The 60,491-nt window shown below is 39.9% G+C and overlaps 1 protein-coding gene across 1 annotated transcript; it reads right to left on the reverse strand.

Annotated features, from left to right (window-relative positions):
• Positions 1 to 206: 206 nt before the first annotated feature.
• On the reverse strand, positions 207 to 52,794 carry RRP15 (ribosomal RNA processing 15 homolog). The gene is made up of 5 exons (XM_006076184.4): positions 52,576 to 52,794; positions 40,047 to 40,321; positions 37,192 to 37,289; positions 34,623 to 34,824; positions 207 to 725 (listed from the first exon to the last, which is right to left on the reverse strand). The coding sequence occupies exons 1-5, from the start codon at positions 52,781 to 52,783 to the stop codon at positions 582 to 584; spliced, it is 927 nt and encodes a 308-aa protein (XP_006076246.4). The 5' UTR covers positions 52,784 to 52,794; the 3' UTR covers positions 207 to 581.
• Between the last annotated feature and the right edge of the window lie 7,697 nt (positions 52,795 to 60,491).

Below are 60,491 nucleotides of genomic sequence, written 5' to 3' on the forward strand. Positions count from 1 at the left end.
TTAGCATATAAAAGGCAATATATAAGTAGAAATTTGATACTTCTTAAATCATTATTTGCCAGAGTATCTATAAATAAAATCATTACCCCAAATCAGAAATGCTATGATTTAAAAATTTTGTTATTAATACATAGGTTTTCTTAATACCTCACCAAAACCACCACCCACCCTTTCCCACAAAAAATATACATATTCAGGTCTGTAAGTTAGAGGCTTAAAAACACTAACATCAAGGAGTTCATTTTAATTATAAATTGATGTTGCATTTCCACAAACACCGGTGACAGCTGAAATACCAATATCCAAGAGCAATATGTAAACCTATAGTGAACCTAGCAAAATGCACCTCTCAAGGAGAAATATTTCTTTTTACAAATGTTCTAAGGAACAATGCTTAAAATCATATAAGATTTGAAATATAATTTTAACAAAGTTTACATGAAAAAAGAAAACACCAAAGTTGGTAATAATGAAAGTCTTTTGGCTTTCTTGCAAATGCAACCTTTATAATTTCCCAACCTTCAGAGTATGAACTATTTTTCCAGGAAAAACAAAATGTAAACTGCGTTTCTTATACAGCGTTATGTGTCAGAGTCACTTCCACACCCCGGTCTGCTGTCGTCTGGTCCATCACTTTCTTTGTCCCAGTCTTTCATGGATGCTCCCATCATGAAATCATCACGCAAGATCGTCCATCCTGGGCCCTCTTCTGATTTTGCTTCAGTCTAAGGGAAAGTACATGATCAAAATATTCAAAAGTCAATTTCACCATAAGGAAATTTTAGAATTCTAGGCTACAAAACAAACCTGTCAACACTTGGTTTTATAATAGGAGTGAAACCAAAACAAATGATAGATTAACTGTATGCATTATGATCATATACACAAATATGTAGTACTGTGTTAAAAAATGTGAGCCTCATACAAGATGTTCAAGCTGGTTTTAGAAAAAGCAGAGGAACCAGAGATCAAATTGCCAACATCCGCTGGATCATCAAAAAAGCAAGCGAGTTCCAGAAAAGCATCTATTTCTGCTTTATTGACTATGCCAAAGCCTTTGACTGTGTGGATCAAAATAACTGTGGAAAATTCTGAAAGAGATGGGAATACCAGACCACCTGATCTGCCTCTTGAGAAATTTGTATGCAGGTCAGGAAGCAACAGTTAGAACTGGACATGGAACAACAGACTGGTTCCAAATAGGAAAAGGAGTACGTCAAGGCTGTATATTGTCACCCTGCTTATTTAACTTATATGCAGGGTACATCATGAGAAACGCTGGACTGGAAGAAACACAAGCTGGAATCAAGATTGCCGGGAGAAATATTAATAACCTCAGATATGCAGATGACACCACCCTTACGGCAGAAAGTGAAGAGGAACTAAAAAGCCTCTTGATGAAAGTGAAAATGGAGAGTGAAAAAGTTGGCTTAAAGCTCAACATTCAGAAAACGAAGGTCATGGCATCTGGTCCCATCACTTCATGGGAAATAGATGGGGAAACAGTGGAAACAGTGTCAGACTTTATTTTTCTGGGCTCCAAAATCACTGCAGATGGTGATTGCAGCCATGAAATTAAAAGACACTTACTCTTTGGAAGGAAAGTTATGACCAACCTAGACAGCATATTCAAAAGCAGAGACATTACTTTGCCAACAAATGTTCGTCTAGTCAAGGCTATGGTTTTTCCTGGGGTCATGTATGGATGTGAGAGTTGGACTGTGAAGAAGGCTGAGCGACGAAGAATTGATGCTTTTGAACTGTGGTGTTGGACAAGACTCTTGAGAGTCCCTTGGACTGCAAGGAGATCCAACCAGTCCATTCTGAAGGAGATCAGCCCTGGGATTTCTTTGGAAGGAATGATGCTACAGCTGAAACTCCAGTACTTTGGCCACCTCATGCCAAGAGTTGACTCATTGGAAAAGACCCTGATGCTGGGAGAGATCGGGGGGCAAAAGGAGAAGGGGATGACAGAGGATGAGATGGCTGGATGGCATCACTGACTCGATGGACGTGAGTCTGAGTGAACTCCGGGAGTTGGTGATGGACAGGGAGGCCTGGCGTGCTGTGATTCATGGGGTCGCAAAGAGTCGGACACGACTGAGCAACTGATCTGATCATACAAGAACCACGGAGGCAGAATTATATTTTTTATCTGCAGTGTGTGGGGGGCGCGGGGGCGGGGGCGGCGGGGGGCATTGTTTGTGGTGATATAGTAAAATCTAGGTTTGGGATCAATTTTTTAAATCTTCTGACAATCAAAACAGACTTACAAAATATTATTTCACAGTCAGTGATAACCTATTAGAAAACATTTGGCAAATTATTTTAACAGAGAAATTTTTAACATGGTATTTTAATCCAAAATTAATTGAAAGAGTGAAAAATGAAACTAACCTGATACTGTGCTAGGTGTTTATAGATGCTCTCACATTTAAAATTTGATAAAAATCTGGACCAAATTTTATATAAGTTATGATCTCACTGCCTCCCCAAATCATGGACTCAAAAGACTAGTCACACGCTAAAACCATAAATAACTGAACCAGGCAATAAACATAATGGCAGTCAATTCATTTTGTTTATTCATAGGATTTATATAAAACCATGCAAGAGAGTCTGAGAATTACAGCCTTTTATTTCACGGTACAACAGTACCACCTTGTGGCATTAATTAAGTAGTGCAGGAGGCTGAATTAGTTTCTTCATTCCACAAATATTCACTGAGAACTGCCTATCAAACACTGTCCCGAGTGTGAGAAAGAGAGATGAACAAAACAAAGTCCCTGTCTTCATGGAGCTAACAGTCTGTGCTTTTCTACTTACTCCATGCACAGAAATAAACAATGTGGGGACAATATCTAAATATACAAGAACCCATTTGGTTAGAGAAAACAGTTACTTTATGGGAGCCTATTAACCTATAAAAAGCAATTATTAGGAGAAAAGATGTTAAAAACACTTACAGGGTTAAGAGATTACTTATCTAATTCTGAAGCCATTTTTTTTTTAATTTAAAAAAATATAGCCCTAAAACAATAATAATAATAATAATGGTAATTTTTTTTTTTTAAAAAAAGGATGCTATCACAAACAGGAAAAAATGTCCTTTTGGCTTACTCGTCAAAGCTTTTCCCTAAATAGACCCCGAAGACTGAAGAGCATATAAATGTGAAAAAGTTTTCAGAACTGACTTAGTGAATCAAACAGTACACTCTGTACTATAATTTAACCAGCATGAAGCAACAAGAGACATCTGTGTTGGTTAAAAACCCAACCACAGGACAGTTCCAATGCTTTCTGTGCCGCCACTGACAGAGGGCGACAAAGCAGAAAGGCAGTTTATAACGCTGCTCCTGGAGGACGCCAACACGCCTCCATTCCTCATCTCTATAGGACCAAACCCACATTCCTAAACGACTTCTGCTTCTGTTAGATTCAGTTACTTACCTGAATAAAAGGCCATTTTCCCTGAGTCAGCTCAAGTTTTCTCTGCCAATCTCACCTTACTTAAATAAGCCAGAGCTGTTCCCAATGAACAGAGATCCACTTTGAACCATTAACTGTAACACCTCTGCCAAGTTAATTACTCAAGTTTAGTCACTAGCAAAGTGAAAGTCACGCAGTCATATCTGGCCCTTTGCGACTCCATGGACTATATACAGTCCATGGAATTCTCCAGCCCATTGGACACTCTGCAACCCCATGGAGTGTAACCCGCCAGGCTCCTCTGTCCATGGGATTTCCCAGAGGCAAGAGTACTGGAGTGGGTTGCCATTTCCTTCTCCAGGGGATCTTCCTGACCCAGGGATCAAACCTGTGTCTCCTGCCTTGGCAGGTGGATTTTTTTACCACTGTGCCACCTGGGAAGCTCAATCCATGAGGACAAGATCCAAAGAGAAAACAGCAACACGATTTTAGAAGGTGGAAGCAGATGGATCATGTCTTGGCAAAGCCAAGGAAGGTAAATCCTACAACTCCAACTGTCAGTCTGACAACTAACCCAACTCACCCTGCAGACTTTTCAGGGGTAAAAAAAACAAAACCTAGGAATGGGCAGTTCTGGTACTTTTGCACGTAAGGATAGAACGGAGGAATCAAGATAAAGAGAACTGGGTGAAAGTTAGACTGAGAAACAATCAGATTGTTCCCCCTGGATTCGCCTCCCCACTCCCCTGGCAGAAGACTAGAGGTTTAACCTCTGGAGGGGTAAGGGGCTAGCCCAGAACAAAGCATGGGGCGGTATCAAAACCAGGGATTCAGTTCCACACAAGCACACACGCTTCATCTCCAATAAGGAGTCCTGCCATTCCCATGGTGGACTCTCAAAATGCTAGCAGCCAGAGCTGTTTCCTCCAGGGAGGAGATCAGGAACACTCCATAGAAAATCTAACCAGTGACTATTAAATAACACACTAAGAGAAGGCTACATTAAAGCTCACATGTCATGTGGACAAACTCCACATATTCAGAGCATCCAATCAACTTTTCTAGGAGTAATTTGTTCTAATCATGAACAAATAAGATTTATCAAAAAGAAGAGGAAGAATAATATAAACAAACATTTAAAAAGCAACTTCTAAGAAAAATAAAGTATTCAAATTAAAAAAAAAAACTTAAGGGAAAATATCATTAATATCCCTGAAGAGTTAGGAGATTATATTGTAACTACAAAATGAGAACAGTTGCTATTTTAAAAAAGAAACATTGAGAGACTAACAAAGAGCTTAGAAATAAAAGCATGATGGCTGAAAAAAAAAAAAAAGTATAAAGGTGAGAAGACAAAGCTAAGGAAATCATGCAAAAAATAGAGCAGAAAGAAAAAAGTAATGGAAAACATTAGAAAAAGATAACTGGACAAACATTCTGGAAGACTCCAGCACAGTGCCTAGTCAGGCAGTGAGGAAAGCCTGGTGAACAGCGCCCTCAAGGAAGACAAAAGCCCCGGGGGTGCTGCTGTTGTTCAGTCACTAAGTCGAGTCCCACTCTTTGTGACCCCATGGCCTGAAGCCCATCCCATCCCCTGCTCCTGGAGTTTCATATGCTTTACCAAAATAGTGGGAGTATCAACTTACATTCCCACCAGCTATGCAAGAAGGTTCCCTTTTCTCCACACCCTCTCCAGCATTTGACTTTTACCAGCAACACAAGAGGGTTCCCTTTTCCCCGCACCCTCTCCAGAATTTGTTTGTAGACTTTTTGATGATGGTCATTCTGACTGATGTGTGGTGGTATCTCAATGTAGTTTTAATTTGCATTTCTCTCATAATGAGTGATGTTGAGCATCTTTTCATGTGTTTGTTAGCCACTTGTATGTCTTCTTTGGAGAAATGTCTGTTCAGGTCTTTTTTTCCCACTTTTTGATGGGGCGGTTTGTTTCTCCAGTATTGAGTTGTATGATCTGCTTGTATATTTTGTAAATTAATTCTCTGTCAGTTGGTTCCCTTGCTATTATTTTCTCCCATTCTGAGGGTTTCCTTTTCACCTTGTTTGTAATTTCTTTTGCTGTGCAAAAGCCTTCAAGTTTAATTACATCCCACTTGTTTATTTTTGTTTTTATTTCCATTATTCTAGGAGAAGGGTCACAGAAGATCTTGCTTTGATTTATGTCATCGAGGATTCTGCCTATGTTTTCCTCTGTTTTATAGTTTCTGGTCTTACATTTAGGTCTTTAATCCATTTTGAGTTTATCTTTGTGTATGGCATTAGGAAGTGTTTTAATTTCATTCTTTTCAACCGGGCTGTCCAGTTTTCCTAGCACCACTACACAGGGCACTATGGAAGATGATGAAAGTCGCTCCGTCGTGTCCAACTCTTTGTGACCCTATGTACCATACAGTCCATGGAATTCTCCAGGCCAGAATACTGGAGTGGGTAGCTGTTTCCTTCACCAGGGGATCTTCTCAATGCAGGGATCAAACCCAGGTCTCCAGCATTGCAGGTGGATTCTCAACCAGCTGAGCAGTATACATGGGTGCAATCTCAAAAACAACAGAATGATCTCTGTTCATTTCCAAGGCAAACCATTCAGTATCCCAGTAATCCAAGTCTATGCCCCAACCACTAATGCTGAAGAAGCTGAAGTTGAACATATACCCCAACCACTAATGCCAAAGAAGCTGAAGTTGAACAGTTCTATGATGACTTACAAGACCTTCTAGAACTAACATCAAAAAAAGATGTCCTTTTCATCATAGGGGATTGGAATGCAAAAGTAGGACATCAAGAGATACCTGGAGTAACAGGCAAATTTGGCTTTGGAATACAGAATGAAGCAGGGCAAAGGTTAATAGAATTTTGCCAAGACAGCACACCAGTCATAGCAAACACCCTCTTCTAAAAACACAATGTCTACACATGGACATTACCAGGTGGTCAATACCGAAATCAGACTGATTACATTCCTTGCAACTGAAGATGGAAAGGTCTATACAGTCAGCAAAAACAAGACCAAGGGCTGATTGTGGCTCAGATCATGAATTCCTTATTGCAAAATTCAGACTTCAATTGAAAAGTAGGGAAAACCACTTGACCATTCAGGTATGACCTAAATCAAATCCCTTACGATTATACAGTGGAAGTGACAAAAAGATTCAAGGGATTAGATCTGACAGAGTGCCTGAAGAACTATGGGAGGTTTGTGACACTGTATAGGAGGCAGTGATCAAGACCATCGCCAAGAAAAAGAAATGCAAAAAGGCAAAACGGTTGTCTGAGGAGGTCTTACAAATAACTGTGAAAAGAAGAGAAGTGAAAGACAAAGGAGAAAAGGAACCAACCATCTCATCCTCTGTCATCCCCTTCTCCTCCTGCCTTCAGTCTTTCCCAGCATCAGGGTCTTTTCAAATGAGTCAGCTCTTTGCATCAGGTGGCCCAAAGTATTGGAGTTTCAGCTTCAACAACAGTCCTTCCAATGAATATTCAGGACTGATTTCCTTTAGGATGGACTGGTTGGATCTCCTTGCATAAGGGACTCTCAAGAGTCTTCTCCAACACCACACATGAACACAATATACTACTAAATCATCTGTTATAACCTAAAAATTACACAGTAGAATGAGTACTAAAATACACTGAGAACTGAAGCACACTTTAAGTTAATTTCTATGAAAGTCAGAAGTTGGGCAAATTATCTCACACAACAGATATACATAATTGCAACTTACTGGATCTTTTCTATAAAGATGGCTTTCCATTAAGCATAAAACTTCCTTAAAAAAATGGAGCACCCACAAAGAAAAGGTGGATCAGAGATTAAGAGAAAGAGAAAAAGTGTGAGGCAAATTCCAAATGTGTCCTTCATTGGTAAAAGTTGCCTAAGGTGATCCCTAGATACTGTTGTTGTTCAATCACTGAGTCATGTCTGACTCTGTGTGACCCCCATGGACTATAGCTCATCAGGCTCCTCTGTCCATGGGATTTCCCACTGGAGTGGGTTGCCATTTCCTTCTCCAAAGGATCTTCCTGATACAGGGATCGAACTCTCATCGCCTGTATCGGCAGGCAGATTCTTTACCACTGAGCCACCAGGGAAGTCCAATCGCTAGAGAGATTTCATTAACTTTTGAGACATCATGAGAATTAAAAGTTTTTGTTTTGTGTGTAAAACAGAAGCAATGGCAAACTGGTGTATTACGATTACAACAGGAATAAAAAACCCAGCGAGTTCTGGATCTGAATTACTGGTTTACCGCTGACTACAACAGCGCTACCAGTGAGAAGGTTCAGATAGAGGCCTAAGATTGGGAAGAAACTAAATGTGCTTCCCATTCTTCACCTTGATATAAATATAAAGTTAAGAGACAAGCATCCAAACTGTATACATGAGACTCAGATATTTACCTCTGTCAGATGAAGTTGTGTTGACTGATCAAAATGTACCAGCTTATGAAGTCTGTCAGATTTACTGCAAGGCAACAATGACTCAATGACCTACAGCAACCTACAGGACAACTCTCTGTGCCTACATCAACTGAAAAATAAAACTGACTTAAATGCAAAAACTTAATGAAAACCATATGACACATGGAAACAAAATAGGCCCCACCCTCACTGGCCTGGCTCTGTGCAAACATTTAATCAAGATCATACAGAAGCAGTCGGTGTTGATTTTGAAGATGAAGACAACCCTTCAAAATGTTAATCAGCTTCCATTTCAAGGATCAAACACAGATACTGGCAGCTACTGAAAAGGAAAACGGAGAACAGAATTTTGGAATGATTCATTAGTCTAATATCAAATAATTAAGAGCCTGAACTCATTTCAGTTTTGAAGGGGGAAAAATTAAGTCAAATCCTAAAAAAATAAACATGATAATCATATCTATATTTAGCCATCAGCGACAGCTGATTTCATTGCTTCCCCTAAGAAGACCGTTATGTTTTCATTTTAATTTATTTTCACCTAAACTAAAAAAGGTTCACACCACTGGCTAAATTCATCTTAATACCTCTGCTGCTGCAATTTTTTTTAATGCGATTTACAACTGTAGTTAGAAAATCTCCCCTACATGTGTGAAAGGCAATCAAAATGGAATCAGTAGTGTGCTAAGAGAGCCCTCTAAAACGGAGCCAAGAAGCCATTAGAGAAGTATGACTCATGTACACCTCTGCCTGGATGGACTCTGACCTTCTGATCGGAAGAAGCCATTCAGGACACTTGCCACAAACTCATGACAGCAGAGTCTTATCTACTTGGACCTCCTACCCTGAAACAACTCATGATTCCTTAAGGACAAATCCCTGACTTTAGTCAGTCTATCACAATTCTCGGCAGGTGACTTTTGTTAAGTCCCTGTCTCTTTCTCTTCCAGGATTATCCAAATCTGCCTCCCTCAAATTGTAGTTCTTAAGATTCAACAAATAAACTCTTTTCTTATTTGCAGCCTCCTGCATTGAGAGGTGGTGGTGGTGGTGACAGATCCTGTCTTAAAGTTCTGCCTATGAAATTAAGAGCATACGAAAAACCCCTTCATATTAAAAATATGTATTCTGGTAGAAATCAACAGAAGTAAAATATAGCCCCAAATCTTTAGCATTTGAGTAAGAACATCAATGATTTTCTAACTGTGTAAGACACTGTGACATCCCACTAAAGAATTGAAAGTTGAATCATAAAAATTGAATATTTTCAATCTTGAATATAAGAGAATTTCAATGAAGAACCTACTGATTCAAGATTATATGGAAGATCCCATGTCTAAGCAAACTTAACTTTTCTTTAATTCTCAAAGAATTCTTAATAAGCAATTCCCAAGTGAAGAGCAACTAAAGAGCCTCTTGATGAAAGTCAAAGAGAGTGAAAAAGCTGGCTTAAAACTAACATTCAAACACCAAGAAAATGGCATCTGGTCCCATCACTTCATGGCAAGTAGATAGGGAAAAAGTATAAACAGTGGCAGATTTTATTTTCTTGGGCTCCAAAATCACTGCAGATGGTGACTGCAGCCATGAAATTAAAAGAAGCTTGCTCCTCGGAAGAAAAGCTATGACAAACCTAGATAGTGCATTAAAAAGCAGAGACATCACTGTGCCAACAAAATAACATCTAGTGAAAGCAATGTTTTTCCAGTCGTCATGTACGGATGTGAGAGTTGGACCATAAACAAGGCTGAGCACCATAGAACTGATGTTTTCAAACTGTGGTGCTGGAAGACTCTTGAGAGTCCCTTGGACAGCAAGATCAAACCAGTGAATCCTAAAGGAAATCAATCCTAAATACTCATTGGAAGCACTGATGCTGAAGCTGAAGCTCCAAGCCTTTGGCCACATGATGCAAAGAACCAACTCACTGGGAAAGACCCTGACGCTGGGAAAGATTGAGGGCAGGAGAAGGGGACAACAGAGGATGAGATGGTTGTATGGCATCACCGACTCAACAGACATGAGTTTGAGCAAATTCCCAGAGATAGGGAAGGACAGGGAAGCCTGGTGTGCTGCAGTCCACAAGTTCACAGTTGGACAAAACTAATCAACTGAACAACTGTCTTGATCAATTTCTGCCTTCTCCTTCCTTCACAGGCCCTTTTTTTTTTTTTTTTAAAGTTCTTTTAACTGTCTTACTATGATGGGATTCTGGGAACAAGCCCACTTGAGCTTCATTTTTGTTAACTTTTTGTTTAATTTCCAGATTCTCTGCTGCTGCTACTGCTAAGTCACTTCAGTCGTGTCCGACTCTGTGTGACCCCATAGACGGAAGCCCACCAGGCTCCACCATCCCTGGGATTCTCCAGGCAAGAACACTGGAGAGGGTTGCCATTTCCTTTTCCAGTGCATGAAAGTGAAAAGTGAAAGTGAAGTCGCTCAGTTGTGCCCGACTCTTAGCGACCCCAGGGACTGCAGCCCACCAGGCTCCTCCGTCCATGGGATTTTCCAGGCAAGAGTACTGGAGTGGGTTGCCATTGCCTTATGTCCTTGCTCAACGAAGACTCTTTCTGGTTTCTTCTATTCTAACTTGCAACCATCCAGCTCCACAGAATTAAATTTTAGGAAACATTCCTGAAACTCCGCTTTTCTTCATTGTTTATAATCTCTGAAGGACTGCTAATAAGTAGACAAAACTGCCTAAAAGGACAAACGTAACATCTCAAGGAGTCTTTTGACACAAGTCCTCTATTCATTTTCATACTTAATTAGGAATGTGAGATATTCAGAATACACTCCACCAGTCTCTTAAAGTACATCATTATTTTATCTGCTACATTATACAGTACACATCAATGAGAATTCAGATTTATAACAAATGAGCAGAGCTGTGAATTTATCTGGAAAATAGATACCAATGTTTTAGTATCACAAACTGTTAAAACCTTAAATGACACAAACATACATAAGCCTCTCTTCTGTGTGAGAACAGAGCAAGAAGGCACCTCTAATGATAAAGGAAAGGTGTCCTCTCCAGACACCAAATCTCCCAGCGCCAATCTTGGACTCCCAGCCCCCAGCACCGTGAGAAATGAATGTCTGTTGTTTTTAAGCCACCCAGTCTGTGATAACCCGGTATAGCAGTCTGAATGGGCTAAAACAGTATGTGACCTGACAACTCTCTCTTCTGAAATGTGAGGGATGATAATAAATATCCCATCTCTCACATATTACATGCACAGCCAGCCATATGGGTCACTGATTATAAAAACATGGCTGCTTTTACCACCAAATAGACTCCTTGTCAGTCTTTTAAATGTAATACATGATGATTCTCCCTCTATTCTTCTCTTTAACTTGTTGAAGAAGAGCAACCATCAAGGCCCTTGCAGCAACCGAATGCAGAGAATTCTTGCTAGTCCAGCACTGCAGTTAATGAGACAAGGTATCAACAAACAAAAAAAATTTTTTTTTAATTTTTTAAGTTCTTTGTAAGACCATGAAAAGCTATACAAACTAAATGAAGTTTTATCTGGTAGATAATATGTGTAATATCAATCTACTGAAGTCAAGAAAAGATTTTAAAATAAATGTATTGTCCCACTAGAGTTCCCTGTACAAATAGGTGATTCCAAGTCTGGGATACAGGAAGTTCAAGGTTCAGTCTGGGACATCTTGCTGTCCCAGAAACCAAGAAAGCACTCAAAGAAAAATGAGGTCATCAAAAGGCCATGAGGGTTAGTATGCACTGGTTCCCATTACCTCATTTGTGAATTTAAGTGTCAAAAAGCACAGTGATTGTAAAGGACTGAACAATAATAACTCCTGTGTCCATAATATTAAAAAAAAAAAACGCAAAAGGGGAGGGAAAGAAGGTTCACTCGCCACAACTGGAGATGACTGTTAAACCAACTTCTCACTCCAAAAAGCAATAATTAAAGGGAAAGGAATCTTAGCCCCCACCTTTAGGAACTTAAATTCAGTCCTAGAAAAACAAACAAAAACTAAAGGAGAAAGTCATCATTCTGTAAATGACATTAACTGTTTTAGGCAAGAATAATCAACTGATGCTAAAAGGCAAAGATATACAGGCAAAGGTAAACTAGATATTAGTTCCTTTCAAAGTACACACCCCAGAAATGACTTTATAACTGTAGGGGGGACATGCACCCTTAATAAGGGACTATTTATTACCACTGTAACCAAATGAGAAACCACCGTCACTAATATGAGATGTGATGCAACACGAAGTACACAGCATTTAAGTATCGCACCTATGAAATAGGCCGAGCTGCTGCTGCTGCTGCTAAGTCACTTCAGTCGTGTCCGACTCTGTGCGACCCCATAGACGGAAGCCCACCAGGCTCCCCCATCCCTGGGATTCTCCAGGCAAGAACAGTGGAGTGGGTTGCCATTTCCTTCTCCAATGCATGAAAGTGAAAAGTGAAAGTGAAGTCACTCGGTCGTGTCTGACTCTAAGCAACCCCACAGACTGCAGCCCACCAGGCTCCTCCATCCATGGGATTTTCCAGGCAAGAGTACTGGAGTTGGGTGCCATTGCCTTCTCCAGAAATAAGGCGAGAGTCTACCCTAAATCCTAACCTTTAGCCCTAACTTCAGGGTTACATAAAAAGGACACAGAGGAACAAGTTAGTAGAAGACATCATGACAAAATCATCAGACGAATTCAGAATCTGGATTCATCTTCAAGACAACTGGTTTCTCTCTGTATAGGGTCTCCTTAAAGGGGGAGGGGGCACGCATGGGATGAGGAGGACTGGTCAGGAAGAAGAGGGAGGAAACAAGATTAACACAACCAAATGTAAGGCATGAACCCTGACTGGATTTTGGGTCTCAAAGTTTCAAAAGCATTCTTTGAATTTTGCGGTATGTGAATCGTATCTCAATAAAGCTCTTTCTTAAAAAAAGAGTCTCTGAGACAGTATAGACAGTACCTTCAAGTAGTCACCCCAAACAAACAAAAACCAGATGGAGAGAGAATAGGCAGACAGCTATATAAAATAAACACATGGACAACTGCTAACAATTTTAGCAACTAGGTGAGAGAAATAGTGGTCTTTCATACTTTTTTCCTGTTTAAAAATCTTCTATAAAATAACTGAGGGGAAAAAAAAAAGGATTCTAAAATTTCTATTAGGCAAACGATTAAATGATATCCAATAACTTTACAAAATTTCTTGATAAATGAATGCAAAGTCAATTCCAACAGTAAACTTATAAAGAATTTTCTCTTCTTTGGCCACAATGCATGGCTAGCTAGATCTCAGTTTCCTGACCAGGAAGTGAACCCAGGTCCACTGCAGTAAAAGCACAAAGTCTTAGGCACTGGATGATGAGGGAATTCCCTAAGGAATTTGCCAAATGAGTTTAATGAATTTCATTATTCTGAAGTGTTTCACTATGATAATATTTTATCTTGCTTCCTTCTTAGCAGTTTTGAGGAATAAGATTTTAAAATGAGTTATTTCCAAGTGCTACCATGCAACCAGCGAAGGGAGCTGAGACTCGGGAGAACTCAGCAGGCTGCCTGGCTCACCGCCTGGCCCAGTCTGGGCAGGTGACACTGGCTCGCCAGGCAGCCCCCTTCTTTCCAGCTTGTCTAGGTGAGAGGACGGAGACAGTCTTCTGCTCTGCTTCTAAAAAAGTACCTCACTACTCTAAGCACACAGGCACTGACGGCTAAAAGAGGGTTCTGAAGCAACATAGCCTGGGTTTTGATCCAGAGTCTGTCCATTATTATCAGTGGGACCTGGGGCAGGTCATTTAACCTCACTTTGGGTTTCTCAACTCTAAAATGGAAGTTCTGGTATTTCTTAGAGTGATAATTACAGAGAAACACCTTCCATAGTACCTGGCGCAAACAATAGGACGACCCCTCCCAGCCCCGCTACCACAATTCCTACCTAGAAATGCCTTGAGTCGTCATGTACACACAGAACTCCCAACTCAGGACATCTGTGATATTCTAACGATGCTCTGTGCTTTGCTCACAATGATGAGAATGCTCAAATAGTAGGAAAGCACACACTTAGAAATCAAAGTCTCCCTGGTAAAAAAAAATCTTTTAAGTAACACATTTCAACCACAGCTTGAAGTGAGGAGTAAGAAAAAGTGGACACATTTCTAGGTCCTCAAATCTAGCTTTATTATTTTGTTAAGAATTACGCATTAGTAAACCAGATACACCTAAAACGAGAATTGTTGTTGCTTTGTTGTTTAAGTCGTGTCTGACTCTTTGCAACCCCGTGGACTGCAGCCCACCAGGCTCCTCTGTCCATGGGATCTCCCAGTCAGTGCTGGAGTGGGTTGCCATTGCCTTCTCCAGGTGATCTTCCCGACCCAGGGAATGAACCCGTGTTCCCTGCATTGCCCAGGTGGGTTCTTTACCACTGAGTCTCCTGGGAAGTTCAAAATGATAGACAATTTTCCAAACACAATTTTTATTCAATTATTGGGTAATTTTTGGACTACCTTGTAATTCAGCAGAAGTAACAACAGTTTCCCTTCAAACTAGCTTCCAACTTTAGACTCATCTTTGACTATTCGTTAGGAAAAAAATAACTGAATATAAGAAACTCATTCTAATAATGACATGCAGTTGCAAACGTTTATATAGCGCTAACCAGATACTAAGCACTGTTCTAATTCTAAGCACTTTACAAATACTAATTCACTTGACCCTCACAGTTATCTCTGTGAGGTGATGATAACCCCTAGAATGACTGTCTCAAACAGAGGAAAAACCTGAGGTTTGGTGAGGCTAAGCAACCTCTCTTCACTAAGTGGCAGACCAAGTATTTGAAAGCCAGTTGGTCTGGCTCTGGAGTCTGGCATCTCTGCCACTAGGTATAATACACCATCCATCCCATACACATACTCAACTGCCTATAACACAGAAACGATGATTTTTAGCGAGATACAATAAAATATTCTTTTGATTTTTAAAAATGCACCATAAGTGCAAACACATGCTACAAGACATACTTTATGCAGGACATTTAAATAAAAAAAAAAAAAGCCTCAATCTCATTGATGAAAATTTTATGTAGGCAGCCACTTCAGCAACTTCAAATAGAACATTTTTTCAAAGAGGGCCAGAATATGTACGGCACCATTATTAATTTTTATTTTAACAGTAACTAAAGATTTCCACAGCAGCTCCATAATTATATTCTTCACTTATACCCGTATTTTCCCCACGTCAATGCTCCATGTTACCACACTGCCAAACCTAAGTTCACTGTGATTACAGCTGCTGTTCACATTAGAAATGGGCCTACATCAAATTTTTTTTTTCCTACATCAAAATTAAACAGCATATTTTAAAAGAAGTGAGTACAAAGAGAAACTGGCTTTAAAGTGTTCCCATCAACAGCAGTGTGCACAATCACGTGCATTCTCATTTCAAACTCCAAGTCCCTCTTTTGTCTAAGCTCCAATCTATTTAGGCATTTTCAGTAAACAAACATTAAGCTGAATTATTTACAAAGTTAGCATTCCACACATTCCTGTTAGAGCAGCTTTTATGTGAGAGTAAAATACTGTTGCCTTGCAATGTAGGGGCAACTTAAGGACAGCATCTTTCTCTACATCCCCACCCCCAAGTCCTTTTCAAACCTGAGGCCTGAAAACTGCTGGGGGACCACTGGGGGACGTGTGTGAGGAGTCCTTCCGTTCCATTCCCAAGGCATTCTCCTTTGGGAGTAGGAATTCAAGATGTCTAGGAACCAGCATGAATGCACAATTTTAAAAGTACACAGCAATTAAGAGTCTAGGTCTAAGTTACCAAGATACCAAAGAAGCCAGGTATTGCAAAAGTATTCCCACCACTAAATATCTAGCTGTGAAGAAATTACATGGCTGCCATTTACGAGAAATAGAGTTCCCTAACTTATCTCTGTGTTTGACACATATCTGTGTTTGTGCTCCTATCACAAAATCAGAAAAAAAGTAAATACCTTATCTCTTCTAATAATTTCTGCCCTTGATTTTGACGGAAATTTGCTGCCCTGCAATCACTAGGGAAGCTACTTTCTAACAGAAACTAGCTGGCACTTACTACAAGATTATCATTGTAGTTTCATTATCACAAAAGCCAAAATGGACATACTGGCAATTTCAAATAGATGAAAACCTTGCAGAAAGTCTGTAACTCAAGAGTGCTAAGTAACAGTTAGTCAATGATCTCCTAACAGCAGCCAATATATTCTCCTTAAGAGACTTACAGATTTAAATTGCATCACGCTTGCTTCAATGCCACCTTTAAGGAAACAGGCACTTAAATGCCAAGAAATCTGAATGAATTTCAGTCAACTTTTCAAGAAAAGAGCAAAAGGAAAAATCACAACTTTAAAGGTATGGAAAAACATGAGCAACTCTAATTACCAAAATCTTGGGTTATTCAACATACTGGGAAAACAGATCACTCTAGACGGGTACGTGTTCTGAAATGAGGATAAGAAGGTACTATTTCCTTAAGGCGTAAAACAAATCTTTCTTACACAAAATGTAAGTTTTTGTTGCTTCCTTAAACAGAGTGTCCTAAATACAATTTAATCTTTGTTAAAAAAAAAAAAATTCACTCAAAGTTAACATCAAGGAAGCAGCCAGTGTGCCCTGCCATATGTTGGTATGTGGCTGGTACAGGGCTTCATTTATTTGGTCCAACAGAGGGATTTATAGATTCTAGATTAAAGAATTCCCTCCAAATAGGTGACAATTACTTATTTGAACCTAAAAATGTTAACATTTCTAAAATATACTACTGACATTCCCCGACTGTGTAAACTGGCTAATTGTTCTCCGGGTGCCTGGGACCCTACAGAGACAGAAAAATTGGCCCACACACACACATGCACGCACACCACACACACACACACACACACATGGCTATCCAGGCTGCCTGCTTCTTTGTGTCATGTTTCCTGCACTAACCCAGGGCCTCTCCCCACAGTTGATGTTTTTAACCTGATCATTGCTTCTTGTCATCCATGTCATTTCCGATTACAACCTGGAGCAGGCACTGCCTCCATAAGTCTTGACCTCTCAGACACATTCCACTTTTTACAGTCTCCATTTGGTGAAAGCTCTCACCATTTCTGAATTTCCCAAGCTGTCACCCTCACAGTCCCTCCTCCGCCTTCATCCTTCTAAATCCTGTCAGTCCCAGACTCACTCAACCTCCAAACTGCCTTTCAAGCCTGCTTCCTCTTTTCTATTCACCCCCCGACCCACCCCATCTTACACAACCTTAGTTCTCCCCTCTTCTCTGATTACTGCAAGAGCCTCCCACTTGTTGGTCTTTAATACAGGTTTTACATCCTTCAGCCTTCCTTTCCTTAAAAATAATCAACTCTGATCACATCACTTACTTGATGAAAAATTACAACTGGCACCCAAATGCCAAAAGGATAAAGTCCAGATTCCTTAACTAAAGGCACAAGACTAAAAAATCTGGTCCCAACTTCCTCAGAATCCCCTTTTCCAGCTCCCCATTGCAAAGAATCGGACACAACTGAGCGACTTTCACTTTCAACTATCAGTAAACACCCTATATCCCAACCTCTATGGAGGAAGAAAAGAGGAAAAAAAAAAGTATAAAGAATGTGAAAAACTGGAAAACTGTTAGGCTTTTCCGCCTTAAGAGTAGTACAGTGATTGGCAATTCATTTTTCCCTAACCAATGAAGTAAAAACGAAATGCACTAGCTCCTTTTCCTTGAATTAATAGTAGGGAAAACGTCTACTGATTATGGCACCATTCTCTGATGCTTACTTCTAAGTGTTTTCAAAGACTGTCTCAATATAGGCTGGTTTCAGCAACACTGAAAACTTGGTCTTTGTGACCATAACTTTTCCAACATTTAAGACTCTAATTTCATAAGCAAGTATCTGTACTACCTAGAACACATACTAAATCAATTTTCCAAATGGTTTCTCTTCTTGTTTCTATATGAACTATTTGGTGGACTGATTCATTCAAAGAAGCAAACCTCCATCTACTGAATTTGATATTCAATACTTTATCCAAAATTTCTATTTTTTCAGGTAAGAATCTCTCCTTTCTTAGGCTTTCTCACTTTCACTAATGATGCTCCTTTTCATAGCCCTATCTCACAAAAAATTAATAAAATAAAGAATAAAAATAAAGTAAGTCTGCCATATTTAATAAGATTTGCTGTATCACAATATGATAGGGAATAGAGAAAACAAGGGGCATTACTGAGAAGTGAATACTGTGTAGCAAACTCACCAGTAAGTGATATATTTCTGCACATAAGCTTTACAATATTAGGAACTTTTAATACATCCTCTGTACAAAGGACCTGGCTTAATATGATGAAAGAGATACAAAATTATTAAGAAAACAAAAATATTTAACTGAAGAAACAGCTCATTTTTAAGAGATGAAAAATACTCAGAATAATAACTGCCCCAAGCACAAATGAAGGCTTTTTTGATTTATAAACATTAACTGTTATCTCTTCTGAAATGAGCCCATCAAGTATCTTTTTGCTTTACTTCGCAGTACCCCAGCTTACCTCCAAGGAGTATAGTAATTAATTACTCACATGTAATTTAATACATCTGTGTGACATGTTTTAAAATACTTACAAACCATTTCACAATCTCTTTCCCTAAAAATGATCTTGGAAGAGCAGTTATACCTTTTCTGCCCTAAGGAAGGCTTTCTAACACGAGTTCCCAAGTACTCTTCTGCAGAATAATGACTACACGCGAAATAATTGGGGCGGGGGCAGGGGTAACTCTAAGAGCAATAATATTATCCAACTCAGCAGGATCAGAGGATGAAAAATGTCCTGATAAACAGCTAATGATATCAATGGCAGTCTTTAGAACGTATCAAAAAGTACTCCAATCTATGTACCAAAAGCCTTAAAGAAGATCATGGTTTTAAATGAAATAAGCAGAGTTTAAATAGCTAGGCTGTAGCTCACAAAAACAGTAAATATGAAAACATGAGATAAGTCAACTGTAGATGTATATAGTGCATAAACAGACTTATAAATCAGATATGTGACTTATAAAGAAATGAATTAGTAATTCTGTTTTTCAGACTAGATAACAAAAATTATCGGACTAGTCAAAATTTTTAAAACACATACACTCTTTCCTTCTTTATTTTCTAAGAAATAATGCTAAACACACATGTGCCAGAAGATGAATCTAAATATCTAAAGATTTTCAAAAGAACAGAGATAATCACAAAGATTGTTTCCAAAGAAGAAAAAAACCCAGAGAAAGGAGGTATATACACCTGCTTTCTGTGGGCATCCCTTCTTTATATGGCTAAAATTTTAGGAAGTATTTTTTTTAATTCATTCACTTCACTTAAAATGTCCATTATCAAAATTTCAAGGTTTACTATTTGTGAAATACCTTATAATCAACTTAAGACTACCAACAATTCTATTAATATGATAAGATCAACCTTTTTGCTGTCAAGATAAAAAGGAAGTCTTCCAATTAAACATCAGCCATGCATTTTATCTCCAATTTTTATGGAGAACTTTAATTAAAATAAAGGTATAAAGTTATAAACATACAAGGAAACAACACAGAAGAGAAAATAAGAGTAAACACAATAAGCCAATTAATTTGGAGGGGGAATGAAAACTAGATAGAGTAGCAGCAACCAATTAACAGAAAAATAAATTGACATTTAAGTGAAAACCAGTGGATCCATGCTCAGAAACTGGAAGAAACGGGCAGAGGTGGGGAGCAAAGCATGTGATAAAAACAGAAGACTGGCTGACAGTCCGTGTAAGAAGCGGCTATTAAACCTCTAGGTCCCCTCTCCAGCCTATGGAGGCAATGACTGACTCTAACATAGACAGTAGTTTACTCCCTGAAGATAATTAAATCAGAGAGGTCTTGGACTCCAGAACTCTGGTTAACACAAACAGCTTATACTGAATAAAGTCTTCATACTGAATGCTGGAGCCCCAAAGACTATTCCTATATCCTGTTCCAAGAATACTGGCAGCAAGTTCTTAACCCATACATAGGCAGCAGATTGCTAAGAGTCTTCTCTAGAAAAGATAAGTTCCCAGAAGAAAGTCCTACAGAAAACTGATATTTGGACATTCCCCAATGAAAGAACCTTGACTCTTCCACAGCTGAGCTCACCAACCAGTAAACTCTGGGCTCATGTTGGAATGTGCAATCCATCCTCTTTACTCTTAAATACGAATGGACAGTGAGGCTCACCATGTACTAAGGAAGGCCTCCAACTGCTGAGTGAGACCAAGACAAACAGCATGAATGAACTTAGAAGAGATTAAAACAAGGCAGAGAAAAAGAAAAATTTAAGATGGCTATAATTAATTCCCCAGAGAGAACAGACAGTGCATTTGTGAAATAACAGGGTCCCAAGAACAAAAACAAAACAACAAAAAAAGAGTTCTTCAAAAATAAAAAATATGAAGTCATATATTTTTAAAATTCACCATAAGGGCTAGAAATCAAAGAACTTCCCCAGAAGGTGTCAGAGAGAGAATTAGAGGGGAAAACGTGAGAATAAGAGGATCAATCCAGAAGATCTAACAACCAATTAGCAGAAGCTCCAGAAAGGGAACACAGAAAAAAAGGGACAAAAATAATCAAAGATATTAATTCAAACAAACCAAACAACGTGTAGAGAAGGGAGGAACGTGAACTTCTCACTGGGTAGACAAAGTCGCCACAGTGCAGCACAAGGAGTGAGCAAGCTGCACAGGGCACTTCACCGCCAAGCTGTGGACCAGCAGAGAGAAAGAGACGACCCAAAAGGTTTCAAGGACTACAGAACCAGAAACCAGAGCCACACCAGACCACTAACCAGCAAAAAACAAAAAAAAACAAAAAAAAACCAAGAAAATGAAACAGTAACTTCAAAGTTCTGAGGGAAAATTATTTCTAACACACACATCTAGATGGTATTAGTTTCCCATGGCTGCTATATGATTACCACCAACTGGGTGGCTTCAAACAACAGCAATATATCCTCCCACAGTTCAGAATCTGGCCAGGCCTCCCTTCCTGGGGACTGTGGGCACCCTTTGGCTCACGGCTATCACTCCAGCCTCTGCCTTGGCTGTCACCTTACCAGACTCCTGAGAAACCTGTATGCAAGTCAAGAAGCAACAGTTAGAACCAAACATGGAACAACGGACTGGTTCAAAACTGGGAAAGGAGTACAGCAAGGCTGTATATAGGCACCCCGTTTATTTAACTTATATGCAGAGTACATCACGCGAAATGCTGGGCTGAATGAATCACAAGCTGGAATCAAGATTGCTGGGAGAAATATCAACAACCTCAGATATGTAGATGATACCACTTTAATGACAGAAAATAAAGAGGAACTAAATAGCCTCTTGATGAAGGTGAAAGAAGAGAGTGAAAGAGATGGCTTAAAACTCAACATTGAAAAAACAAAGATAGGAGGAGAACAAGATGGTGGAGGAGTAGGTGGTCGTGGAGTACATTTCTCTCCACAGAACATCAGAAATACACCTTCAGACACAGAAGTGCATGCAGAACACCAGCTGAGAGTAGACAGGAGTACCTGACCAGCGGAAAAGAGTATATAGAACCACCCAAAACTCGGTAGGATGAAGGAACTAGGGGGAAAAACAGGAGTGTTAGAAGGACTGGACCTGCCCTCAGTGGGGGGAGGAACTGAAGCAGGGGTCCAATCCCCACAGCAGGGCAATTGTCTGAGTCAGAGGAGGCACATTTAAGGCTCAGAGTGAAACAGCTGACCTGTGGCAGCCTAAATGGAATGAAAATCAGACAGTCCTTGCCGCAGCCATACATTGCCCAGATAGGGACGCAGGTCCGCTGGAAGGTGCAGCAGCTGGGAGCTGGAGTTTAGGGATTGTGGAGCAACCCCAGGCAAGGGCTGCTGTTGACTGCGGAGAGACTGGATCTGGGGGATGTGAAGGAGGAGATTGTGGTGGGAAAGGCCTGTGGAGGAAAGCCAGGCAGGCAGCCATGGAAGCCAGGTGATACCGCTGAGTCACGTGAGGGGGTGGAGCCATCACCATAGCCTCCCTCATATGACAGCATCAGCAGCTGAACAACAGAGGCCGGCCCATCAAATGCCTGAGGCGCCAAACTACAAAGTAGGACCAGGGTGCTCCTTTAAGTGACTGACATGCAGATCTACAGAGCAGGACCCCAGCCAGGAGGGCCCCTCTAGGTGCCTGACGTGCCGAACAACAGAGAAGGACCACTAAGTGCCTGAACAGGTGGAGCTACGGAGAAAGACTGGCCAAAAAGGCATTCTGATCACTAGCCACAAGAAGCTTGAAAAAAGACCCTGACAGGGCCATAACTCCTGCACCGGAAGCAGCCCATGTGCCTGCACACTTGGCGCCGCCAGGGTCCTCACAAGCCAAGAAACCATGCCACCTTCACACTCAACTCTCACTGGGAGAGAGCTGCTACAGGCGAGAAGTCTTCGTCTATGTGTGCAGTGTCATTTTGGTCATGAACTACTCTTTGCGACCCTGTAGACTGTGGGCTGCCAGGCTTCTCTGTCAGGGAGGGGGTTCTCCAGGCAAGAATACTGGAGCTTACTGACCAACTGGTCGCCATACCCTTCTAAAGCACTATACTTCCTGCTGCCCCAGCCGCCAACTCCCCTGAGTACCTGGGGCTGCCAGAACCCCTGAGACCCAAGCAGCTGCACCACCTCCACACCTGGCCCTCACAGGGGCAAACCCAAGTCCTCCAGGGCAGCCTCAGGAGCAAACCCCAGTGAATGACCCACATGCAGAGGTGGAAATAAAACCACAACTGAAACCCAAGGGGAGTGTGGCTAAGGAAGAAGACCCAAAACCTTCCCACCAGCTCTACAAGCTGCAGATTAAATCCACGCTATCAATTAGGCAGCCTCTGTGTCTATGGAATATTCAAAATGACATTGAGAGCTCCCACAAAAGAAAACGCACTGGTTCTGATAGTTGTGGACACAGTAGGACCAGATGAGGATCTGAGCTGCCCCCACAGCAGGTCCAGAGACCAGCACAGTGTTGGAGGGCATCCCAGGGAGGTGAGGTGGACTGCGACACCCAGCAAGGGAAAGGACTCTGACTTTAGTGACTCAAGATAAACATTTGTTTTTCTTATGTTTTGACTTATTCTGTATATTCTTTTGGATTTTATCTTTTTTTTTCCTCCCTTTCCCCACCCTGCTTTGTTGTAGTTATTCATTTTATTGGCACTACGAAATCTAATTAAGATTTTGAACTTTTTTTTTCTCAGTCACATTTTTTATTGTTGTTATATATCTCTGCCTCTACATTGGGCTTTGGCAGTTCTGCGGAGTTTTTCTTCTTTTTTCTTCGTTTTTTTCATTTTTTAATTTTAACTTAAACCTATTATTATTTCTTCTACATCTGTTTGTTTGCTTTTCCTACTGCTCTTTTCCCCTTGCAATTAATCTTTAATGTATACAAATCTTTTTTATCTACCTTTATTTAACTTGGCATATCTATTCTTTCTTTCCTTTCTTTCCTTTCCTCTCAACAGATTTTAGTTTTGTTTTCATGGCTTTATTTCCCAGCTGGCACCCTGCTTTAGTTTTGTTTTCCAGTCTGTGCGTTAGTTTTGTTCTTAACTAGTAGATATAATTTTTGGTTTCCTTTGTTCATCAGATCAATCTTTTACAGTTTATTTTTTGTTCTTTTTTTTTCTTTCTCTTAAACCTATTATGTTTTTTCTGCATTTATTCCTTTGTTTGCCTTTCCTACTGTTCTTTTACCCCGGCAGTTAATCTTTAATGGATATAAAACTTCTTCATCTACCTCTATTTAACTTTGAATATCTATTCTTTCTTTTCTTTCCTTTCCTCTCAACATATTTGTTAGTTTTGTTTTCATTGCTTTATTCCCTACTTGGCACCTTGCTTTAGGTTTTCCAATTGTGCTTTAATTAGTTTTATTCTTAACTGGTAAATATAATTGTTTATTTACTTTGTTTGCCAGGTCAATCTGTACTTTATTTTTGTTGGACTGTTTTGACTTTGTTTATGGGTGTGTGTATATATATATATACATGTGTGTATGTGTGTATACTCCATTATTTTAATTATTATTTGCCTGATTTTGTAACTGCCATTTGGGGTTCATCATGGTTTCTCGTTTCTGGGTATTTGTTTTAATCTCACTTAATGTCATAACAAGCCACTTGTGGAATCTTTGTTTCTGATCAGAGATCAAGCCCTGAGCCTTCGGAGTGGGAGCACTAACTCCTACACCCTAGACGACCAGAGAACTAAACGTAGGGAGTATTAAATAGTGAGAACTCACAAAGGAAACCATCTGAATACAGGACCCAGCACCACCCAACCACCAGTAGCACCTTGTGCAGGACGCCTCATCTAAACAACAAACAAAGCAAAAACACAAACCCAATAGTCAGCAGACAGGATTACCACCTCACTCAGCCTTGCCCTCAGAGGAAAAACACAGAAACAAACAAAAAAGTCAGCAGAAATTTCACCCTATATGAACCTTACACAAACCACTGGTCCAACCTCAGGAGGGCAGAAACCAAAAGGTACAAAGAATTCAACTCTGAAGCCTGTGAAAAGACCTCAAACATAGTAAGCTAAAAAAAAAAAAAAATAATGAAAAGGCAGAGAAATACTACACAAATGAAGGAACAAACTAGAAACACAGAAGTCCAAATATATGAAGAGGAAATAGGCAAACTACCTGAAAAGAATTCAGAATAATGACAGTAAAGATGATCAAAAACCTTGAAAACAAAATGGAGAAAATGCAAGAATCAATTACCAAAGACCTAGAAGAATTAAAGAATAAACAGACAAACAACATAATTACTGGAATTAAAAATACTCTAGAAGGAATCAGTAGCAGAATATCTGAAGTAGAAGAACAAATCAGTGAGATGGAAGATTAAATGGTAGAAATTACTTCTGAAGAGCAGAATAAAGCAAAAAGAATGAAAAGGACTGAAGACAGTCTCAGAGACCTCTGGGATAATATCAAACACACCAACATTCAAATTACAGGGGTCCCAGAAGAAGAGAAAAAGAGTATGAGAAAATTTTTTAAAAAATTATAGTTGAAAATTTCCCCAACATGGTAGAGGAAATAGTCAATCAAGTTCAAGAGGTGCAAAGAGTCCCATACAGGATAAACCCAAGGAGAAACACGCCAAGACACATACTAACCAAACTAACAAAGACTAAACACAAAGAATATTAAAAGCAGCAAGGAAGAAGCAACAAGTAACATACAAGGGAAACCCATATGCTTAACAGCTGATCTTTCAGCAGAAACTCTGCAGGCCAGAAGGGAATGGCAGGATATATTTAAAGTATTGAAAGGGAAAAATTTACAACCAAGATTACGTTACCCAGCAAGGATCTCATTCAAAATTGATCAAAAATAAAAAGCTTTTCAGATGGGCAAAAGTTAAGAGAATTCAGTACCACCAAACCAGCTTTACAACAAATGTTAAAGGAACTTACATAGACAAGAAATACAAGAGAAGGAAAAAGATCTGCAAAATCAACCCCAAACAATTAAGAAAATGGCAATAGAAACATATATATCAGTAATTACTTTAAATGTAAATGGATTAAATGCTCCAACCAAAAGACAGACTGGCTAAATGGATACAAAAACAAGACTCATATATATGCTGTCTACAAGAAACCCACTTCAGACCTAAAGACACATACAGACTGAAAGTGAGCGGATGGAAAAATATATTCCATACAAATGGGAAGCAAAAGAAAGCTGGAGTAGCAATCCTCATATCAGACAAAACAGACCTTAAAGTAAAGAAGATTACAAGAGATAAAGATGGACACTACTAATGATCAACAGATCAATCCAAGAGGAAGACATAACAATTGTAATATCTACACACCCAACATAGCACCTCAATACATAAGACAAACACTAACAGACATAAAAGGAGAAACGGACATTAACAGAATCATAGGAGGAGACTTTAACACCCCACTTACACCAATGGACAGATCATCAAAACAGAAAATTAATAAGGAAACACAAGTCTTAAATGATACATTAGATGAAATGGATCTCACTGATATCTTCAGAACATTCCATCCAAATGCAGAAGAATACACGTTCTTCTCAAGTGCACATGGAACATTCTCCAGAAGAGAGCACATCTTGGGTCACAAACCAAACCTCAGTAATTTTAAGAAAACTGAAATCATATCAAGCATCTTCTCCAACCACAACGCTATGAGACTGGATATCAATTACAAGAAAAAAACCATAAGAAATATAAACACATGGAGATTAAATAATAAATTTCTAAATAACCAATAGGTTATTGAAGAAATCAAAAAGGAAATCAAAATATTTCTAGAAACAAATGACAATGAAAACACGACAACTCAAAACCTATGGGATGCAACAAAAGCAGCTCTAAAAGGGAATTAAATAGCAATACAAACCAACCTCAAGAAACAAGAAAAACATCAAACAGACAAAGTAACTTTACACATGAAACTGGAAAAAAGAACAACAACAACAAAAAAATTAGAAGGAAAGAAATCATAAAGATTCAAGCAGAAATAAATGAAAAAGAAATGAAAGAAACAATAGTAAAGATTAATAAAAAAAAAAGCTGGTTCTTTGAGAAGATAAAAACTGACAAATCTTTAGCCAAACTCATCAAGAAAAAAAGAAGAATCAAATCAACAAAATCAGAAATGAAAAAGGAGGTTACAACAAACAATGCAGGAATACAAAGGATTCTAAGGGACCATTATATACAACTATATGGCAATAAAATGGATAACCTGGAAGAAATGAATAGATTCTTAGAAAAGTTCATTTTTCCAAGACTGAACCAGGAAGAAATAGAAATTATGAACAACCCAATTACAAGCACTGAAATTAAAGTTGTGATCAAAAACCTACCAAAAAACAAAAGCCCAGGATTAGATGGCTTCACATGAGAATTCTATCAAACATTTAGAAATGAGCTAATGCCTATCCTCCTAAAACTCGTTCAAAAAGTTGCAGAAGAAGAAACATAGCCAAACTCATTCTATGAGGCCACGGTCACCCTGATCCCAAAACCAGACAAAGACAATACAAAAAAACTACGGGCCAATATCACTGATGAACACAGATGCAAAAATCCTCAACAGAATTTTAGCAAACAGAAATCAACAACACATGAAAAAGCTCATACACCATGAACAAGTTGGGTTTATTCCAGGGATGCAAGGATTCTTCAGTATATACTAATCAATCAATGCGATATACCATATTAACAAATTAAAGATAAAAATCATATGATAATCAAAGGAGATGCAGAAAAAGCCTTTGATGAAATTCAGCATCCATTTATGATTAAAATTCTTCAAAAGCGGGCATAGAAGGAACCTACCTCAACACAGTAAAGGCCATATATGATAAGCCTACAGCAAACATTACTGTCAACAGTGAAAAACTGAAAACATTCCCCCTAAGATCAGGAACAAGAAAGGGTTCACCACTGTCACCACTATTATTCAACATAGTTCTGGAAGTCCTAGCTACAGCAATCAAAGAAAAAGAAATAAAAGGAATCCAGATTGGAAAAGAAGTAAAGCTCTCACTGTGCAGATGACATGATACTGTACACAGAAAACCCTAAAGATAATATTAGAAAATTACTAGAGCTAATCAGTGAATTTAGCAAAGTTGCAGGATACAAAATTCAAAGAAATCACTTGCATTTGTATATACTAACAATAAAAAATCAGAGAGAAAATAAGGAATCAATCTCATTCACCACTGCAACAAAAAGAATTAATTATCTAGGAATAAACTTATCTAAGGAGACAAAAGAACTGTACATTGAAAATTATAAGACACTGATGAAAGAAATCAAAGATGACATAAACAGATGGAGAGATTATCCATGTTCCTGGGTAGGAAGAATAAATACTGTGAAAATGACTATACTACCAAACGCAATCTACAGATTCAACGTGATTCCTAGCAAATTACCAATGACATTTTTCACAGAACTAGAATAAAAAATTTCACAATTCATATGGAAACACAAAAGACCCCGAATAGCCAAAGCAGTCCTGAGAAAGAAGAATGGAGCTGGAGGAACCAACCTTCCTGACTTCATATTATACAACAAAGCTACAGTCATCAAAACAGTATGGTACTGGCACAAAAACAGAAATAGAGACCAATGGAACAAGATAGAAAGCCCAGAAATAAACCCATGCACCTATGGGTGCCTTATTTTTGACAAAGGAGATAAGAATGTACAATGGGGCAAAGACAGCCTCTTCAATAAATGGTGCTGGGAAGACTGGACAGCTACATGTAAAAAAATGAAATTAGAACACTTCCTAACACTGTACACAAAGATAAACTCAAAATGGATTAAAGACCTAAATGTAAGATCAGAAACTATAAAACTCTTAGAGGAAAACATAGGCAGAACACTCGATGACATAAATCAAAGCAAGATCCTCTATGACCCACCTCCTAGAGTAATGGAAATAAAAACACAAGTAAACAAATGGGACCTGATTAAACTTAAAAGCTTTTGCACAGCAAAGGAAACTATAAGCAAGGTGAAAAGACAACCCTCAGAATGGGAGAAAATAATAGAAAATGAAACAACTGACAAAGGATTAATTTCTAAAATATACAAGCAGCTCATACAACTCAATAGCAGAAAAACAAACACCCAATCAAAAAGTGGGAAAAAGGCCTAAACAGACATTTCTCCAAAGAAGACATAGAGATGGCTAACAAACACTTGAAAAGATGCTCAATACTGCTCATTATTAGAGAAATGCAAATCAAAACCACAATGAGATATCACCTCACCCCAGTCAGAATGGCCCTCATCAAAAAGCCTACAAACAATAAATGCTGAAGAGGGTGTGGAGAAAAGGGACAGCTCTTGCACTGTTGGTGGGAATGTAAATTGATACAGCCACTATGGAAGACAGTATGGAGATTCCTTAAAAAACTAGGACTAAAACCACCATATGACCCAACAATCCCATACATCCTGAGGAACCATGGTTGAAAAAGACACATGTATCCCATTGTTCATCGCAGCACTATTTACAATAGCTAGAACGTGGAAGCAACCTAGATGCCCACTGACAGATGAATGGATAAAGAAGTTTTGATACATATACACAATGGAATATTACTCAGCCATAAAAAGGAACACAATTTGCGTCCATTCTGATGAGGTGGATGAACCTAGAACCTATTATATAGAGTGAAGTGAGTCAGAAAGAGAAAGATAAACATCATATTCTAATGCACATATATGGAATCTAGAAAAATGGTACCAAAGGATTTATTTACAGGGCAGCAATCAAGAAACAGATATAGAGGACAGAGTTACGGACATGGGGAGAGGAGAGCAGAGGGTGAGATATATGGGAAGAGTAACATGGAAACTTACATTACCATATGTAAAATAGATAGCCAACGGGAATTTGCTGTATGGCTCAGGAAACTCAAACAGGGGCTCTGTATCAACCTAGAGGGGTGGGATGAGGAGGGAGACAGGAGGGAGGTTCAAAAGGGAGGGGATATATGTATACTTATGGCTGATTCATGTGGAGGTTTGACAGAAAACAACAAAACTCTATAAAGCAATTATCCTTCAATAAAAAATTAATTAATTTTTCAAAATAGGAATAAAAAGAAAAAAGAGACAGATGTCTCCTGGCAGAACAGACTGTACATGGAGTGAGGGCCCTCTAGAATTGCCAGAGGGCTGGAGGAGGGGACTCTGGAGTGGTTAATTAAGGGCAAGCCGGGGCACTGGTCCTCTAGGGGAGCCACTACCTGGGCCTGGAGGGGACTAGGAGGCCACCAGTGGAACTGCTCAATTAAAACATGCACTGTCAGTGCATCAGAAAAATAAGGAGTAATGCATCTATGTATGGTGGACATGTGATAAACCAAAAATAACACGTTAGCAGTAGGAGGATCTGGGTGGTGTCTTTATGGATATTCACTCTACAATACTTTCAACTCTTATGTATCCTTGAAAAGGCTCATAATTAAACAAATGAACAAAATAACAGACTTGTAGCATCTGTCTATAGCTGCTATTACTCTAACTGGCCCTTTAGATGGCTGCAGGGTGACTGGACACTGGAAGGGCGAGTCTGGCCCCTGCATTGGTACATCTGCTGTGGCCATGAAGCTGGAGCTGTGGGAGATCAACTTTCTTACCTATCATCACCACATCTGCCATCAGCAATGTCCCAAGGAGCAGGAAGATGGCCCCCACCTTGCCCCTCCTTGCTATCTTTTCTGCAATTCTTCCAAGAGTGCTTTAATTTGAAGAAAATTAGTCTGACTCCTTAATTCAAGGAAATCTGAGAATCACGGTTCTTAGCTTCCTAGTGTCTGCAGTTTAGGGATATACAGAAGGAAATTATATGGTGTGAAGTTAAGTGGGACAGAGAAAGACAGTTGTACGATTTCACTTACATGTGTAATGTAAAAAAAAAAGTCACAAATGAACTTATATACAAAACAGAAATAGAGTCACAGATGCAGAAAACAAAGGTTTTACCTGAGGGGAAAGGGGAAGGAGGGATACATTGGGAGATTAGCACTGACATATACACACTGCTATATATAAAATGGATAACTGATAAGGACCTGCTGTATAGCACAGAGACGTCTACTTTTTACTCTGTAATGACCTATAGGGGAAAAGAATCTGACTATACTTCAATAAAAATTTTAAAATATATATACTTTAAAAAAAAAGATTGTGGCATCTGGTCTTAACATTTCATGGCAAACAGATAGGGAAAACATGGAAACAATGTCAGATTTCATTTTCGTGGGCTCCAAAATTACTGTGGACAATGACTGCAGCCATGAAATTAAAAAATGCTTGCTCTTTGCAAGAAATGCAACGACAAACCTAGACAGCATATTAAAAAGCAGAAACATCACTTTGCCAACAAAGGTCCATCCAGTCAAAAGCTATGGTTTTTCCAGTAGTCATGCACGGATGTGAGAGTTGGACCATAAAAGAAGGCTGAGCACTGAAGAACTGATGCTTTCGAACTGTGGTGCTGAAGACTCTTGAGAGTCCCCTGGACAGCAAGGTGGTCAAACCAGTCAATCCTAAAGGAAATCAACCCTGAATATTCATGAGAAGGACTGATGCTCAAGTATACTCCAATACTTTGGCCACCTGATGTGAAGAGCCAACTCATTGGGAAAGACACTGATGCTGGGAAAGACGGAAGGCAGGAGGAGAAGGAGGTGACAGAGGATGAGATGGTTGGATAGCATCACCAACTCAATGGACATGAGTTTGAGCAAACTCCGGAAGATAGTGAAGGACAGGGAAGCCTGGTGTGCTGCAGTCCATGGGGATGCAAAGAGTCAGACACAACTGAGCGAGTGAACAACCACCATTCAACCCACTGCATGTACCCAATCAATACATCAATTTAAAAAATGAGGATACCTAAACCCTTTCCCAGAAAGCTGCTGGTAAATGTAACTGTCAAAATGAGAGACAAAGCCAAGAGAAAAGAAGACATTTAGTCCCAGAAACAGAGGCTACTGCACAGGAAAGAGACAAAGGGAATTCCCAGGACAGTGCTAAAGCAGAGCTGAAAACAGACAGTGCATACCAGGTAAAAAACAATCAGTCTGGATTGTAGCAGGATGACTATGAAGAATGTAGTACTGAGAAGGGTTTAAGAATTTTTTTTTGCAGAGTGTAGGAAGGCTTTGGTGCATAAACTAAGCAAATGAGAAGAGGCGGCCGTTAATTTCAGGAAAACAAAAACTATAAGGAAATAAGTTAAAGAAAGAAAATAATATTACCGAGCATTACTTTGCATAGCAATGAACAATGTTTACACTGAATATTGATTTAGCCAAAATATGAATATATCATATTAGAAAGACCAAGTATTAGATATATGGGGGTGAAGGAATGTTAAGAATGCCAATTCTTTATCTTCCATTAAAGATAATAATATTGAGAGTGAGATAGTATAAATATTATTTAATATACAGAGGTAAATACTAGTAGAAAGATCTATTACTTTGGGGTGAGGGAATGAAACAAGGGGTAGAGGCAGATGTGGAAGGATACTGGCTATTTTCTTTTGTAACTGTGTTCCTATTGCTTTGAAAACAAAATTAAACAAAATATAATGATGCAGGAAAAAAGAAAAGGTTCTGAGAAAAGGAATTTGTTCAGGGCCATGACACAGTTAAGAAATATGTCACAATGTCTCAAAGTTTCTAATAGCTTGCAGGAGTATGGAAATTCTTGAAACAGGGTTCTTCAAAAAAAAATAATAAGTTTCCAAAGGCATAAGTCTGCCTAAGGAGTCAAAAACAATCAAACCACACACACCAGCACCAGCACTCCTGAAGTATGCTGACTAACAGACCCACGCTCTGCTACGTTATTCTAAGCCCACCCAGCTTTGCTCACTGTGGCACCGCTGGCTCCTCTCCACTTCTGAACTTTGTGACTCACAGCCACAAATAAGCGGTGCAGCCAGGCAAAGGAGGTGAAGATACAATCCAGACTGGGGTTACCTGGGAAGACACCTGCCAGTGAATCCAGTCTGTATGTGAATGGACTCTAAAGACTGCACAATATTAGGAGGATGAGATTAAAAGCCTGTGTTCTGAATACACCCAGAGAGGGGCAATGAGCAGCTTCCATAAAAGCTCTTCTGTCAAGTTTGTATGACGAGAGGAAGAGAGGCTATTAGGGAAATGTGTGGCAGCAAGGGTACTAGGACAAGGTGAAACAGGAAAGGGAAATCTTACTCTCTACTTAATGTCCTCCTTTACCCAGTTCATTCATGTCTGACTCACTGGCACACCAAATCTATTTCCACTTTGGCCTTCCCTCCTCTTCAGTTGCCTTGAAAGTCCACCTACTTCCACTAGACACAGACTAAACTGCTCTTATGTCCTAAATGAATACTGGCTACTTTGAAATTCTCCCCACAAATACGGACAGCCACTTAAGTACAGCTGTTATACTCAGTGTAACTGACAATAACAAACAGTCTAAATGGACCAGTTTAGAATCTCTATGTTGTCATGCTAATCTTATTTACTTATTTTCTTGAGGTCGTGTGTCTACCTGAATTGTAAACCTTTAAAAGATACAGGGATAGCACCAGGTACAAATAGGTACTTAATGTTTTCCTATAAATGTATGAAAACAAACATTTTTAAAAGAAAATGTGTCAGGGTAATTAATCACTGGTGTGGGGTAGGTAGCTCTAGAAATAAATTTTTAAAGTGAAGCCACTTTGGGTTAACATCTCAAGCAGTTTTTTGACCTTGTCGCAGATTACTACCACACCTGTGATCACTGAAGTAGGAAAAGTCAAAGGTCAAGGGCAAAAAAGCAAATGGTAACAAAGAAAATACAATGATGTCACTGAAAAGAACCCTTCATATATTTTCATAACTCATGAAAAAATTAATCCTAAAGCAAAAACAAATGCTTCTATTAAAAGTTATTTTGAAACCAACAAGGAAAAGGGGAAAAAAAAAAACCTTTTTCCTTTTCCATCAGTTCTTTCTCATCCAATGCTGCTCGATCTTTCTCCAATTCTTACAGTAAAACACTCTTATCGTAAGTGAGGACAGTCTGTTAAGACTTTTTAACTTACAAGTGTAAATGCCCAATCATAGCATTCATGTCTTCATAATTACTTCTGACAAACTTTAAAAGGCAGCACTAGTGAGCACACTTACATAAATATGCAAAATGTGAGTCCTTTTGATATTCAGAAGATAGATCAAATTCAAACAGCTTAGAAAACTTTTGTCAAAATTAGATAAAATGGCAACTTAATCAAGCAACTTGAAGAATACTTCAACTCTATAAGAGCATGAAATTCCTAAATGCTCTTCTTGCCAGAGTTTCTATTGTTTTCCCAAAATACAAACAAAAACTTATGATAGAAACTCTAGTTTCCTGATTGAAGTTCTCTTTGTTGGCAACAGAAACCAAGCCTTAAAACACAACTATGTACTTTGCTTTAATTTAAAAAGTAAATAAGCCCTTTTGAGAGTAAAGCACATTTCAGAACCCTTCACCTGGTACAGTAAAAAGAAAGCTATTGGGATTCATAGGTCAGAGGGCTGGAGAAGCGGAGTTGCATGCCAAAGATCATGAAAAGCATTTACGTTCTTTATCTCCCAACCAGCCAAGTATCATCAAAGCTGCCTCAGCACAAGGATGAGTTTTCATCATACTTCCTAAAGCTCCAATTCTTCATTTTAGAAATTATGCACCATGTCAATTATCACTGTGGGTTAACAGTCTCAATTGAAGATGTATCCCTCACTTGGCCTTCTATTCTACAAAATGCAGGATTTCAAACAGGAGACTGTCCTATCTCTAAAAAATTTACCTAAATCTACCAGTTCCTGAGTTTTAACAGCAAGGCCCTGGCATGTGCAACTGGCAACTTCCATACTGAATAAGTCATCATGAAACATAAGAATACAGAGTTAAAGTAGGCTGTGGGCATGTGGAAATCTTAATAACATCTGAAAAGAAAAAATATTAATTCTATAGTATGCTTTTTTTTTTAATTTGGCTGCATCGGGTCTTGGTTGTGGCACACACGTATAGTACGCTGTTCAACCTCCAAACTCTAAGAGCTGACATATATCTGATGTGCTGAATCCTGTGTAAAAGTCTTACCTGTTTGGCTTTCGAGTTCTTCCCAGCAGAATTCTTCTCACTTGCACTTCCGTCCATCCCTCTCAGAACACTGATGAAGTCCTTCTTGGAAACCGACGATATCAACTTAGCTCGTTTTCTAATAGAGCCTCCAGCTTCTTTAACCTTTTCATCTACATTCTTTTGATGCTTTTGAACAGCATTAAATAACTGCACCACACCCCTATGGAACACAAATGACCAGAATAATGTCACTAAATAACAATTACACTAGAACACAAGCTCTTGAGGACAGGCGCAATCTATTTTCACTGCTCAGAAAAGAGGCAATCATCTAATACGTGCTCAAGTGAAAAGCACAGAATAAATCTGAAAAGTGAACATACATTTCAATGAAACTGAATATAAGTATCTGAATAGAGAATAAACACATGTGAGTTGATTTGTGGTTTTTCTCAGCTTCAATCTTTCCAAATCAACTTCCGAACAGATACTTCTCAAAATCTAATCATATAATGGCTGAAGACTTTAGGTGTCAATGGGATGAGCACAGGCTTTACAGTTAGCTATCTGATTATCTGACACTAGAAAGATCTCCTGGATCTTGATTTCATCTGTAAATGGCAAAAATAATACTCAAGAAGCTTAGAAAGTATTCAGCTACCTTATCTGCAAGTCTTATGATATAAAACTAATTTTTTTAAGTCTATTTGAAGTACTTTATTCTGAAGTTAAACTCACTGAAATTCTGAAGATTAAGACTTGTAGTGTCCATTACAGTAGTCACAGGCTACATGCAGCAAGTGGACACACGACATATGGCCAGAACAATGTTGCAGTGTGCTCCAAGTTTAAAATACACACTAGATTTTAAAGACAGTATGAGAAAAAATTTTTAAATTTCATTAATACTTGTTTTTTATTTATTACATGTTGAAATAATTTGAATATATTGAGTTAAACAAAATTTATCATTGACTTTAATTTCACTTCTTCGTTTTTACTTTTTTCAAGGAGGCGCTCAGAAAATTTTAAGTTGCACGTGTGGCACACACTGGATTTCTAGTCGATTTCTACTAGCCAGCACTGCTTTACACCATCGACACCGCTTCCAGCTCTAAGCTTCTATCATCTATTCATGTTCCTGCTACAATCATCATCAGTGCAGGCGATCCGCCACAGGTGCTGAGCATCCCTGCACATTCCTGCTGGGTTCTGAAGAGCACAACGCCTGCTCTTTACCAGGCCGTTTCTCAGGGTTGTGTCTGCGGTACACAACCTTGAGAGATGAGGTAATGTCTCCCCCCAGACAAAGAGCAGGCTTGTTACCGTTCCCCATAAAAGCAATGGATCCCCAGATACAGAGTTCCTCTCCTGTAACACAACCCACTGCACGCACAGGCATCTGTCGAGGGCACCTGCGCTACCCCCGGGGACACAGGGAACCGGTGGGAACGTGAAGCTCTGGCTACGGCTTCAGCCGTGAGTAACAGTCCTTTGTCTCTGACCTACAAGCGTCTTGTCTTCTGCCAGAATCCAAGAAACCTTACCAACCTAGCTTATTTGTTTATAAGTTGGGTAAAATTCCATACACTTCACAGCAGGGCTGGGACCATGGTGCCGAGAGGGAGGTGCCCAGGGTATAAAATGTAAGGGGCACTTACTCTCTGGCACCAATCCTGTACTCTTCTCAGCTCTGCGTGGGTATTAATTCATTTAATTCTCAGAGAAATCCTATAGCGTAGGTATAACGTTCTCGCTTGTTTCCACGGATAAATAAACTGAGACAGAAGGAAATTAAGTAACTGCCCAGGGACACCCAGCTAGTAAGTCAGTGCTGGGATCAGTTAGCAGCCTGGCCCTGCTCTCACTCCCTCAGCCATCCAGCCTCACTGGCTCACCATCCAACACCCAGATGGATTGCTGTAGGCAGCTAGGAAGTTAAAAGGGATTTCACTGAATGTAACTGTTGTATTCTTTAAATGGTAATCCAACTGCTACCTCCTTCATGGAGCCGTCCTCAACTCCATACACAATCTCCCATCAGATGTTCCCAACACGCAGGACACATCTTTACTCCCAAAGAGACTAGAACCCCCACAGATAAGTGGGCAAGGACCATGCAGTAGCCACCAGATTCTATTCATCTCTGGGCACAGATGGCATCAACTAAATGTTGGTGCCAATATTAAAAAAAATGCTGAGTCAAAGGACAGCACGAAGCTGCTATAATGTGTAATTTGTTAGGTCATAAGTATAGTGCAAGATAACAAAAATGATCACCTCGTGCCATAAATTTAGATACGCATCCTAAGAGAAACACAGGTAGAGGTCTGATTATAATGTTCTCGTGACCATAAAACACAAGATGATCTGAAACAGGTTCATACCACATACACACTTAGCCCATTGGACTCTTGCCTCACGAGACCTCCAAAATCTGTGGCTGACTCCAGTATCAGGTAGGCAGGCTGAGATATAAATCACTTGGCTCTGACCAGGCAGAGCTTAAGAACCAAACCTCGTCAGAAATGGATCACTACAAAGCTTTAGCGCACTTAGTTTTTAAAGGGCAAGAACACTGTCTTACCTCGTAGCAATTCTCTGAAGATTTCTTTCCGTTTCTTTGTCTTTGACAACATCTGGCTTTACTCTGCACATCATTTCCCATTCCCGCTTCTTATCAAGCTGTGTTATAAATAGTGTTATGTGAAAGAATATTAGGCATTTTTGAAAGTGCAGCACACTTTGATATGATACTCTGTGAAAGGACAAAGGTAATAAATCATTCAAGCTTTAGTTTGTCATAGGGCCTTTCAGAAACCCACCCTTTCGGGGGTCCGGCTCCGGGAGCCTGCGGTTAGTGCTCGGCGTGTCATGCGAGAGGCACCGAGTGAGCAGCCGGCAGGCTCTCTGACAGCAGGGGCCTGGAGCACCGCCAGCGTGTGGAGCCAGGAGGGCCAGGCTGGGGGTGAGGGAGCCCCGTGCCCAACCTGCGATCGGCAGAAGCCTCAGAGGGCAGCATCAGCAAGACGCCAAACCACCCTCTCCCATAACCACGAGTTTAAGCACGGCTTCTCTTTATTTTTAGAACCTGACTTCCCCAGCGGCCGGAATTATTAAGAACTTGTATCAGCTTTTAAAAGAACAGCATGGTGTCCTATTAGCACTGTAATAGATAGAGCCTATTTAAACAGTGACTGTTCTTCTTTCCTCTTATGGCACATCTGACCACTGTCCTTGCCGTATATGGCTTATCAGTCACAAACTACAGCAAGCTGACTCTCTGCAATAATGCAGACATAGAAATGGATTAGGAAATAAGAATATCCCACAGACAACATCATCTCATTCAAAACTGTTCTCAGGGGACTTCGTGACCTCAGGTCCTTGATTTGATACACTTGCTTCTCCAGGTCCCCTGCTCAGGTCAACATATCACCAAACATCAAATATACTGAATATGATGAACTAATTATCAAGAAGCTGGTAGTAAGCATCAAAATCAGGAAGAACCAGTGGGGAAAAGTCTCCTTTTATCTTTTCCTTTTCTTCATTCATCTGACCTCTCACTTTGTATTAACAAAAACATCTGTTCACGGTAAAACCAAATCTTTGCTCTTGCTATACTCTGAAGCCTTTTTACAGAAACAGATTCTTCCCCAAATTGGATATTTTAACTATAATGAAATTCATTGTCAGATTATACCAGAAATAAAAAAACCTTACTTTTCAGTTTAAAACAGTCAATCCTTAATTATCTCTTGTACGGAGGGGATAACAGGCATGCATGATCCCCAGGTATTTTTTAACTCTGAAATGTATTTCTTTACCTATGATTAGAAACAGGTAGCCAATATTCTGGAAACCAATAATGCTTAACATTAAGAAACAAACACATTTACACAGACTCTACCCAGAAGTATATACTCAAGAGCATTTGTGGCTGCTGTGTCGAATATTCTGGAAACCAACAATACTTAACATTAAGAAACAAACACATTTACACAGACTCTACCCAGAAGTATATACTCAAGAGCATCTGTGGCTGCTGTGTCGAATATTCTGGAAACCAACAATACTTAACATTAAGAAACAAACACATTTACACAGACTCTACCCAGAAGTATATACTCAAGAGCATTTGTGGCTGCTGTGTCGAATATTCTGGAAACCAACAATACTTAACATTAAGAAACAAACACATTTACACAGACTCTACCCAGAAGTATATACTCAAGAGCATCTGTGGCTGCTGTGTCGTGTTCCTGGGATCAACACACGTGCTCTCATGCATTATGTGGACAGCATCAGCTCTAGCACTCAAAGCTTTGGCCTAGAGCAGAGTCAGGAATTTCCTTATGTTGGATTTAAAACGTTGTTATCTTACTAGAACACTGGGACTAGGGGTAATTAAGGATTCTGATATTTTTAAAGCCTCCTCTAGTTTTTGCCAGATTTAAAAAAAAAAAAGGTTCAAATTTTAAGTTGAAAAGCTATCAGTAAGACTTAGAGACAAAGTTGATCTTACATAAAGTACAATGAGAATACTGAATTAGTAATAGAGTACGTTCTGTTTTGAAGGGCAGCACTTGAAAAGTTCCATCTTTATACAGCCTCCAACAGAGGGCACCCAGTATTAGGAACAAAGGAAACATTCATCTTGAAACAAGATAAGGGGATGGTGAACTTAAAAGGAAACAAATGCCAACTGAAACTTAAGTTTTCTCTCCTTTTTATGTATAAAGTATCTCTTGGAAATGAGCACTTCTATATTGTCAGTTTGACCGTAGAAAGTTATTTTTCTTTCATTAAAAAATATCTATTTCAGCAGCCAAATAGTTTAGACATATTATTGTTCTACTGTTCATTTATCTTTGCAATACACAACAGCAAACTTAAAGTCCAACTTCTGGCCTTTCATTAGCAGACAGCACCAGTCTAGCTTCTCCCATCAGTGGTTTAACAAAAGATATAATGAACTCAAGTTTATCCATCAGCAAAATAGTTTGTTTTCAGAACTGCAACCAACCCTGTCAATGACATCATCACAGATTTATATCATAAAATAGATTTTAAGCTAAAAGTAACTAACATGATTCTATTAGTTCAGAGTTAACTTTATTAATAAAGTTAGCATCTGAACAGGTAAGTTGAATAAGATATTCAAACCCAGGAGTCACTGGCACAGGTATAAGTACTTGACTTTTAAAAGGATACATTTCCTTGGAGTTCACCTTTTTATTGTTTTGTTTAGATGAATAAAAAACATGCTCAAGAGAATGATTCAGACTAGGTTTCTGAACACAACCTTGGTTATCCACTCACAGATAAAACACAAGTTACGCACTGGAATGCCAACTGGACAAACACTGAACGGAGCAACGTGGTGCCAACGAGAACTAGCCTGACACCCCAAGGTACAGAACAACTGGCAGGACACACCTGTTTTCTTTTCTCTAGTCTCTCTTGCTTTAACTTCTCTTTGTCCTTTTCCAGCTCTTTGTTTCTGACCAGGATGGCGGGTTTGCTTTCAGGAATCTTCCTGCTCAGGACCCTAGCCATGGCGTCGGCCCAGCCCGCGTTAGCCCCCGCAGTAGCCCCTGCAGCGATGTCACTGTCATCCTCGCGGGGCTCAGCTTCATCTTCGTTGTCAGCTTCTACTGCTTCATCACCAGAGGAAAAGTCATCTTCTTCCAATCCACAGCTTCCTAGAGAACCTAAAGTAGAAACAAACTAAACTTTAATACTGGAGGCAGAGTTTGGCAAGGCCATGGTGAGACCCCACCAGGGGCCTTCCTAAGGCTAACGGCTCTCCATCTGTCTCCATTCTCATTTCCGAGTCCCACAGCTGCCATGATAGTGGAGAATGGCAAGACCCTCCATCCTACCGTCGCCCACCCGCAAAGACCTGGCCCGGCCATGTGGACAGGGGAGGCCGCCACAGCGTCAGCACCCAGGGCCCAGCGAGTGGAAGTCAGCCCACCAGCCTCAGGGCATCCTGTGGTCAGTGGTGACAGATGCTGCCGTTGGGCTGCTGCAGGCTATGCTCAAACCCACAGGCTTTTAATTGTGTTATTAAACTACTTGAAGAGACTAACAAATATTATTTTAAAAACAAGTAACAACAAAAAACTTTAATCTGTCAAGAAAATGGAATAGTGTTTCCACGGCACAGAGAAGTCAGAGTAAGTTCTCTGAGGGCTTTGGCCCAGACGTTTAAAATCCTGAATCCTGGTACAGGAAAATCTAAAGACTTGTTTCCTTTTATAGTATCTGCCTATAACATTAATAAACTGGGTGTTGCAACATTTTTGAAAAAATAATCTAATGAAGTGATATGTGCCCAAAATTTGACTGCACTGCTGGATGGCTGCATGAAAATATCAAGTTTTGAGTGAAGGATACAGATTTGTACACTATAGAGTTGTACCATGCAGAACCACTCAGAACCACCCCAAGCATACACATGGAACTATGTCATCTGCAAGATTCAAATGGCTGAGATCAGAGGAGTGGCCAAAACATGATCCAGTTGGTGGCCTCGCTTGAAAACCAACTTGCTGAGAACCCCTGGGTACTTTAAGTTTTGCAGTCTGTCTCAAATTCTGAAGCTCATTGTAGTTTAACAACAAGAGCACAAAGTGCCAGCGAAATCTGTGTGCAACTATATGATCCAGAGCCTTTTGAAGAGCTTCTGCTTTGCTCTTCAAAAACCTGTGGAACTAAATTAGGAAATACTTCAAAAGTAGTTTTATATTAGCTCATGGCTACAATCAAAGAGAATGGAACTGACTGTACAGTCAGGTCTTCCACTCTGAGTGATCCTCCCTAACCTCTTGACTTGAAGTCATGAATTAAGACAGAATTGCTGAAAAGACTTGACTTAGCTAGTCATCACTACACTTGCTTTTTGGTATTACGTTTGCCTAATATCTTTGTTTTTTTGATTGCTGAGAACTCATGAAACAAAAGGATGGAAAACTAAGTATCTGCAGGATATTAGAAAATGGCAAATAAAAATATATTAAAAAAATCAGTTTATACATATATAAAATGAGTCTCAAGCATAGGAGTAAAAATGAAGTATCTTCAAAAAGTAACAGAACAATACATTTAAACACAGAGAGCAAAATAATACTTTACAAAAGCATGATCTTACATAAAGTATGTTAATGGTATCAAAAAAATTAAAGGAAATGATAAAGAAACAAGAATCATTAATAATTCTACTGCCCTAATGTGTTGTGTATTTCTTAATAAAGAAAAAAAAATTTGAAAGAGAACTTAATTTGACACATAATTTGAAGCCTCCACTGTATCCTGTATGCCTGGCAAATTTAAGAAATCTGAGAACGTGACAAGGATGTGACATGCAGATTTGGGTGACATAAAAATGCTCACTGCCTGCAATGGAAGAAAAAGTACACAAAGTTCGCCAAACAAAAGCTGAAAGCACTACCATTCAATGAAAATCTGTGTGTCTACTATACACCAGATTCCAGAGCCCAGAAGGATCTCCTAGGACCAGCGTTCCCTGGAAAGTACATTGAGAAACAGTCTGGAGAACGTAGTTAAGTGAAAAACATGTATGTTAATACAGAATATGTTTATTCCTCCGAGTCAGCAGCACTGGACAGGTACTAACAACAAAATAAACAATTCTTTGAAAAGTACTTCTTCTAGGTACGCATTCATCTAAATGTAAGGAGGCACAATGGTTTGCGTCAATGAAGAATTTCTGAGTGATGAGAAGCAGAGGTCTTTACTAGTTTCTGGTAAAAAATGTCAAACTCCAACACTGACACCTAGCGTTTTGTCCTGATGAAGTCACACACGAACTGCAGTGAATCTCACATACTCACCCACACTGTGAAGGCAGCCAAAGACTTTCTGGGTGCATAAGCCACTGCAGTTCTCCATTTCTAAACCCGGGCTATTTTTCTTTGCTGTGTTTCTTACCTAGCTTGACTACCACAACGTGCATGCTACGGACACAATAAATTCATGAAGTTTTATAACACCATTTCATACAACCTGCACTTACTCCACCAATTAAAAAAAAAAAAAATCCAGAAGAATTTGCTGCAGTCATGGCTTTTTATTATATTTTTAAGAGGCCCTAACTCAGAAGTTTTCAGTCATGCATTCATAGCCAATGGAAATGACGGTATGTTCTAGAAATAAATTTAAATATGTCAATGTTATGAGGTCAGCTAGCATATTACAAAACAAAGTTTTCTTCTTGAATACCAAAGCGAATCACTACACAAGTCAGAAAATAGAACTTGCCCTTAAAAATTTACTGTGGCCAATGAAGATGAGATTTTTTTGAATTTACCACAAACTGATACTCAACAGAAGTGGATGTAACCCAGGGATCTAAGGGCCCCAGATAAGTAAAAAATTCCTTTGAAGTCCTGTGTGTTATTTTAAACATTAACTCTAATTTTGCATTCTATTTCAAAAACCTGGAAATTAAGGAAGGGTGATAAAGAATGCTTACTGGAAGTAATAACCAATGGTTCCAACAGAACTTTCTGTGCTTATGGAAATGTTCTCTTATCAGAGCTGCCCACCAACCACAAGAGCCCAGTGGGTCCTTCACATGAGGCTAGTACAATGAAGTCACTGAGTTTTTTTTTAACTTGACAAAGTTTTAATTCCTTCAGCATGACTAGTGGCCACCACACTGCGCAGGGCAAGGTTAGACTTCTGAGCTAACCAGGTAGGCAGAGGCATCTCTCCGTCTCTTGCTGCACTTTCCCCAAACTTCCACCAGCCTTTCAAACTTGCCATCTGTCTCTCATCCCAGATACGGTGAACTGCTGGCAGAAAAGTGAGTTATTTTCCTTAGCTTTTGGAACTGGGATAAAGTTTTTCAAAAAACTCACAGTCCTTCAATATTTACCAAGTACTCGTGAATGAAGATGAAGGAAGGAGAAAATGAAAAATCTAGATTTTCCCCTTGAAGAAGTAAAATATTTAGTAGGATACATAAATCAGTTAACACCAACAGAAAATTTTGGTTTAAAAATTGTAAGCGTTCTTCTAATAGAAAAATAACGAAGAAAAAGATTTAGGGGTATCTTTTACAAAGATGATTTCAAGTTATTTCTTAAAGGTAAAGTAAGAGCTGGAATGACAAGAAGAGGAAAAAGCCAAAGAAGTAAGATTCTACAATAAGGCCAACCAAAAGAGGCATGGGCAAGATCACTGAATTGAGAACTGAAACTTTCTAGATTTGAGTCAATGCTCTGTATTAAAGTTAAAATTACTATTGTAATCATCACTACGACACTCCAGGCAGAAGAAACCAGCATGTCCAAAATGCTTGGGGATGTTGAAGGTAAGCGAAGTGAAGTCGCTCAGTCGTGTCCAACTCTTTTCGACCCCATGGACTGTAGCCTACCAGGCTCCTCTGTCCATGGGATTTTCCAGGCAATAGTACTAGAGTGGATTGCCATTTCCGTCTCCAGGGGATCTTCCCAACCCAGGGATCGAACCCGGGTCTCCCACATTGTAGACAGACGCTTTACCGTCTGAGCCACCAGACATATCTATAAAATATAAAGAAGTTCACATAGGCTGAAACTGGATTTGTGGGGATTGAACAATAAGAACTGGGTGTGAAAAGCTGGTTAGTTTATATAAATAAGCTAATCTGATTTATCATCCAAGAAAAAATACATACATCAAGCCCCAGGTTCTGCACGATAGGTGTGTACTTCCAGTAAGTGGCCACACTGCTACTGCTATTTTCACCTCCCACTTACCTCAGATCCCTCCTTTTAAGTAAGTTTCTCTACTGAATTAAGAAGGCTGTTCTTTTAAAATACAATTATCATCTGGGAGCACTAAGGATATTGCTTAACCTTGATCTTCAGTTCAGTTCAGTTCAGTCGCTCAGTCGTGTCTGACTCTTTGCGACCCCATGAATTGCAGCATGCCAGGCCTCCCTGTCCATCACCAACTCCCAGAGTTCATTCAAACTCATGTCCATCAAGTCGGTGATGCCATCTAGCCATCTCATCCTCTGTCATCCCCTTCTCCTCCTGCCCCCAATCCCTCCCAGCATCAGGGTCTTTTCCAGTGAGTCAACTCTTCGCATGAGGTGGCTAAAGTACTGGAGTTTCAGCTTTAGCATCATTACTTCCAAAGAAAGCCCAGGGTTGATCTCCTTCAGAATGGACTGGTTGGATCTCCTTGCAGTCCAAGGGACTCTCAAAAGTCTTCTCCAACACCACAGTTCAAAAGCATCAATTCTTCAGTGCTCAGCTTTCTTCACCATCCAACTCTCACATCCATACATGACCACAGGAAAAACCATAGCCTTGACTAGACAGACCTTTGTTGGCAAAGAAATGTCTCTGCTTTTGAATATGCTATCTAGGTTGGTCACTTTCCTTCCAAGGAGTAAGCATCTTTTAATTTCATGGCTGCAATCACCATCTGCAGTGATTTTGGAGCCCCAAAAAATAAAGTCTGACACTGTTTCCCCATTTATTTCACACCTTTAGAGTTTACTGTAAATCAAACAGAACTTATAAAAACTTGAGATCAATTAGTAGTGGTTAAAGAGTAAAGACACAGAACTCAGGCTGCTTGATTCAGTCTTAACTCCAGACACAAACCTACGTGACTTTTCTGAAGGTTTTTACCTTCTCAACCTTAGTTTCCTTGTCTGTAAAAAATGACAATAAAACAGTACCTACTTCATGAGGTTTTATGATAATTAACTCAGTTTCTTAAAAGAGTGCCTAGCCTGTAAGAAATGTTGACATGTCAATTACACCCCTCCCCGGCCCCCACCCCCATACCCCTCAAGACACACATAATGTGGCTGCAGAGAAGACAGGAACAAAGAACAAACAGCTCTGGTGGCTGGAATCTAGAGGACATGTGAGGTGCTGAATGGGAAGCTTTAGATGACCTGTTACAGCACAGGGGTTAAGCACTAAGAATATAAAATAAGCAGATGTGGAGCTATGCCCCACTTCCATTACTTCCTACAAGCATAATCTTGGGCAAGTTACCTAACCCCTCTGTGTCTCAGTAAACTGGGAACAAAAACAGTATCTACCTCACTAGGTTGTTATGATTAAAGGAGATAAAACAGGAAAAGCACTTAGCACAGCTCTGGCACACAGAAGGCATTAAATAGATGACAATAATCAGAAGACAAACAAGGAGACTAAGAACCTGGGAGCCAGAGCAGGGAGGCATCCCAAAAGTCCTAAAAAGGACTGACAAAAGACAGGGCGAGGGGGAATAAATTCTCCTTCCACTATAATTCCACCCAGTCTTGGCTCTCCTCTAACCCATACGCCAGGGGTTCATGGTGAGCAAGACACCTTTGATTCTGTTCCAGAAGCGGTCGATATCTCTGTCCTACAGCTTCCCAAGCACTCTAAAACAATGATGAATATTAACTAGCCAACAAGTGTTTAGGGCTAAGTACTATTTAAAGTGCTTTTTATGCATTATCACTTAATCCTCACAATACTCTCTGAGATGCTATTATTATTCTATTTACAAGGAGAATGCTTCTGAAGCTTAGAAAGGTTTTAAAAATGTCCAGAGTCACAAAGTGAACAGGTGGGGTGACAGGGTGCTGATTTCTAAGGCACTACAAAGCTCTGAATCCACGATTCAACTCAGACTAAGGTAACTGAACTAATGCAAAGAGTAGCCACAATACATTGGGTTGGCCAAAAAGTTCATTTGGGTTTATCCTACCAAAAACCTGAACAAACTTTCTGGCCAACTCAATAGCTTAATAAAGCTTGAATTAAAGAGGAATTTCTCTCTAAGCCATAGCTAACCAGAACGGCCAGTGCTCACATCCCATTCTCATTTCGCCCCTAGTCATACAGAGCTCTAGGAAACCACTGCTCCCTAGTCCAGTTATTAAAACATCTGTTCTATCTCGCCATGTGCTCTTTCCTGCCCTTCACTACTTAATTTAGAATATTCAAAATTGATACTTGAAAACTTTTTTAAAAAGCATTTACCTCTAAAAAAAAAAAATGAAGTTACTCAGGTTTCCATAATAATACCCAAAACTAAAATGCAAGTTTCACCATGGGACTAACTGTCGGATGTGATTACTATGTGCTATCTGGGCAAGCCAGACAGAGCCTGGAAGTGGTCTGTTTCCTGAGCCTGTTCTATAAATTGCTAAACTACTCAAGTAGGACTATAATATACTTCATTTCTTAGGCATGTTCCTTTGCTATTTTAAGTAACTTAAATGATGCAGGAGGCTGTAAGTTACAGTTTGATGAAAAGTTTATTTATCTGCTAGGTTATTACATCTTAAATACTGCTTTGTAGTTTATCAAAAAAGGAAGGGATTCCTCCTAGGACCTTCTAAACTGGATTGTTATCAAGTCTTGTTTTAAAAGTATATGGCCTTTATTCATATATGTGACCAGAATAATTCAGAAAAAATGAAATTAGCATTACTCCCTCCTAGTTTATAGACATATGGGCACATGCTATGAGGGAGCAGTCAATCACTTGATGGCACGGGACCAAGACTTTTTTTACATGGGTTGATTTACCGACTACAGAGCTTTTTTTTTTTTTTTTTTAATAAAGATTACAATCTTAAGCAAGTAGCCAGTGCATATAAACCTCCAACAGTGCATAAATTCTGTAGGTCTGAGTAATTCAGTAACTCAGAGGTAGAGGTTATCATTATTGTTGTTTAGTCACTAAGTTACGTTTTGCAAGCTTGTGAACTGTAGCCCACCGGGCTCCTATGTCCATAGGATTTCCCAGGCAAGAACACTGGAACAGGTTGCCATTACTGCTCTTTATAATACTTGGTATCATCACCACTGTTTTCATTTTTTCCACCTGAATTGATCTACTGAATGGGAAGGCTGTGTTTTTTATTTAGACTACAAACATAAGAGCCAAGCATACACGGTATCTAAACCACCAACAAGGTATTAATTCAGTAAATCTGAGTAGTTCCAGGTCAACTCACGTAGGGGTGTCATCCTCTCCTTTATAACGCTTGGCATTTATGTATTACTCGAATGCTGACCACAGCATCTTACCTTACACATATCTCTGATTTGGGATCATTCGCAATTTGACTGTGACCAAAGTTCAAACCCTACTGAAGAGTAAGTACTACAATTTACCAAAACTTACAGTCTGAATCATTTTGCTATCATTCAAGTTTATATCACATATAACTTCTGCTAATCTGTAACCTCAGTGATATCTGGTACATGAGAAGAGAGTGTAAAAATCACATTAAGAGAAGTTTCCAATTTTATAATAAATGGATATCGAGTACTACATCACATATCAGGATTCATGCCAAGTTCTGAAATACAGCTTTTACCAAAGCTTTAAGGTAATGGAACTAGGAAACTTCTGCAAAGTCTGACAAACAATATCCAAGAGTTTTACACTCATGAAAGCACAATTTTCTACCTTTCTTACACAACAAGTCAAAAGAAATTAAAGCCAGAAGATAAAAAATAAAAGTGCAAACAACACATGGGCTATAGTTGTGTGTTTTTCTAGGAAATGTAAGTAGCATCTCACTGAAGGAAGCTGCTTTCAAATGTTGATATAAGGCACATCCTTATCAATTTTTTTGAACCAATTAAAATTCAAATATAAGTCTCTAACTCAACTTCCTGATAAAATGAGCTGGTACACTTCAATAACAAGCCTGTAATGTGCATGCTGATTCCTCATGTGTCTGAAGTCCACTTCAACTGCCTGCCTTTAAAGTCTCTCAGAATCCAGTCTCTGTGAACTTTTTATAACAATATAGTTCTGCCAAGGCCACACACACAGAAATATCTGAACTAGAAAAGCTATTTCTGGGGACTTTCCTGGCGGTCCAGTGGTTAAGAATCTGCTTTCCAATGCAGGGGACACAGGTTCAATCCCCGGCAGGGAGCTAAGATCCTGTATATTGTGGGGCAGCTAAACCCGCTTGCTGCAATTAGTACTTTAAGCAGCCAAATAAATAAATAAAAATAAATTTAAAAAAAAGAGAAAGCTGTTTTTATGTATCACCTTTCCAGAAATACCTGATTTCACAGGAGGGGAAAAAAAAAATCCATTTCTTATATTAAATAGAAAATTCTGAGTTAAACCAAAGGAAAACATCTCCATCCAAAGGGCCTGCTGCTGCTGCTGCTGCTAAGTAGCTTCAGTCGTGTCCAACTCTGTGCAACCCCACAGACGGCAGCCCACCAGGCTCCCCCATCCATGGGAGTTTCCAGGCAAAAGAGTACTGGAGTGGGTTGCCATTGCCTTCTCTGAAAGGACCTACATTACCGAATTTATTAAATAAAAGGCATTTTATTATTTGTCTTTATTGAAGAGACACATTCTAAATCCTGAAAGAAAAGGCAGAGGGAGACAACTAAATAGAAATCTAGAGAAGCTGGTCAAGAGAAAGTGAAGGGAAAAAAAGAGTAGCTAGTGGGCCAGCACAAGCATGGCGAGGAGGGCAGAGAGTAACTGTGTTCAAGAGATGAGGAGTTCAGACACCGTGTCACCAGCAAGCCAGGGGGCAGCAAGATGTGTGCCCGGAGTAGTAAACAGTGTCAGGCCACATGCAGATCACCAGGGCACAGTGACACAGGCCATCCTCCTCATTCACTGGGTTCTGTTTTGAAGATGAAATCATGAATTCAGCCTGGCAAATATTAAGTGCACACTATCCACAGAACAACTAGCCAGAGACAATCCATGGTTGTCAAAATCACTATCCCTAAAACATAAATAGAACCACTATTTATGCCTAATTTTACCACGAAAACATGATTGAATGGTTAATTACGGAGTAAGAAAGACAGAATTGAGTTAACACCTGGCATCTATGGACTGAACAGTTTTCCACTGAGAGGCTTTCTACTATAATGGAAAACAGTATCTCCAAGCCTCTGTTTCCTCATCTGTAAAACAGAAAGGCCAACAGCTCCCTTGTAGGGTTACCTGAGGAAATTCTAACCTCTTTTCCGGAGAAAGCTCCACCGCTGTTATCAAAGGCTGGAAGGCTTATTGGGTGGCCGAGAGATGGGACTAGCAGTTTTGTTAGATCAGAAAAGATGTCACAATCATGACTCCAAATATTTATAAGTAGGCTGTTGTTGTTTAGTCGCTAAATAGTGCCTGACTCTTTGCGAAACTACGGACTGTAGCTCACCAGGCTCCTCTGCCCATGGGATTTCCCAAGCAAGAATACTGGAGTAGGTTGTCGTTTTCTTCTCCAGGGGATCTTCCCAACCCAGGGATCCAACCCTCATCTCCTGCACTGGCAGGCGGATTCTTTACCATTGAGCCGCAATGGTATGGTATTTATTTTATGGTTGCCATGTGCCAACCATTAAATTAAATGCTTTACATACATGAGCCCATTGAATCTTCACAACAATCCTGAGGAGACACTATTACCACATCCATTTTATGGATGAGGGAACTGAGGCAAGTTCCCTCCTAAGAAGCCCAAAATCCCTCTGAAAGGCAGTACAAACACAGATGCCTCTTATACAACTGAGAAAAGAGTGATCCTTTATTTCTGGAGATAATACACAGATTTTAGGAGAAAAGAAAGGATGGAAGAAGAGAGGAAGGAAGACTACAGTTATAAATGGCAGAAAGAGTGCTATAAAATCTGACCACAAAAACACCCCTCAGTGATCAAACCTTAGAGAGTGGAACAAAAACCTGTCTCAATACCATGGTCTGCTCATAACCAATTCTTGCTTTAGATTCTGTGGCCCTGCTCTTTTACTTTCCAGAAAGTTTTGTTTTGTTTGATCATTTCTGTCCTCCTGGTTCCTCAACCTTATCAGGGAACTGTAGTGTTGGAGAAGACTCTTGAGAGTCCCTTGGACTGCAAGGAGATCCAACCAGTCCATTCTGAAGGAGATCAGTCCCGGGATTTCTTTGGAAGGAATGACGCTAAAGCTGAAACTCCAGTACTTTGGCCACCTCATGCGAAGAGTTGACTCACTGGAAAAGACCCTGATGCTGGGAGGGATTGGGGGCAGGAGGAGAAGGGGACGACAGAGGATGAGATGGCTGGATGGCATCACTGATTCGATGGACGTGAGTCTGAGTGAACTCCGGGAGTTGGTGATGGACAGGGAGGCCTGCCGTGCTGCGATTCATGGGGTTGCAAAGAGTAGGACATGACTGAGCGACTGATCTGATCTGATCTGATCTGAGGGGTCAGAGAAAAAGCTACAGAGCAAGCTCCAGTGCTGGTTTTGTCCTCTATCAACTTATCAGCTTATGCACTGCGAGAGCAAGATATAAACTCTCTACATCTCAGTTTCTTACAAGTAAAATGAGGATAATATTAACAATAACCCTGTCTTACAGGAGTGTTATGATAATTACAGTGACACAGTACCTAAACTATTATTATTACTACCTAATTCCTCTAACAGGAATATACCCAAAATTTATGGTGCTACAAATTTATTTGGAAGTTGGTTGTCTAGAAAATTGAATGCTTTCCTTCTGAAAAACATTTCAAGTGGGGACCCCCTCTCTGTCTTCACTGTACTTTCCTAGTGAAATCCCTAATGGAGCTTTGCAACTCTGCCTAACTGTTCTGGCACTCTATGGCAGTCACCATACAGTTAGCAGTGATACTTATAAATAAGTGGCATTCTCTTGCTTAAAATGTCTCAAGAGCTCCATATTGCCTACTAATAGAGAATCCAATCTTCTTCATATGGCACACAGGGCCCTCTACAATCTGGCTTTATCATGTTCCTAGTTTCAGTAACACCTCTGAATAGCTAGAGCCACAGCCAATAATTCATTTCAACCTAACTAGCCATGTGTTTCAGGAGACTACATGCCACTGTGTGTGTGCTTTCCCTGTGTCTGAGAAAACTGCGCTCTCCACCCCCAGACTTAGAAAACTAAGGCCCTGATGAAATGATTCCTTATTTATTTATTCAGCAAGAAAACTTACTTAGTACCAAAATGTATAAGGGAGGCCCCATGAGAATAAAGATAAAGAAGACATGTTCCAGCACTTGAACGACTTGTATCCATAAGAAGAAAGACACGTTAAAATAAAAATAATCATACAGTATGAAGTTTATGTATAAGACAGAAGGAAGCAATGCCTCGACTGGGTTCTACAGGATATGGATTTCTCTGTCTCCATCCTTATTGTTAACTGGACCAGGATCATGAGAACTACCTTTGTAACCACCTCTCAATATATTAAGGAGCAATCTTTGAGCAGGAGAAGATCAGGGGTCGTCTGCGCTCCCGTGTAACCTGAGAAGCCAGTGCCAAGAACGATGGGAAAGAGTGGCAGCAAGGGCATACCATAGTTGAAAGCCTCAAAATACATTTCCTTCCTTTCAGTATAAACGTCTCTGAAAAACATCTTTATCAACCGCTACTTTTATTTATTCTACTTTAACCACCTACGGTTTCCTCACTAGTATCTCATCCCTAATTCCCCAACACACGCACGCACCTACTACACAAGAAAATTCAAGTATACCGGCCGTCTTCGTCTCTCCGCCTTTCCATCCTTGCTTCTTATAAGCCTCTCTCGGACTTTCCCTCCTTGCTCCCTAGGAGACCCAACTCATTCTTGTAATTTTAAATATCGCCCTTCCTTTCGCCCCTTGCTACCGTAAGCCTCTTTTTTTTTTTTTTTTCTTGCTGCTGCTATAAAAAAAGCAACGGACTCATCTTGCTTACAAGAAGTTAATTACAGTGACAATGAAAATGTCTAATAAACTAACTTGGAGGCTTTCACACGTGACAGAGACCTTCCTTCCCCTCAACACCACTTTCTCAAACCTTCTCACACGGAGCCAAACTCGCCCCTTCGCCGTCCTGGGGAGATGAAATTCGGGCTGCCAGCGGGAAATTCACTCGCACCCCCTGCTCCCGCAAACTCAGCCCGGCCTTTTCTCCGAGCAGCCAAAGCTCAGCCCAAGTAGGTTACCTTCATTATCGGAAGCGTCTTTGTCCTTATCTTCCAGCTCCGATGCTACAGACGCGACTACCATTTTCATCCTCTTCTTCTTCCTTAGTGAATTTTTCAGCTTTTTCCCCGCACTCACACGTGAGTCTCCAACGGCCGCTGCCATGATTCCTAGCCGGAAGCGTTCAGTTACATTTGCGTCCGGCAGTAACACAGGGAACTTCGGCATCTAGTTCTGACGAAACAAGGTTCCAGTAAAGCAAAGTTCCGGTTAAACAAGGTTCCGGGGCGGGGCCATCTAGCGGGAGTTCTCTGGCTGGAGCTTCAGAATTCGGGGGAAGAGGACTTGTTGGTTGTCTTCCCGAGCTACCGGCTGCAGTAAAAAATAATAATAATGAAAAAAAAAAAAAAAAATCAGTGAGTGTACGTTCTCCTCCGAGTCTGCCAGCTCGCCCTGGTCCTGGCCCGCCGCCCCACTCTGACCCCAACCCGACCCTGCTGCTGCTGCTGCTGCTAAGTCGCGTCAGTCGTGTCCGACTCTGTGCGACCCCATAGATGGCAGGCCAGCAGGCTCCACCGTCCATGAGATTTTCCAGGCAATAGTACTGGCGTGGGCTGCCATTGCCTTCTCCGGATTAACCCCTGAGTGGCTTCCAATTGCACACCAACAAGAATCTGGATTTCTTCCCCGGGGTCCTGGGTGTGAAGCACTCCAGCCCCATCCTCCTGCCTCGGACCTAGCTCCGCCCGATAGGCTTGCGGCGCCCGCCCGCGCGGTGTAGACCGAGGCTGGAACAGCTCTGCCCTTGGCAAGATGCCCCTGCCTCCCTCCCGAGGCCGGCTTCTCCCTGAGGTCAGCCTTTGTCACCTGTTTTCCCAGCCCCGCTTTCCCCAAAGCTGCTACCACAATCCGCCGCTATTCCTTTTCCCTGACTTGCCGGCTCCTTCTCAGTAAGGACCACATTTCATTCACCATCCTGCCCCCAAGCCAGCAACGGGACCTGGCCCAAGGTAGGAACTCAGACATACATTATTAGAAGTGATAAATGAATGAACGAAAAATACCATTTACAAAGTTAATAAGTCGAAAGGATAATGTAGCATATTCTTACATCGTGTTCCATAGGCCGGGCATAGTCTAAAGGCTTTCTGTAAGCTTAGCATTTTATTGGAAGAGCATTTCTTGTTTTTTTTTTAATCCCCAAAATTTCTAAAGGGGGTGGGAGCACACTTTTTCTTTGGGTGCTTTATCTCTCTACTTCTTTTAACTGCTATTACTATATTCTTTAGAGTTCTCTTCACTTATTAGCACAGTCCCTTGCTATTAGGATCCTCTGTGGAATCACGGGATCTTCCCAACTCAGGGATTGAACCCAGGTCTCCTACATTGCAGGCGGATTCTTTACTGTCTGAGCCGCGGGGCTCAAACTTATATTAAAATTTATAATCAAATTCCTAAGTGGTATCCATCTCCTGATTGGCCTTGACTGATACAAAGTTAGAATGGGTGTTGTGATGGAAATATTATCAGTACCCAACTACTGTCCCTGCCAGCCTACAGCACTGTTAAATGTTCCACTAAAGGTTATTCATTTTTGGAATAGTGGGAGGTATTAAGGGGGCTTCCCAGGTGGCAGTGATAAAGCATCTGCCTTCCAATGCAGGAGATGCAAGAGACTCCAGTTGGATCCTTGGATCAGGAAGATTCCCTGGAGTAGAAAATGGGAACCCACTCCCGTATTCTTGCCAGGGGAAATCCCATAAACAGAGGATCCTGGTGGAGATACAGTCCTTGGGGTTGCAAAAGAGTCCTCTGACAGGACTGACTAACACTTTCACACCATGTTCATGGATCAGAAGATGCAACATTATTATCACTTCTTCCCAAAGTAGTCAATACATTCACTGAAATCTCAGTCAAAATTCCAACAGACTTTTTGTGGAAATTGACAAACTGATTATAAAATCCTTATGAAAATTCAAAAAATCTAGAACAAAAAAAAAATGAAAAAGAAGAACAAAGTTCAAGAGTTAGCACTATATAATTTCAAACCATTATAAAACTACAGCTACCAATACAGTGTAGTATTACCATCAAGTAGACAAACAGATCAACAGAACAAAATAGAAAGTCAGAAAATAAATAAATACATATATATATATGGAAAATTGATTTTTGACAAAAGTGCAAAGTCACATCAACAGAGAAAGGACAGTATCTCCCACCAGTGTTGTCGGAACAATTGGATATCCAGATGAGAAAAGATGCACTTCAATTCATACCTTGTACAACACATAAAAAATTGATTCAAAATGGAGTAGGCCTACCTAAACATACAACTATAAATTTTTAAAAAGAAACCAGAGGAGAAATCCATTGTGCCCTTGAGTTAGGCAAAATTTTCTATAAGAAACCATAAGAGAAAACCATTGTGTCCTTGAGTTAGGCAAAGTCTTTGGTACAGCACCAAAAACATGATCCACAAGGGAACAAATTAAAAAATTAGACCTTATCAAAGTTAAAAACCTGCTCTTTGAAAGACACTCGAGAATGAAAAGAAAAGTCACATCAAAATAAAGCAGGAGTAGCTGTATTAATTTCACACCAGCAGAATTCAAAGCAAGAAAAGTTATCAAGGATAAAGAAGGGCATTATATAATCACAAAAGGATAATTCTCTAAGAAGACATAACAACTATTAAGTGTATTTACCTAACACCTGTTGTCAAACTATGTAAGACAAAAGCTGTTAGAATTGCAAAGAGAAGTGGATGAATTCACCAATCATAGCTGGAGATGTCAACACACCTCCATCAGAAATGGAGAGATTCAGGAGGCAGATAATCAGGAAGAACACAGTTGAATTCAGAACACCATCAACCAAAAGGATATAGTTGCTATATATAGACTCCATCCAACAATAGCAGAATTCTTCTCAAGATCACATGGAACATTCACCATGATAGACCACATTCTCAGCCATAATACACAACTTAATAAATTAGCACTGTACCCTGCCAGGCTCCTCTGTCCATAGGGATTCTCCAGGCAAGAATACGGAATGGATTGCTGTACCCTCCTCCAGGGGATCTTTCCAATCCAAGGATCGAACCCAGGTCTCCCACATTGCAGGCGGATTTTTTACTGTCTGAGCCACCAGGGAAGCCCTAATAGACTTAAAGAAATAGAAATAATACCATGTCTGTTCCTGGATCACAAAGGAATTAAACTAGAAATCAATGGCAGAAAGATAAATGAAAAATCCAAAAACATGTAAAGATTAAACAGCAAGCTTCTAAATAACATATGAACTAAAGAAAAAAATCTTGAGAGAAAAATTAAAATATTTTGAGCTAAATGAAAAACAACTTATCAAAATTTGTGGGATACAGAAAAAAGTAGTGCTTAGAAGAAAATTTATAGCATCAAATGCATACGTTTATAAGCATATAAAAGAAGAAAGCTCTAAAATCAATCATCTAAGTTTCCACCTTAGGAAACTAGAAAGAGAAAAGCAAATTAAATCAAAATAGAAGAAAAGAAATAATAAGCATTACAGCAGGAATCAATAAAATTGAAACAAGCATCTCAAACAAGAAAACTGATGAAACCAAAAGCTGCTTCTTTGGATAAGTCTCTAGCCAGGCTAAGAAAAAAATAAGTTCAACAATTACTAATATTAGAAACAAAAGAGAGGACATCACTAGATACTATGAATGTAAAAAAGATGATGAAAGAATACAGTGAACAACTATATGCCCACAAATTTGATGACCTAGATTAAATGGACCAATTTCTTAAAAAGTGTTTTCTCCAGATTCACACAAGACTAGACAGTCCAAATAGGCCTCTCTCTATTAAATAAATGGAGTGAATACCCGACCTGTCTCTTGAGAAACCTGTATGCAGGTCAGGAAGCAACAGTTAGAACTGGACATGGAACAGCACACTGGTTCCAAATAGGAAAAGGAGTACATCAAGGCTGTATATTGTCACCCTGCTTATTTAACTTATATGCAAAGTACATCATGCAAAATGCCAGACTGGATGAAGCACAAGCCGGAATCAAGATTTCTGGGAGAAATATCAATAACCTCAGATACATAGATGACACCACCCTTAAGGCAGAAAGTGAAGAACTAAAGAACCTCTTGATGAAAGTAAAAGAGGAGAGTGAAAAAGTTGACTTAAAACTCAACATTCAGAAAACTATTACGGCATCTGGTCCCATCACTTCATGGCAAATAGATGGGGAAACAATGGAAACTGTGACAGACTATTTTCTTGGGCTCCAAAATCACTGCAGATGGTGACTGCAGCCATGAAATTAAAAGATGCTTGCTCCTTGGAAGAAAAGCTATCACAAACCTAGACAGTATATTAAAAAGGAGAAACATTACTTTGCCAACAAAGGCCCATCTAGTCAAAGCTATGCTTTTTCCAGTGGTCATGTATGGATGTGAGAGTTGGACTATAAAGAAAGCTAAGCACCGAAGAATTGATGCTTTTGAACTGTGATGTTGGAGAAGACTCTTGAGAGTCCCTTGGACTGCAAGGAGATCCAACCAGTCCATCCTAAAGGAGACCAGTCCTGGGTGTTCATTGGAGGGACTGATGTTGAAGCTGAAGCTCCAATACTTTGGCCACCTGATGCGAAGGGCTGACTCACTGGAAAAGACTCTGATGCTGGGAGGGATTGGGGGCAGGAGGAGAAGGGGAAGACAGAGGATGAGATGGTTGGATGGCATCACCGACTCGACGGACATGGGTTTGGGTAGACTCCAGGAGTTGGTGATGGACAGGGAGGCCTGGCGTGCTGTGTTTCATGGTCGCAAAGAGTCGGACACCAACTGAGCAACTGAACTGAACTGAACTAAATAGAAAACACCAGGCCCAGTTGTATTCACTGTTATGGATTGAATTGGGTCCCAAAGTTCATAAGTTGAAACTGTAACTGCCAATGTGACTATATTTAGAGATAGAGCCTTCAAAGAAATTATTAAATTTAAATCAGGGCCTATGAGTGGGCCTCTTTGAGCAAACTCCAGGAGATAGGAAAGAACAGACGAGCCTGGCATGCTGCAGCCAATGTTTGGTAGCAAAAGAGTCAGACATCACATAATAGCTGAACAACAATGAATGATTGGGCCTCAACCCAATAGGACTGGTGTCCTTAAAAGAAGAGGAGAAAACAGCAGTGATGTGTATACAGAGAAGGTGGCTACTTAGAAGCCAAAGAGACTGGCTTCAGAAGAAACCACCCCTGCTGGCACCTCAAAACCTCTTCAGTTCAGTTCAGTTCAGTTCAGTTCTTCAGTCGTGTCCAACTCTTCTTGACCCCATGGGCTGCAGCACGCCAGGCTTCCCTGTCCATCACCAACTCCCATCGCTTACTCAAGCTCATGTCCATTGAGTCAGTGATGCCATCCAACCATCTAACTGTGAGAATATAAACGTGTGTTATTTAAACCACTGAGTCTATGGTATTTTGTTACGACAGCCCAAGAGAACTAATTTTGCTGTTGCTGTTGTTTAGTCACTAAGTCGTATTCGATTCTTTGTGACCCCGTGGATGGTAGCCCACCAGGGTCCTCTCTCCATGGGTTTTCCAGGCAACAATGGGAAGTGGGTTGCTATTTCCTTCTCCAGGGGGTCTTCCCTACTTAGGGATCAGACCCACATCTCCTGCATTGGCAGGTGGATTCTTTACCACTGAGCCACTTACTCTCACCCTGTATCTATCCTTCCTTTTAGTGAGATAAATTCAATCATTATTTAGGTCAGTTTGTAATAAGTCAAGTTTTCTGTTCTTTGCATCCAAAAAGCATTGCACTGGATACACTACATGACCTTGGTCAAGCTGCTTTACTTTCAAAGAGGTAAATGTGTTTCAATTTCCTCATGTTAAAAATAAGGGAGCTGGACTAAATAAACTCTGAAAATTTTTTCAGCTTACATTTCTATGCTATTGTAGAATATACTTCCAGGAAGTCTTTGTTTTCCCAAACCATCCCCCCTTCATCCAAAATCTATGATTCAATACTGATATGCAAAGTTACATGATAACTTTTCCAAAGTTATTTGATGGCAGTAATCTAAAATTAATAGTAATAATAATAGTTTGGGGTTCTGAACTCTGGGTGTTTATTAGAGTATAGCAGAGTAGAAAGAATATAAAGATGAACATAAATTCTTCTGTGTAGAAAGACTCTGAACACAGCAAAGGAGTCTTCCTTTGTGGGAAAAGAGGACTCATGGAATTTAGATGCCTCTGGAGATTGACACTAGGGACAGAAGAAATTACCTGTAATGATCTTTCATGTGCGTCACCTTAAGGCTTTTGAAATCCACTAAGGAGCAGCTAACTAGAACACCATTTCCTCTCAAACCAGGTAACTTTGATTTGTAAAGAAAAAATGTAACTCCTCACAAAGCCCACGTATTCCCAACTCCTGTTCTTATGGCTGTTTCTGAATCTTATCATCTTTATTTTAAGGGTGTCCCTGGTGGCTCAGTGGTAAAGAATCCACTGGCCAATGCGTTCAATTCAATGAATGAATGAAATTATTTTTAAATGGACACATGCCTCTGAATCCTTCGGAGTATCTTAAGAGGAGGATAGCTTTACCTCTGTGTTTCTTCTCCTCTAGCACTGGACTTCTGCCAGTGATAGAATTAAGACCCAAGCAGTGGCTTCATTATTCGTAATCAGACTGAGGCATTGTTAGATTGCCTCTTTAGAAACACCCCTGTAAACAAGAAAGGGACAGATTATATCATCCGGTTGGTGTTAAACAACGAAGCAGGGGAGTACTGGCAAGACTAACAGGCATTATTTCATTTGAACAAATTACTATTGGACTCCTGGTCTCAGAGCCCGCATTAGTAAGATGGCTACTATCATGCATCAAGAAGACGTATTCCACCTTGCATAAAGCCTTTCCATTAAACACTCACCTCCCTGTGGGAGCTAACAGTCTCTTAGGCAGTATTCATCAGCCATGACAAGATTTGCCCTGGATTTCTGAATGATCAAGCAACCGTAAGATAAAAGTGGGCTTCCTCGATCCCTCTAGACTTTCAGATTCTCACTGGTGCTAGTATAAAGTGCATCCTGAACATTATGCAAGGAACTGCTGCTTCCTTTCCTTGGTGACAGCGGAACTCGGTCTGTGCATCCTTAATAGACCAGAGATACAGAGGAAAGAGGCCTTAAGAGCTTGGCCTTCTTATTTCATCCTTCTGAAGTTGAATGGCTTCATCATCCAAGACAAGTGGTTGTTTGGTCCAAGTCCAGTGGTAAGGTCCCAGGCTCTAGCTTTCCCAGACATGACATCCGTTCATTCATTTATTCATCAAATATTTAATGAATGCTTACTATGTACCAGGTTCTGTTTGAGGCACCAGGGATTCCTAAAAAAAAAAAAAAAGCAGCCAAAGTCTTTGTTCTTATTGACGCTTACATTCTATGTGAGAGAGACACCAACAAATAAGTAAATGAAAAAATTAATAGGTACAGATAATAGTGTCAGGAAGACAGTAAAACAGGGTCATGTAATAGAGACTGATTTGGTGATAGGGTGATGGCTGGAGTGGAGTACCTTAGATAGAGGTCAGAGCACTCCCAGGGATGACACTTGAGCTGGGATGTGAATGGTGTGACTGAGACAGTCATGTGGCAATCTGGGGAAAAATTTTCAGGAGAAAGCAATTTCTTTTGAGGAACAGAAGCATAGTGAGCAGGGGAGATATAGGACATGCTGAGATAAGAGGGTTAAGAAGAGGCTAGATGAAATTTGTCCTAATAGGTCATGGCAAAGACGTTCGACTTTATGTCAAGAGAAGTGGGAGCCATGGTACTGTTTTAAATAGGGCAATAACAGGATCAGAACTCACTTCTCAAAGATGCTTTAATTTCCTTTGGAAAATGTGGGAAT

Source organism: Bubalus bubalis, chromosome 5 (genome assembly GCF_019923935.1).
Source record: "Bubalus bubalis isolate 160015118507 breed Murrah chromosome 5, NDDB_SH_1, whole genome shotgun sequence".
In the NCBI taxonomy this organism is placed as follows: Eukaryota; Metazoa; Chordata; class Mammalia; order Artiodactyla; family Bovidae; genus Bubalus; species Bubalus bubalis.

Excerpts from the sequence above, each read along its gene's own strand:
- RRP15 (XM_006076184.4), bottom strand. The coding sequence starts at position 52,783 with ATGCCGAAGTTCCCTGTGTTACTGCCGGACGCAAATGTAACTGAACGC. Across the intron at positions 37,290-40,046 it reads GACTAGAGAAAAGAAAACAG|CTTGATAAGAAGCGGGAATG; the intron begins GTGTGTCCTGCC and ends TTTATAACACAG. Across the intron at positions 726-34,622 it reads AGAACTCGAAAGCCAAACAG|ACTGAAGCAAAATCAGAAGA; the intron begins GTAAGACTTTTA and ends ACTTTCCCTTAG.